This window comes from Dermacentor albipictus, unplaced genomic scaffold (genome assembly GCF_038994185.2).
Source record: "Dermacentor albipictus isolate Rhodes 1998 colony unplaced genomic scaffold, USDA_Dalb.pri_finalv2 scaffold_20, whole genome shotgun sequence".
NCBI lineage: Eukaryota > Metazoa > Arthropoda > Arachnida > Ixodida > Ixodidae > Dermacentor > Dermacentor albipictus.
The window spans coordinates 6,649,540-6,721,628 of NW_027225574.1; the positions used below are offsets into that span (position 1 = coordinate 6,649,540).

Sequence of the window (72,089 nt, forward strand, 5' to 3'; positions counted from 1 at the left end):
TACCAGCAATCGTAGAGGCACTACGCAATCAAGGAGTACAGAACGCTTACGTAAAAAGCTTGGAAAATATTGCTACATGCGTGAGGTATTTGTTTGTTTGAACGAGGCGAGTAGGCGCGATCACTCCAGAAAAGAGGAGGAAGAACGAACTGGCTCGCGCTGTGAATCTAACCGGTCAGCGCTGCAACCGTTGTTGTAAATATTATCTGTAAAAAGTTTCTCGTCTTACTGACTCGTCTTTCGCGTTAGAATATCTACGAGGTTCTCCAGCTACCTTAATTCTAGATAAGAAAAGCAGGGAGATACCTATGGAGAAAGGGGTCAGACAGGGAGACACAATTTCTCCAAGGCTATTTTCTGCGTGCTTAGAAGAATTCCAGCTATTAAACTAGGAAGGCTTAGTAGTAAACATCGACGGCAAATATCTCAGCAACCTTCGGTTTGCCGATGACATTGTTCTATTCAACAACAATGCATACGAGTTACAACAAATGACTGGAGACCTTAACAGAGAGAGTGTAAGAGTGGGTTTGAATGTTATTATGCAGAAGATGACGATAATGATAAATAGCCGGGCAAAGGAACAAGAGATCAGGATGGTCAGTCGGCCACTAGAGACTGTGAAGGAGTACGTTTACCTAGGTCAATTAATCAGCGAGAACCCTGATCATGAGAAGGAAATCCACAGAAGAATAAAAATAGGTTGGATAGCATACGGCAGACATTGCCAGCTCCTGACTGGAAGCTTACCATTATTATTGAAAAGTAAGGTGTGCAATCAGTGCATTTTGCCAGTGCAATATGTCCAGTGCCAATGCATTTGCCAATGCATTGCCCAGTGCATTTTGCCAGTGAATATGGGACAGAGACTTGAGAGCAAGTTAAGGACCACGCAAAGAGCGATCGAACGACGATTGCTAGGCATAACGTTAAGAGAGAAAGAGAGTGGTTTGGATCAGGGAGCGAATGGGTATAGACGATATTCTAATTGACATCAAGAGGAAAAAATGTAGCTGGGCGGGTCATGTAATGCGCCGGTTAGATAACCGTTGGACCATTAGGGTTACAGAATGGGTACCAAGAGAAGGGAAACGCAATCGAGGACGACAAAACACTTAGTGGAGCGATGAAATTAGGAAATTCGCGGGCGCTAGTTGGAATCGGTTGGCGCAGGACATGGATAATTGGAGATCGCAGGGAGAGGCCTTCGTCCTGCAGTGGACATAAAACATGATGATTATGATGATGATGGAGGTGGTGGGCCCCCCCCGAAAAAAAATCCTGGGTACGTGCCTGACTCGAACTACCTTTTCAATTAGTTGGCGCTTGTTAGACGCTGTTTTAAACATTATTATGAATTACACTAAGACAAAAACTGAGAGACTCACGCATACGACAGCTTAACCGCTCTGTGAGCAACTCAACCACGAAGAACATATCCGGTTATCCGGTCTGTGAACGAGACAGAGAGAGAAAATGGTGTATAGCAAAGCAGTGAGGTGGACCAGATGTGGTTCTGGTTGACTACATTGGGCGAGGAGAAGGGCATAAATAGACGAAAAGAGCGTAAATGAAGTGAAAGAAATGTTAAACGAAGTAAACCGCATTAACCGGTAGAAGGAAGTGTTGTTAAACCCTGTTATGTAGGCTTGTAAATATTCAGATGAACATAATCATCGCACATGCAGGCATATACCTTAAGAATAGGGTGAATCCTAGGGCTCGAGGTCTTACTGACAGCCATACGCCAACAGAAACTGGTGCCAAAGAAAACCTAATGATGATTACCATCGTACTCTTTAACTCTATCATGATAGATAAGGGCTTTAGTTTATGAGAAACATCATATTAAAAGTTGAATCCCTTTTTTCACATTATTCTCCTCGCTCAATGCAGACAGTGAGGGTCTCAACTCCGGTAGCCTTGACTGTGTTAGGTAGCATACGAGGGTGCATTGGTCAGTTCGCTTATCCCATGTTGACGTAAGACGTGCCACATTCATCACTGTGACCATGGTAAGCACTGGCTAGCACTTGCAGGGCTAGAGTACACATACAATGATAAATATCCTAAGGAAGTGGATGAGGGATAGCCGCTACTGTAGCACAATTTACAGACCACTTTTTTATTACTTTCATAATCATTTTCCCGTAATTGAGGTTGTCGTAAATTTTACCTACATATTTAAATATTTATCTAGTTGCATTAAACACAACTTTGCCATGCGTTCCTTTGCTTCAGGATGTTTGCTTTTGATGGTTCTATCCCCAACATGTTACTTTAGCAATTGTCGTTACTGTGCAGTACTGATCTCTGTTCGCGACAGTAGCTTTTTCGACTGAGCAACGGTCCGAAAAGAAAAAAAAAGACGACTTATGATGTTAAGGATGGCGAGCTGAGAAGACTTAGATTACTGAACTTTTCTTTCGTGTATTAATCACTTGCTCACGTTTGTGTGATCCTATGGAGGGTTGTATCCACCTTAGCTTATTCCTTGTTTTCCTCCTTCCTATTGCACTCCGTCATTCCTTTCTCTATATAATATTTCCTCCACACGTTTTTGTGTATAGAGCAGATCGATGTTTTCACCCTCCTAGTTACAAGGGTCAGCTAGATCTTGGTGCTTTCCATGCGAATACCATTGTTGGCATTGTGAGACCAGTCTTCTTTCCGGCTATCTAGCTGCCTATACATCAATTTACACCACCAAAATTGTTGGTCAGTCCCGCAGATAGTGAAGTCTAAAGATGTGGGCCTATCCCGAAGGTAATGCAGTCTAAAATATGGGCAGTTCATGTGGGTATATGCCAGTGGGTATTTGCCCCTGGGTATGTGCCGCTCTTCAGGGAACCTCTCTGACGCCAACTTGCGTACATGCCACTTGATATGCACCCCTGGGGCCACTGGGCATGTTGGGCCCTTCAATAAACCTCTTTGATACCAACTTGTATCATTGTGTACGTGTCACTGAGTATGTATACTTAACAGCGGTGCCACCAAAAGGCGCAGCGTCTCATGAGGGCAGCGCAAGAGAGCAGCACGGCTGCAGTATACACGTCTCATACATTTACATGTTTCGGCTATTCGCATACTTGGACTGCCATCCTAGACGGGTTCTGCCCGACTTTTATCCCTCTCACACACACATACACGGACACAGGTACGCACTACCGCAAACCAGCGCCCACACCCCCAGGGTTATTTCTATAGCAGAAACACAAAACCCTATAGAAAGTGGATGGGAAAACGGTACCGCGGTAATCTAACTGGTAAGAGCATCGCACGCATAATGCCATGGGATCGTAAGATGTGGCATCGTTCCTCACCTGCAGCCCGTTCTTTTCTCGTTCATTTTGATTTGCGTTAGCTTATCTTTTATTTAATTCAGTTAGCAAGCACAAGTAATTTCCGCTTTGTTGTCCTTCGTGACTTTGTTTGTTGGCTTCTAGTGACGGGACAGGCTCACCAGATACAACGACATAATGAGTGCAATATCTAAACGCCAGAAGGATGTAACCACCACCGAGTCCCAAATTGAACTGTAGGCAGGCCGTCGCCTGGAGACAACTTCAGACGAACACGTTCCCTAATCCATTCCGTCTGAAACGTATCTTCCTGGATAAGCATCAGGACGACACGTGCAAATTGTGCCAGGAAGGACCAGCAACACTCAAACACATGCTGTGGGAGTGCAATGTAGTTATAGGAAGGATGGCAGTTACTCCGCAGACGCTGTCGTTGAGGTGGGCCGCCGCTTTGCACAGCTGAGACCTCTGAATCCAGACGTGGGCAATCCAGAAGGCCCGTGAGGCGGCGTTGAGGCAGGGCTTTGACGTACGGCTATGGGAGATCAGAGCCCGGGTCGCATTAAACCTTGCCGGACGTGCAAGAAAGTTGTATCCATCCATCGATCTCGTAATATGCTCAGTATATATATATATATATATATATATATATATATATATATATATATATATATATATATATATATATATATATATATATATATACCACATATATATTTCGTATTAGTCTATTCGGTTGTAATATAGTTGAAACTGAAAAGTTGATGCACTGCTTGAAAGCAACTGTTCGCGGTGTCGACGTTTCGGTCGGAAAAGTGTGTCACTTGCATTCTGTTCCAATATATATACATATGTGATTGCATATACTGTAGTCTGTATGCAACTGTACTTCTATCAGCCATGGTAGCATAGCGGCTATGGTCTTTTACTGCTGAGCTCGTTGTCGCGGCTACGATCCCCACCGCGGCGGCCGCATTTCGAGGCAGGCTGAATGCAAAAAAATAAAGAAAGAAAAAAAGTTAGAAAGAAAAGAAGAAAGAAGGAAAGAAAAAGAAAACACACCCGTATAGTTCGCAATGGGGGCGAAATCCAAAAACACTCATATAGTTATAATTATTTGCACATTAGAGAACCTCAGGTGGTCAAAATTATTCCCGAGTCCCCCAGTACAGCATGCCCTATATTCAGATCATAGTTGCGGTACGAAAACCTCGGAATTTCTATTTTTATTGTACCTCTCTGGCTTTCGGACACTTACAGCATGATAGAATCGTATTTCCCATGGAGTCAATTTGCCGCGCTGGATAACGCTCTACTTTTTTCCGCTAGTCTCAAGGATTCATAAATTGAGGTTCCACTCGGAGGCATTCACGTGTACGCATGTTCAATTCGGCTTGGCGCTCTCTGGCACACAACACGCGGATACAAAGCGCGATTTCAGCTTTTGCCGCGCGACGGTTATCTGTGCCCCACGAAAGCAAGTATAAAGCAGGCTTCTCCTTTCGCCCTGTGTATGTTCGCGTGGAGAGCACAGCCCTCAGTTTTTCAGCAGCAAACCTTATACGAGAATACTGATGCTGTTGGCGCTTGTTAAGCACGCAGCTTTGGAGTCCTTTCCTCTGAAAGGCCGCAATTTCCGCTTTGTTAATGAGGTTCTGGCTGTATCGAGCTGGTCGTGCCTTATCAGCTAATCTTTCTCCCCACGTTCTTGCCGAGTGAAAGCTTATCTGCTCCGAGGTACGAGAGTGCCGACATACTGGCTTCGTAAATTATAGTTTGATTAACGTAGCGATCAGAGTACGCGTAGTTCCGCTCGTGAATGGCATTTACACGCCCACATATAAAAACAAGACTTTTCTATTATGTACAATATTTGCCTTTCTGCTTCTTTCTTTTTTTGCATGTACGACTGGCGTTTTCACTATGGCAATAAATAATGAATTCCTAGACGAAAAAACAAAATGAAAATAACGAACTAAGTGGAACAAACTTTTTTTCACTGACTACTGGTGGACGTATTGGGGCTGGTACTGCCCGTTTTGTGTTGCCTTTCTAGAGAGTTGACTTGTCAGCGGCACTAAGTATACTACTAGGACGGAGAAATTTAAAATTAAGCTTGGCAGATTTCAGCATAATATAAGCAAAATTAATTGTTTGGAGTATCAAAAACTTCGCTCGAGTTGGAGCGTTGCTTAGAAAACATCTTCTAGATTTAGCGACTTCCAAAATAAAACGCGTATGCATTTATTTGTGCTCTCGAAATACGCAATGAATTTAAATTAATTGTTTATGTAAAACCATCAAGCAAGCTGAAGAAATTTTGGGTGACTTATAGCAGGCAACCGCAGAACGAAACCGTGGTCTGCCTCCTTTTTACAGCGAAGCTGTCTATTGCTAGGATCCCGGAATTTTTGCGTGGCGTAACGTCAGCAGAAAAGTACCATCTGTGACTCATGCCTGCAAATGCAGTGGCTCATAGTCCTGTAAGGCAGAAGGTACAAGCCCTCAGCAAAGTGAAGCGAACAGTGCAATGGAATCACGCACACTACATACAGGACAGCACACGTTTCAATGAAGCACAAGCTCATAACAAGCGTCCGAACCACATTATTCCTGATAAGGCTCTCCCGCGCTTACATGCAATGAGAAGCACGTAGTGCACCCTGTATACGTTTCCCGGTAAAATTACTGTTGCGCAAGCTGCCGCGGTGATGACAACTTGACTCTAGCATACGAAGCAGAGAGTGACGTAACTACACTTTCGTACGTAAAAGAAAAACCCGTCTAGCGATTGATTTGTGCGGTGACGCTCATACTGGAAGGCCACGTATAGGGAGGACTCCTGAAGACCAGTGTGCATACGAGGCGCGGCGAACTTCTCTTCACGAGGCGCGGCGAATTTCTCTTCTCTCGGGTCCACCCTTTGTAGGTGTACGAAGCAGCGGCGCAAGGCAAGTCGAAGGCCGTCGAAACGTCTTAGGCTCATAGTTAGGGAAAGCGCACGTGAATGTCGCCACGTGAATAATTACAAACTTATGTTGAATTGGGTAATCGTTCTAGTCGTCGTTTACGGCTTCGCCGTCCAACCACCTTCACAGCGTGGATCGGAGACAATTTTTTTTTATCAAATGCATGTAAGGAAATTTTGGTGCCTCGTCGAGGAGCCGCCAGCTCCTCTGCTCCGACATGCGATAGAGAGAAACAGTTCCAGAAAAACAAAGCAAAAGAAGTCATGCCAATATTACAAATATGGCACATGACGTAAGCATCCGAAGGGGTCATTAAACAATTGTTTAAATTTTTCAGGGTTACGCTCGTTGACATTGCTGTCAGGGTCTGCGTTTTCGGAGTTTATTCTGAGAAAACATCCCTTGGTGTTTTTTGGAGTTTTCTCTCTCCCTTATAAGTTGGACTTTCTCGGAGCTTTGTTTTTCGGCGCAATAAAGTTAGGGAGTTTTCGATCTTCAAGCATATTAACCTTTAAGTTTCTCCCATATCCGAAAACACATTGGTTGCAATACAGCAGTATAGCTGCCAGGATGTTTTTGTTTTAAATTTTCAATTAACATTCCTATTTGCCGGGGGTTTACCAGCGTTCAAATGTACAGCAATAGGTAAATGCCAGTTTGCCAAAGTTGGAGTCGACTATTGTGATGAACCGCTTCCAGTTAACGGAACAAAATGTCGAGAACTTCCTTGACGCGGTAGCAGTGCAGAATGCAGTATATTTAGCTCAGCATACGTGAAATGACGGGGCAGTCTCGGCCATATAGCCTTCGGAAAACAAGGGGCTTCAACTGTTTCTTCAACAGCATCAACGTGACATTCTTTGAACTCGCTCGCCAGCAAGACAGTGTCACATCCCTGTAGAAAAGCGGCAAAAGAAATGACAACCATTCCGCACTGTGAAGATGGAATGACAGCGAAAGCTGACGGCAGTCAAAGCTGTCAAACGAAAAGAGAAGTGCCTTCGCTGCCATTGCATCTTCACAGAGTGAAATGGTTGTCATTTGCTTGAAATGTCTGAAGATGGGAGTTGATGTGTTTGAATGGATGATTTAGTAAAGACGGAGGTTGATGTTCGATTGAGACATTACTTTGTCTGGGTAGTCAGATTGCTTTATCCAGAAAGTGTCGTCGGAACTTGACATACGGACCTTTGAAGTCGTTCACTCGATCCACCCGGTACCTCTGCTGCCATATTGTGTTGTGAATCTGGCGTCGTTGCTCGTACGGAGGTGCCCGGGCTCACGATAGTTGTTTTCGTTCAGCATCGCGGGAACGTTCTTCGTCGGTAGTCGTTTCGGGCCGGCGCCGTTGACATTCGCGTTGCTGTTCCTTCCGGAGCTCCTCGTACGCGTGTTATTCTTCGGGTGTAAGAAGTATACGTGTCCGCCCCACCGATAAGGCAGCTGTTGAATGGCTCACAGCCACTTAGTCAATGGCTCATACCCTCGTAGACGCGGCCTCCCAATTACTACGACAGAAGAGAAGTGAATTCTACGCTGGAAAGCTAGCTGTGGAAGACGACGACGCTCGCGCCATTGCTGATGATGAAAGTCCCCCGTGTGTAAGAGTGGTCAAGGGCGCGTTACAGGTTCCCGAGCCCACACGCGTATGTCATTGAGCTTGGACCCTTTCTGCACTCTCACCAGGATGGGCACTCCTGATGCTTGTTCTGTTCCTGGACGCCGAAAAACGTACTGAAGGTTAGTCATATACAGCTTTCGCTGTGAATATGCGCGGTAAATATGCTCAACTAAGGGCTCCACCCTGCGAGGAAGTCGCCCAAACTCATGATAAATAAATGTTTTCTGTCTCTCTCTCTCTCTCTCTAGAACGAAGCTGGAAGTTCCGCCTTCGTGCGGCTAGAAGGGATTACCTCGTCTGTCGTCTTGACAGGGAACGGCGCTGCCTAACGCTTCCATGATTATTCTTGTGCTCACGCAGATATACCCAAAAAAGCTTACGAGAAGATGGCCGATAATGTAGCGTAGATGGTAAAGCACCACACGCACGTAATGCGGAAGATGTGGGTTTGGCTCCAACCTGTGGCAGGTTATCTTTTCGTCCACTTTCATTCTCACATTCCTCATTATTTGTACATTTGAATCAAACACAACAATTAATAAAAGAAAACATAACGAAAGAACTTGAGGGATTGTAAAGAAAGCTGTTGGCAATGCAGCTTCACAGCGCGTCTTACCTGACACTATCGATGCATACACCAGGGATAACTCAAATCAATATTTCGCTGAAATCGGCCTACCATTAGCAGCGCCGTTCTCTTCTGACAGAAACCAATATCTTTCACACTCTTTATCGAATACGTTTGCTGTTCACAACTTTAGAGGAAATTCAACATACTGTTGCTGTTAAGAGCACCAGTAAAGCTAACAGGTTAGATAGAGTTGAAGTGCGGTTAGTGAAAGACAATATTGATATCCTGGGTTCCGTCTTATGCTCTGCATTTAACAATTCGTTGCGTACATCGAAGTATCCCTCTTATTTAAAAAAGCTAAAATCGTACCGATATATAAAGACAGCGATCGCTCTGATCCCTCAACTTCTAGACCTATATCTGTTTCGAGTATTACGAATAATATTTGTGAAAAAATAATTGCAAAGGGTATACGCATCTTCTTAGAAAAAATACCATGTAATTTGCCCGGCGCAACATGGTTCATGTCACATCACTCCATTTCAACAGCTCTGCTGACTTTAGCACAAAAAATTAACAAGGCATTAGACAATAACCTGCTTGCAGTTTTAGTTTTCCTTGACCAAAAGAAAGCTTTCGATAAAGTAGACCACGGCATTTCGCTGATGAAATAAAAAAATTGCAGTATCCGTGGCAAAATGTTTTACTTTTTTTCTAGTTAAATAGGCGAATGACTGCAAATGGTCATAATGCGCAACCTTTTGTCTTCACTACTTACATAAAAACAAGGGTGCCGCAGGGATCTCTTCTTGGACTCTTACTGTTTTCGCTGTACGTGAATGATCTGTCAAATGCATTAAATCCCGCGGAGATGCTAATGTGTGCTGACGATACGGCGATCATAGTATCTGCTAACAGCTTATATGAACTAAAGCATTAACCAATGCAGAACGCAAAAACATTTGTAAGTGCTTTTCAGTGAGCAAATTAACAATTAATCTAAAGAAAACTACATACACAAATTTTTACTCGCGTTACAGACCTTTAAATACTGAATCTTTTCACCTAACAGTAAACAACTGCCTTATTGAATATATTTCAGATTTCAAATATTTGGGTGTAATTTTAGAAAGCCACCTTAGCTGGCAAAGTCATGTAAACTCAGTATGTGCTAAATTAGGGTCTGGGTGCAATATGCTGCTATGGCTAGCATGTTTTTTATTAGTAATATCCTCTGAATTCTATACATCGCTTTTTTTCCCTTGTCGCCTATCATATTGCGTCGATTCATGGGGATGGACGTTTAAAATTTACCTTGAACCAATATGAAAGGTACAAAAGTAGGCGCTTAGTATAATAACCAACCCTAGATATTATAATATAGTCAACAGCGGGACCACCACCTGAGGGCGGTGCGAGTGTCGTCCTACGAGGAGTGGATTTTACCGGCAACTGGATCGATGGATTCTGACAGGGCCATTCTGGACTCGCTCTTGGCTTTCGCCAAGGACGCGCAGCTTCTAGGACGGCTCTGAATACGCCTCCCCCCTCCTCTTCCTATTCCCCATTATAGGCCTTCGCGCCATCCTTTAATAAATACATTTTGTCATCATCATAATATAGTACGCCGTTGTTTCATGAAATGGAAATTTTGTCTTTAGATATCTTACGAGAACGTAAGACTGTTGTTGTCGTCCATGGCGTCACTGGACACAACAACCCCTTCAATCCATCATTCTTTTCATAATCTCGCTTAACTAGACGCGTCACTTCACACAATTTCAATATTCCGCAGACTAACAATCTGTATGGAGAACGACTACCGCAATTTAATTGAGTAAAAGTCTGGATCGAGATACCACGCCTTGTAAAATAAACCAAATGATTTTCAAGTGCACTTACAAAAAATACCTGCTCCAGAAGAACGACCAAGTCTAAATATTCGCGCATAGCTTTTGTGCTAGATAACTTCTTAATAATGTAATGAAATATTATTTTCTCCACTGTTATTGTCATTGGTATCCATAAGGTTTCTTTTTTCCGCATTTGCATTCTATTGTATTGTAGGTGCAGTGCATGTAGCACCATATCAATTATATGTCAGTTGCATGTCCATTGTATCATCGTGCAATTTTTCCTCTTATGTATTACCTTATAATGATTCACAGTTCATGCTTTGTTTTTCACGTTTATTGTATTTCTCAATAGAAATGGATTTGTTATTTATTGTTTGCTTTGTAAAATTGCTTGATTGTAGTTACAGACTTTAGTTTAGACCCCCTACTAGCCCTTGGCTATGGATCTAACCAGCTTGGTCTATTCTTATGTATTGTAACCAAGAACGTGCAATAAATTAAATAAAGAAATTACCTACCCCTATGCTTTAATTTGGCTTCATTGTATGTTAGTACTTCGTATGCCTGCGACTAACAAACATCGGACCCCTTCATTCTTCTCGTTCCTCGCCGGTTTAGTGGAACCGCGATTAGTGTTGCGCCCCGCGCCTCCGTGCACTTTCCTGCAACATCAGCGTGGTACTCTCGGAGGCTGCTAATGACTTCGCAGCTCTTTGTCTACAGTCTCAGACATGCAGTCACCGGACATAGGTTGCCGCAGATGGAAAAGATATGCAGCCGTGTTCAATTTCCTGATTATTGAGACGAATTGATTTGGAACTTTTGAACAACGCCATTTAGACCTGATGACCGGGTTGTGCGCGGATTTCTTGTCATGACGAACGCCTTCAGCTTCTCGCACCTTTTTTTTTTTCGTTAATATATCCGGGCACTGTCAGAATACAACAACAGATGGCTCTGGAATGCGTATATTTTTGGATAAATTCCAATTGCTCATTTGATTTTTGTCCTTAGCGGTTAGTTTTATTGCGATTTCATGGGATTAATCCCTAAGCGGAGAACTCTATGCACAAAACATCAGCATCTAAGGAAATAACTAGGGCCATATGTCGTAACAATTATTTTCATTTTTCATAGTTTTAGCTCTTCGTTATTCGGTCACACAGAATCGCGAGCCCACTGTTGCCGCGATTTCCCACACGCCGTGATGAATTATGAGAAACGAATGGAATAGGAGGAAAAAGAATCGTTACGAAACACGGCCCACGTTCCCATTATGGAGCATGGGACCCTAATGGAACCAGATCAGTGTCCCATCATGAATGATCAATCTTCTATTAACAGATAAATGTTCTACCTTACTCACAAAGGAGTTCGTACGCTGGAGATTTTCGTAACAGGAGCCATGGGAATTGAGGTAACGAAGATGACCAAGGCGGGCCGATAGTGACAGCTCTTCTTACGAATGGAAAGCTCTGAGCACATCAGTTCTAAAGGTTCTTCGCTTGGACACACTTCGAAGCACAGCATGAGTGAGTGAGTGAGTGAGTGAGTGAGTGAGTGAGTGAGTGAGTGAGTGAGTGAGTGAGTGAGTGAGTGAGTGAGTGAGTGAGTGAGTGAGTGAGTGAGTGAGTGAGTGAGTGAGTGAGTGAGTGAAGTAACTTGATTTCGGCCCAGAGAAGACGCAGGGGAGACCCCGCGCCACCCGGCTGGTCCCACGCAGGCCCGATCGCGGGCACTCTGGACGGCCAGGGTTTAGTCGTTGAGTTCGGTGCTGCCTAAGAGCGCAGCCCACCTATCCTCGCTGAAGGAGGAGCCGATGGCTTCACACTGCCACAACACATGGTCCAATGTTGCCCTTAGTCCACAGGCAGGGCAGTCCGCACTGGGATATCTCTCAGGGTATATGGCATGAAAAACCGCGAGGTTAGGGTACGTACGGGCTTGTAAAAGTCGAAGGGTAACCGCCAGCGCCCTGCATTAACAGCATTAACAGCACAGCATTAACGTGTGGCCTGCATAGGTGCGGAACTAAAAAGCCGCCTGCTGCTGCAAATGTGCAACGTCTCCCTAATCGTATTCAGGACGTGCAGTTCGGCCTCACGCGGGTATATCTATGCGAGCGTATTCTCTGCATAAAATGCTTCGTTTGTACCTTTTGCGCTTACATTCACCGTCCAGGTGCAAAAATGCGAGATCGGTTGTTTTTGTACCATGTGTATAAACTGCGATCACTCAGCCCACATAGTAGATGACATATCAGGTGTATGGTGATATAGTTGACACTGTGATCTTTCGCAGAGCAAAACGAAGAAACAAAATGGCGATCAACGCAGGAACGAATTGTGCATGTGTTTCAATTTCCTACTGTTGTGACAGCAGCGCGGTATTGTAAGACTGGGATGCATGACCCCATGCTAACGTTTTTTTTTTTTTTAGTGGCACGAGCATCGACTGACACTCTTGTATCTTGCGCAGCACTTCCGGTTCACCTCCTGAGACGACCGTGGAGGCAATTCAAAATAAATTGGAAAAAAAAGCACAGTACGAAACTGATGGGTTGAATTATAGATATGATATCAAAGCATAAGTTCAGTTACAAGTTGAGTTACCGAAGTGTCTGGAATTATTGGATTTAATTAGATGTAATTGAGAAGACTGGGCACGAAATTCAACATAAACCAGACAAAAATAGAAAAACAATAGTACAGCACAAAATTCAAGGGTTTCATTATAGATATGACATCAGACCATAAGGTTTGTTTCAAGTTGAGTTAGTGAAGTGTCTGAAATACCTGGAATTAATTAGAAATCCCTGATTACCGCACACCAAAGCACAGAATCGTAGACTTTAGACACGCCACGTGAGCACGACTTTGGCAAAATTCCTGGAAACCCGGATGTAGAAAGCGGCAGTAATGTTGTCACTAATGACGTCACACCCAGGAAGGCGGCATGATATTTAACAAACTAATTAATGGAAAAGAGCTGCTTCCGAGTTCAGTTCGTGCGTGCGTTCGCCTGAAGTTAACCTAAACAACACCAACGCCGAAGTGCGAGCGCCACCTAAATGAAGGATTGCGGTCGCCTACCATTTTTTTTGCTCTCCTCGTGCGCATAAAATTTTGACGTACAGGCGCTGGGAGAGGAAGTAAACATTATACTCACTAGTTTAACGTCCCAGAGGTGCACAGTGAATTATAACGGATGCCGTTTTGGAGGGTACCAGAATAATTTTGACAACGTTGGGCTATTTGCCGTGCAGCAAAAAGCATGGTACGCGAGCGTATGTGCCTTCCACCACCATCGGAATGCGGTCTCCCAGCGGCTCAGACCACTGCCTTATTCGCAGCAGCGCAGCGCTACGGCCACTGAGCAACCCCTGCTGGTCAAAGGGAAGAGGCGGGATGCAATGGTGCTTGCTACACTTTGAAGCAGCTGCCATGCAGTTCGTTTATAACTTTTTTTGTTATAGTGAAAGTACGGCTCCCTATTTATTTCTCGAACAGACCAGAACAAGCCGGAATAAACCTTATTTTTCAGTACAGATTATTTCTCTTACACATATTTTTTTTTTGCAATGAAGTGGCGAAAGTTTCTTAACCTAGTTGGAAGGGTAAACAAGTGGGACATTTTCATTGAGCAGATGTAGCGGGAATATAGCTCTAATCATTCATAATTAACAGTATAGACTTTTTTCTTTCCTGTACCGTGTTCAGTGATTCAAACGCGATAATCGGGCCGCATTGCGGCCGCCATTTTTTCGCCTTGCATCAGCTGGGCAACCCTAGCTGCTGCATTGTGATATGTAACGAAAGCAAAGGTATCCGTGACGCACTCTGACTGCCTCTGGCTCTCTGGCGTTGTCGACCAACGCTCACCAGTTGTGCAAAAAAAAAAAAGAACGCTGACCGCCATTCGTTCTGATTATCATGTTGGAATCAGCGAGCACTGTGTGCATGAATGAAGTTTAATGTGGCTGTTATTGGGGGGACGGGGCGCACTTCGTTCGAGGAAGCTGGGACGAAGTATGTAGTAAAATGCGAAATCACTGTAAAGACCAAAATTGAAAGAACACGAAATCATAAATCACGAATGGATTTAATGTTGTAGACGTGATGGAGACTAGCCATGCACTTCGCCCTCCACCTGACGTATACACAACAGTTTCCCTAACGGAACGGAGGGAGACACAGAGCAGACTGCAATCAGCAATGTGCTACGACTAAAAGTGTTAAAGCGCCGCTTTTTAGCCAAATTCCTCTAGTTTGGCGTGAGTTCCTGTCTGCTGTTACGTCAGTCGCCATCTCGGCGGATATATCTGTGGATGTTTATATATAGAGGTTATAGGTGAACGGAAAAAATGTGCCAGCGAGCCAGTCTATGTAACCCTATAGTACGCTGAGCATTTATGCGCACTACTGTTTGGCGCCACAAAAAAAATAACTTTCTAGATAAAACCTGACCATATTTGGACCGCTCATAGCGTTTCTGAAGCACACCCATCTGTTAATGAAATTGTGAATGATATTTGACGGATTCCTTAATTTACTTCACTTTCTATCATTTATCCACTCAGTACATGCCACATGGTGTGTGCCAGTTCTTGGCCAATCCCCCACAACGGGTATGTTCAACTGAGACACAAGAGGTACAGAATCCCTTAATGTTACTTGATACATGTCATGATTTTCTGTGCATTCACCTGTCATCTACATTCCTCCCTCGAAAAGCGTCATACATCGTCTTCGGCTTTGCGACGTCGCTGCGTAAACGTCGTCTCACACTGTGCATCCGCCTGATTTGGGGTTTATAGTTCGGCATACTGTCGGTTATAGTTCGGTTATAGTTGGGTTTAGTTGGGTTTATAGTTTGGTTACTGTCGTCTAGAAAACTAGACGACAGTAAGGTTGTAACCTATGTGCTGAAGGAACACAAATATTCCATGAAATTTCACGTTGCATAAGATGAGTATGCAAAATTCTACTCATTGCTGCTAGTTGTAAACCATTTATAGGCATCAATTCGCAATTTTTACTAAGGCATCAATTCGCTAATTTCAACATGTGAATTGTATCTTGTGGGATCGCACGCACATCCCGATATCTCCGGAGCGGCCACGCGGTTACCACGCAATGATCACGTGCTCGCTCGTGGAGGATGGCTGGGAGAGGGCACGTTTGCCGCTCCCGCTGCTCTTCGCGCCTGGCCGCGACGCTGCAGCCAAGGCACCCCGTTCCCTCCTTTCCCTTTCTTGGAGCCGGGGAGACTCCCTCTCCGCCGCTCGGGGAGAAGCGCTATTCCCCCGATGCATCAATTTGTCTTTCGGCTGAGGAGCTTGCGACTGGCCGCATCTCAATTCAGCCGCTGATACCGCCGCTGAGACATAGGCGGAATGAGACGCTTTTTGGGGCTGGCTAACTTCTATCGACAGTTCATCCCAAACTGCGCAGCACTGCAAGCCCCCTTGACTGCTGTTGAGGAAAGGTGAGCAGTGGAGGTGGGGTCCCGAGCAAGAGGCGGCACTGCGCAACCTCGTAAACGCGCTCGTGGAAACCACCGAGTTAAGGCAACCAGACTTGAACAGAGAATTTGTCATACATACGGACGCCAGCGACCTTGGCCTAGGAGTGGTTTTGCTCCAACAGCACGAAGGTAGCTTGCGTCTGGTATCTTTTGCCAGCCGCTCTTTGACTCCCGCAGAGAACAATTACTCCGTGACCGAAAAGGAATGTCTGGCGATCATTTTCACTCTCAAGAAGTTAGACTACTATATTGATGGAGTCCCATTAATTATTGAGACCGATCATATGGCACTAACTTGGCTTAGGCGCTTAGGAGAGCCGAGCGGCCGGCTCGCACGATGGGCACTTCTCCTGCAGCAACACGACTTTACCGTTCGCTACAGGAGAGGAAAGAACAACGGTGTGGCGGACGCACTTTCGCGCACACCCGTTGACTGTGACAAGAGTAACATTACTACTCAACTCACCTTGCCCGAAACTGAGCTTGAGAGCGGACTAACCACTGCGACGATTGAGGTTGTCAGGAGGGGTAACATTAATACCCATCGTCGCTCCTCAGTGACTCAGCCTAAGAGCAGAGTAACTGTTGCAATGCTCGACGGTGCGGGTCCCGAAGGAAGGGCGGACGAACCCCCTTCTCAGGACGAAAGCGTGAACCACTTGGACTGCGTCAGTTCAGTGGGGAGCGTGTTCGGCAGAAAGGAGCTGTTAGAGGCACAGCGGGAGGATCCGTTTTGTAAGAAAGTGTTTGAGGGGCTCCGGGAGCCCGGCGGCGCGGCCGCGGCGTGCATGGACGCAGCTGGTATTGCTGTGGGTGCGCGGCGCTCCGAAACAGCTGGTATTGCTGCGAGCGCGTTGGATTCCTACCTGCTAGACTCTGACGGCGTCCTACTGAGATACATTCCCGCGGAGAAGGATACACATGAGTCTTGCAAAGCGGTGATTCCACGCACGCTGAGAGCAGCACTTTTACGCTACTTTCACGACACGTGCCTCGCCGGGCATGCGGGTGGCCCTAAGACTTATCTGAAATTGTGCCGCTTTGCTACCTGGCCTGGAATGAAGCGGGATGTGATGCGATACGCCCACTCTTGCAACGTGTGCGAACGCGTGAAACCACGTGGTGGTCGACCACCGGGGCTCATGCAGCCGATCAATAGCCGAACACCGTGGCAAATTGTGGCAAGTGACGTCATAGGACCTTACCCCAGGACCGAGCGGGAACCGATTCCTTCTCGTAGTCACAAACCATTTCAGCAAGTGGGTGGAACTGTTCCCGCACGGAAGCTGACGGCACGCGCAATCATGGGAAAGCTGATCGAGGTGTTTACACCATTCCGCTATCCTGGGGCGCGATCGGAGATATTTTGTTCGCTGCGCGTTCTGTTCAGTTGCTGCAACGTCACAAATTTGCAGTATGCAAAATTTGTGACAGCGGGGCGGAGAGAGCAGCCAATCAGGAAGCGGTGACCTCCCCGGAAGTTTACTTCCGTCGTTTGTCGTCTGCTTGCAAAACCAAATGTTTCTCGTCTTCCAAATGAATTAAATCTTTATCTAAAAAAATGTATTTTTCTTCTCAAGCCCAAACACGTTTTCAAATAGTAGTACGTGTGACTACTGCAATTTTTAACTATTAGGTTCTTTGCGTCGCCCCTAGGTGGTGTCGCGCACAGCGAGAAGGAAAAAGGAAAAAAAAAAAACGACGGGAAGAGTGGCGCACTTTTCAAGAGGCAGCGACAACATCCCAGTGGCTCGCTGGCACCGATGATGTTGTCGATTTCTCTGTGCAACCAACGAATTATTTGTTTCGAGAAAGAAAAACGACGCCGGAATTCACTTTCTGTCATTTCTTCAAACGCGTTTCGCAAACGTGCCATTCTGCAGCCGAAAAGGCCGCCTGTTGGATCCAATCCAATCCACCAGACGCGCCATGCGAAGCCGTATGATCGCTCCAAACTTCTCAACTCCCGTCGCGTTCGGACGAAATGCTCGGTGGGCGGATGATTGACAGGAGCGTGTCCTCATTTTGACGTCACCAAAAACGGGGCGGCGCCCCGCGGCTGGCGACGTCGGCGCGGAGTAGGCCAATCGCGCGCGCCGGTAACCGAACGAACGCGCCGAACAACCATCTCCGATCGCACCCCTGAGCAGTTGATAACGGACAAGGCGTCCTACTTAACTGCCAAACTCTTCGTGGACTCTTGTGCAGCTCTCGGCATTAAGCACAGGAGAACAACCACGTACCATGCCCAGGCGAATCCCACTGAGCGTGTGAACCGCAACATCAAGCACATGCTCGTTGCATTGCGGGGACTCACAATGAGTGGTACGCTTGTATTCCTGAAATTGGATTTGCGATCAGGTCGGCAGTGCATCGATCAACTGGGTATACACCCGCCACCCTCAACCTTGAGAGGGAGCTGTTAAATCCGGTAGAACTTACTCTACAGGTGCGAATCAGCACGGAACTGGTTGTTTCGTCAGCACGCGCCGATTATGCGACTGGGCTGCGCGCGAAGGTAACGGAGGCTTTACGAAAAGCGCGACGGAACCTGAGCACTGCACATGCCGAGCAGAAAGCACGGTACGACCGCTCTCATCGGGAAGTTCACTACAAAGTGGGCGACCTGGTCTTGAGATGGAGTCACGTCCTGAGCGACGCCAGTAAGAAATTCTCTTCTATGGCGCCGAAATGGACAGGACCGTACCGGGTGTGGGAGACTGTCTCTTCACTCGTGAACAGGCTGGCGGACTTGAAGTTAAGACCGATCAGCGACCGGTGCATGTGTGTGACCTCAAACCCTACTACGACAGTGGGAACGAGTGGCCCGAGGAGAATGCTCTCCCGTGCCCGCAGGCAGCGGCATCGGGTGGCACAGCTCGACGTTCGAGCACAGTGTGGCGTTACAACTTGCGATCTCGGCGGAACTAACTCTGTCCGGTTCGCGGAGGCTATTTTATTGTGCGCGATATCGGACGGAAAGCTCCTCCGATGTCTAGCATGCAGGCTTCCAGAGCGAGCACGCGCTTTCTCTTTGGAAAAAGCGAGAGGGGCTAACGAAATTGCCGCAGCAGCAGACCACCCGTCGGCAGCCGTGCAACAACAACGAAGAAGAAAAGACCGTCTCCGCTGTGGGTACGAACGAGCAGGCCGTAAGCGGTCAGCAACGCAGTTCAGGCAACAGACGGCGAGAAAAGAGGATCCTCCGGGCAGCCAACAACGAGGTGAGAAGCGCAGCGAGCGACTTCTGGTCCGAAATGGTCGCAGCGGCGCAGAATTCGCCGAACCGCGCCGCACCATCCCGCGAGCGAGTTGCAAGCCCCGCAACCAAGCGCCCAGACTCAAGGCTGAGCAAAAGACTTCCCCTGGAAGGACAGAGTGGACCCCTGCTGCGCAGTGAGGTGCAAGCCATCATCAGGGGTGGGTCGGCGCGCCTTTGCCGATCTTGCGTGCCGAAACTCGCGAGAATGCGCAACCACAGAGAGATAGCTGTGTCGGGACGAACAGAAAGAAACGCCTTGGACCATACCAGAGGGCAACGACCTCCGAGAACATCAGAAGACAGCTGTCCTGCGCCATATCGAGGCTGGTTCGCGGATCGCGTCAGCGTAATCGAGGCAGCCAAGAGAAATCCAGGGGCCCTTTCTCCACCATGGATTCGGCACGTCCGATTAGGCAGCTGACGCCGCCAAGAAGCAAGGCGACCCGGACCCAGCAGCCATCTTGCCTTCTACTACATCCCGTTACTGTCAAGCTGCTCCGTACCATCACTCAATGTTCCGGCCTGGCTCGCGACTACCTACACGGCGATAACGGCGGTCTGCAGCTAGAGCTACTCCCTCACCAACATGGACTCAAACCGTGTTGCTGTCGGAGTAGCATGTCCCTCTCAGAAAAGCCTCAGGTGACGGCGGCCTCTTTGCGGCTAAAGGGGGATTTTAAGGAGGGGGGATGTGGGATCGCACGTGCATCCCGATATCTCCGGAGCGGCCACGCGGTTATCACGCGATAATCACGTGCTCGATCGAGGAGGGTGGCTGGGAGAGGGCACGTTCGCCGCTCCCGCTGCTATTCGCGCCTGGCCGCGGCGCTGCAGCCAAGGCACCCCGTTCCCTCCTTTCCCTTTCCTGGAACCGGGGAGACCCCCTCTCCGCGTTGACATAAAAACTGAAACTGCGCGAACACATGCAACCACAAGTATCAAGGACGGGACACAAGCGCTGAGTGTCAACTAAATTTTATTTACGGAAGACCGATACCTTATAAGGGGAAAGGCAGAAGTGAAGGGTGAAGGGAGTGATACAATCGGGGAAAATGACATTGCGCATTGACGAACGAACATGCCAGCAGTCACCGGAATCAGGCGCAGAAAAAACAAGAAAACGAGAAAAACACTAGAAAAAGGCGAGGGATACTAACATACAATCAAATCAGTAAGCAGTCGCTTCCAAAAAATGAAGCTCTGCAGCAAAAAGCAATACACAAGGGGTGCCTACGCACTTGCTGCCATATTTGTGTATGTGGAACGCTTCCAAACTGACGCGCGCCGTCGCGTCGGCACTCTTGCCGAGAATCTTCGTCTCTCCCAATCGAGCCTCGCATCCTGTGCATTCAATTACGTGCGCGACCAAATGTGCGTACTTGTCCTTTAAGTTACTTAAATGTCGCGCATGTTCCCCCAAGCGTTCATTAATGCAGCGGCCGGTTTGGCCCACATAAGTCTTTCCACACTTCAAGGGAATGGCGTAGACCACTCCTGTGGAGCAATTGATAAACGGCTTCTCCTGTTTTAGCTGACAACCTGTTTTTTAGAGTTGCAGATGCGTGGGCATAACTGTGCCAGCTTGTTGGGTGCCGAAAAAACAACGGACACCTCATGTCTGTTGGCTACCTTCTTGAGACTGTGCGAAGTCTTGTGCAAGTACAGCACAACCAAAGGCTTGTCGGTCTTCCGACGGTCATCTTTCCCTCGTGATCCCAGTTTTAGCTTCTGAAGGAGGGTCTCAGACACCGCAATCAAGACCGAATAGGGGAACCCCGCCACAAAAAGTCGGCTGGCCTGATTCTCAAAACTTTTCTGCATTAGGTGCGGGCACGACTTCTGAAGAGACGATTCCAAACAGTGTGGTTGCATGTGTTTGCGCTGTTACAGTTTTTATGTCAAGTATGCACCAACTCACCCAGAAAAAAGTTTTAATGAAGTCCCTCTCCGCCGCTCGGAGAGAAGCGCTATTCCCCCGATGCATCTTTGTCTTTCGGCTGAGGAACTTGCGACTGGCCGCATCTCAATTCAGCCGCTGAGACCGCCACACGCCGCCCCCCTGCTGCGCTCGGCCTTTGTGAGCGACTGACCGCCCCGGGGCCCGAGCGCGGATCCACTTTGGTGAGCTGAACTCTTATCAGCCTCTTTTGTGGTTCCAACATTGTGCACGCGGTTTATTTCGCCCCAGACATGTGGAACGCTCCGCCGCTGTGGTTTTGTTTTGTATTTGTGCTTGTGTTTGCTGTTGTTGTCCAGTTGGTACTTGTACTCTAAGGTGAATAAACACCTTAGGTCGAGGCTCACCCTGTTCCCCCTGGCCTGAACCCGCCGTGGTCGCAACTCACTGCGAACCGCGGGTTAGGGGTCACAGCTCTGACTGTTAGGGCTGCTGCGAAAGTGCTAGCGAGTGACTGCCGCTCCGCCGGCGCTGTGCTATCCAGAGAAGGGTCAGGTGCGCACGGGCGAACTTGAGTAATACCCCTATAATCTGCATATTTCTTGTTTTCGTAACTGTACGCTTCAAGTGGGCACTTATATAAGAGACACTTACGATGCTCGAGACCTATCTTTTCAATTTTCTGCACGCCGTAATTTACAATCAAGTGTCTATAACCACATTATCATAACTGCTACTACTCCACTATTTATCCTCGTTTATTGAGCAAATAACCGTTCTGAATGACCAGTAATACAAATGTGCTTGAATTTAGTCCAGCTGTGAGCATCATTCACCCCTGTTCGTGGTAATCTTTCGTTGCCATATCAAAAGCTGTAGTTTCGAAAAAATATTGGTGTATACTTCCAGTACGCCTAACTTCACTGCAATGAACGCGTGTTGCGACTAACATCACTGAAAACAAAACTACAATGTATTAGATGACATCTCGGGCTTCAGAGGTTTGAAAGTGTGCAGAAAATATTTTTATTATGATTAAAACGCCTTGATGCGCTTGTTGGTTCATTCCAATGACGGTTTGCTAAATGCGCGAAATTGGGAAACAAGACACCACACAAGAAGATACGTACAGGGAGATTGAGCCGAGACCGATCGACATGTAATAAGATTGTGCATATTGCATGCGTAAACTGCAATAATTAATTCATTTATTCCAACTGTGAGAATTCGCGCTGCTGCCACTTCTGTTTAAATTGAAATCTGTTCAATGAAAGAGATGCGTTCCCCATAGACCCTGAGCAAGGAAACACAGAAATAAACACAAAAACCAGCATCTAAACGGGCATGAAGTTAGAAATGTTGTGCTCCATTACTGTACAAAAATGGTCAGAGAAAGCATTTTCAATGGGTAAAATTGGCATTCGAAAGGACCTTCGCCTTACATTATGCAATAAGATATTGTAGCCGAATGACAACAGAGCTATTATTTGTTTTGACTCTTGATGGAGCTGCACATGCACTTGTGACCATATTTTGTAACGATCCATTGCATTATTCATTCTTAGCCTCCTTTGCTTAGGGTTACCTATACAAAAATTACCTGGGGTATTCTGGCGCTAGTGCCTCCGGAATTTCCAAGCTTGCCGGTTCAGCCCGAATAAGAAGGATGGTTAGTGTGTGGATGTGCCTATAAATTTGGTCCTTGAGGCTTGAAATGACTTTGTGATATTTCAAACTGATCGTTTTGAACAAAATAGTTTTGTTATAAGTGCAACAATTCGCAGTGATTATGTACGCCCGTAGATACTTATCCCATTCAGCGTACTTAAGGAAATAGGATTGGTTCGAAACTGCAGTCAATAAAGGCAGCTAAAGCATAGTAAATAAAGCCAGAAGATCATCCGAAGCCAGAAGCACGAAGATTAGACAAATGCATGTGCTAACTAAACATGATTCCTAATGTGTAGCTGAACAATCTAAGCATCAGATTTAGTCAACTTTGTAAGAAAGTGCTCTATCGCACTAAGCGGCCGACTCTGGAGATAACGGCGGCATGGTACTTTTTCAGCCAATCGCCGCGTTTACATGAATGCAGCAGTAGCGTATCGTTTTTGTTTTAGCACGTCACAGCAGTAGTATGCGACTATGAACAAAGACGACAATCTGGCGAGAAGAGCGTGCTGCTGGTTCCGGCAGTCATGGATTCAAGTTCCACCGAAGATTGAAGTATCAACTTTTTCTCTCCCTCGATGGGATGCGCCAGCGTCTACATGAACCGCCTGAGGGGATCTTACTCAAGTTGGGACTGGCGTAATAATAGGATTCGCCATACTAGTGATGCGGCACTGTCGCGTTCACGTAAACACGGTTTATGATAGAAATCGTGAAGAAAGAAAAAATCACCGTTGATTACGATGCTCCCTAATGCGAAATTAGAGAGCAGCTGTACACGTGTTTTTATTTTGCTATATATTGGCTGGCGCGGACAATCTGTCCCGCGCGGCACATTTCACTCGGAACGAAGTGTGGCGTGACTGCCTCGCTAATCATGACGCATGGGCGCGACTCACAGCAGCCGCAGCAGACGGACCTCCGCTCATGCAGCGCTTTGTTTCCATAGAGACGACGCACGCTACTCTGGCGCAAATCTCGTAGCCATCGTCGCCGCAAAGCCTGTCGTGCGCGGCCCTACGCTTTTCTTCTCACGCTTTCGCCACACTCACCCGCCGCGGTTGCTCAGTGGCTATGGTGTTCGGCTGCTGAGCATGACGTCGCGGTATCGAATCCCGGCCACGGCGGCCGCATTTCGATGGGGGCGAAAACAACTGTGTATTCAGGTGCACGTTAAAGAACCCCAGGTGGTCAAAATTTCCGGAGCCCTCCACTACGATGTGCCTCATAATCAGAAAATGGGTTTGGCATGTAAAACGCCATGATTTAATTTCTTTTTTTCGCCATACCCTCCTCCTCTGTTTTCCGCCTCGCGCTCTCTTAGCTATCACAGTATTTCATCCACGCTCCGTGTTCGCTCTCTCATCCTGTTGTTGTGCTCGTTCGTTTGGTTACAACGACACTCGCAGCAGGAATGGCCGCCGAAGAGCAGCGCTCTAAAATGAAATTGATTTTTACAAGAAATGGCTTATGCCGCAATCTCAAATAAGCGAACGACAATTAAGTTTGTGTATGCAACGTGCAACCTGGCGTCCTAAGAGCTGATGGCGACAAATTCGATGCACTTGAAGTGGAAGTTGAAGCTAAGGGCAACCGCTAGTTTTCAGTTTATTTTCACATCACATAGGAGGTCCCTTTTGCTTTGCAAAAATGTAGGCTAACATCCTCACAATAATGGCACAGTTTGAGTATGTCGACCGTCGCAAGGCAGTTCAGTACAACGTGCGGTTGATGGTTTACTTATTTCTGATGAAGGCGCCAACATATTTTCCAGGTGTAAATAATAAGTATACTGCGCTATATACACGTAAGATACCCATGAATTAGCGTGTAGCTAGTAATGAAGTTGCAGTGAAGATAACATAAAGGTTTGATTTGAGTGGATGAAAATAGCTGCAAGACATTTTGCAATTGGGATTGATGTTGAATGAATGAATGAATGAATGAATGAATGAATGAATGAATGAATGAATGAATGAATGAATGAATGCTGTTCAGTAACGCAAGGCCCTTGCCCGGTATGGCCAAAGAGAGTCATGACAGTGTGAGTGATTACGCGGTGGAATGATGAGTTCTGGGAAGATTATGACGATGACTAATGACGAGTACTATGAGCCTTGCTCTGCACTGCGAAAACATGATATGATATACAGAGGATGTGAGATGCGAAAATTAGCTACAGCGCAACTGCGTCACCAGAGCCCTTGAAACACAAGGGCCTGGAGGCATGTGCTATATAGTACGACTATCACAGCGGCATCCACTGAGGAGAGGAAGCGCTACGAATGTATGGGACTAATAATATGTAATACCACATCTCTGAGGAAACCTAGGACTGTGCATTAAAGAGCGGTTCTGAATCGAGAAACATTACATGATGAAGAGGAATGTGCTGCCGGCATGCTAAGGAAAAATGTCTCTTTCTCTCAGATTCGGCTTCCCGACACTCCAGGAGAACGTGGAGGACGGTCAGCCTCTCCTCGCATCTACTATGGGCTAGAGGGTTATACCCGTTGAGTAGAAAATTATGGGTGCCAAATGTGTGTCCTATTCTGAGACGACAGCATAGGACTTCTGTTCAGCGTGATCTTGTTGCAGAGGGCCAGAATCCTAACTGTGGCTTTATCACGTGGAGCTTATTATTTGTTTCCGCGTCCCACACGTGTTGCCAGTGGTTTCGCAGTTTCTTTCGTAAGAAAGGCATCAGATCTGTGACAGGCATATCAGCGGTAGGGTTAACAGCTTCCGATGCGCTTGACGTGGCCATCTCGTCCGCCAGAACGTTACCCTCGATGTCTCTATGGCCAGGCACCCAGCATATAATGATATGCTAGTTACACATGTACGCTTTGCACAAGACGGAATGGAGTTCATTAATTAGTGGATGTTTGTGCGTAGAGAGTGACATCAAGGCCTTCAAGACGTTTAGGGAGTCTGTATATATAGCTGCTTTTTGAAGTTTCGATTTTCTTATATGCTTCACAGCCGACAATAGGACGTAGGCCTTGGCCGTAAAGATACTTGTTTCGGATGAGTAAAACGGATTCCTAGAAGGATGGGCCGACGGCTGCATAGGACACCACGGCATTTGACTTCGAAGCGTCTGTGTAGAACTCTGTGCAGGAGTGCTTGTGCTGGAGTTCTAGGAAATGCATTCGGATTTCTATCTCTGGAGCGTGCTTCGCAACTTCTAGAAAGGATATGTCACATTCTACCGCCTGCCACTCCCAAGGTGGTAACAGCTTGGTTGGGGAAAGGCTGACTTACAGAGGGACGATTAGGGAAATTTCTAACAAACGTCATATCGTTAATGGTATTAATACTGTTAGATTGGTCGGACGATCCCACCGCTGTCAACCAGATGTAGGAGTTGTCGGACGATCTCGCCGCTGCCACCATTTGAAGGAGTTGAAGGTCGTAGGGAGGAACTTGGGAGGAACTAGGTGAACAGGGTTTATTTACATTATTTACAGTTTAAACAAGACATACATCGACAGTCTAGCGCTGCTCCCAAATGGAGCCAGCAAGAAGAACATACAGCAAACGAGCTCACAGCTCACGAGTACATTTCGAGCACAGAGCACGACGAAAAGCACCCTCTAGCAGCCGACAATCGCTGCTTATAAGCACTCCGTTAGACGTCATCGTTCGACGTCACCGTAGACCAGCCGCTTCTCCGCGGGACAGTTTACAGACACACACATACACACGCACATACAAGTTTCAGTGCCCCCTCCGAAGGCAGATGACCTTTGCAGCGCGGTCGTCGTGTTATCCATTGTCCTGCGTCCCCGTAGTCAGGTGGTCACGTCCGAACCCATCCAGTGCCTCTACATTCCAGAGCTGCCTTTCTCCTTGGTCGCCTCGTGTGTAGGCAGACTGTGACGAATCCTGTGGCCCCCGTACTGCAAAGCACCCTTTTGCCAAGGCGGCTCCCCGTGCCGCAGAGAGACCATGACGACCTGGAAAATTATCCAATAATGCACAGGGCGCCAAACGTGGCCAGCCCTGCTGTCGTCACCGATCCTCCTAACGCGGTGCATGGTTGGTTAGCGTCGTCGTCCTCACTCGTTCTCCGAAGGACGCTGCCACCCGGGATTGATCGACGCACCTGCAGCGGGCTGAAATAGCTGCAGGCCGATCCTAACAGCTCCTCCATGGCCAGGAAAATCTCGCCTGGCCAGTGCTGGCAACTGCTGGGCAGGAAGAGAATGGCTGGCGAGCAAGACAATGGCTTTGCTCTCTGCAACCCCTACGCACTTGGAATGCCTTCAACAATCTCACAACTGGCACAGAAGAGTCGACCCGGCAACACAATACCTCTAAGCGTTCAAACGGCCGGAATTAGCGGTTAACCTACCAGGGCTTCCTATCAAAATTTCAATGCAAGTCACTCATCTGGGAAACTCCAAATTTTGCCCTAAATTTGCGTGCCGCCAAAGCGAGCGTCCATGTTGCTCTTGAGTTCGACCAAACCCGATCCACCAAACATGGCGCATGGTTGGTTAGCGTCGTCGTCCTCGCTCGTTCTCTGAAGGGCGCTGCCACCCCGGATTGATCGGCGCACCTGCAGCGGGCTGAAATAGCTGCAGGCCGATCCTGACAAAACCTATATGTTTGTGGTTAGAGCACATTTTTAGAAAATATGTGAGGCTGATGTAAGTTATCTGCAGATGGAGTCACCATTCATTTGATTCTGCATATAAGCTTTCAATAGGGCTTGTCCTGAAAGCGCCACGGATACCTAGATGGTGGACACGATCTAGCATCTTTAGTGCACTCGGAGCGGTAGAGATATATATGACGGCACCATAGTCCAATCGTGATCGAATTAGGCTCTTATAAACGTTCATCAGACAGTTTCTGTCGCAACCCCATGTTGTGTGGGATAGAATTTAAAGGAGATATTTATAGACAGAATTCATAGATAGAAGATATTTAATGTGTGGAATGAAAGTAATCCTGGAGACAAGTATAATACCTGGAAATTTATGTTCTTTGTTGATAGGTATTTGTTGTCTACACAGATGAACACAAGGATCTAGAACAAGGCCTCTTTCTTGTAAAAAGAACACAAAAATTTTGGGGGGTTGATTTTAAATCCGTTTTTGTCTGCCACATGGACACCTTGTTCAAGCCCTGCTGTACTTGTCTCTCGCCTACTACGAGGTTAGAGGATTTGAAGCCGATTTGAATGTCGTCCACGTAGACGGAATAAAATATAGCAGGTGGTAATGAAGCGCGAAGCGTGTTCATCTTCACAATAAAGAGCGTGCAACTAAGCACGCCTCCCTGAGGTACACCAGTTTCTTGTGTAAAAGGTCGCGACAATAGGTTGCCGATTTTCACGTGGAAGATACGATTGAACAAAATAGCTTTCAATTATGTTCAGCATATTTCCACAGATGCCAATTCCCGACAAGTCTCGCAAGATCCCGTAACACCATGTTGTGTGATACGCCTTCTCCATGTCGAGGAATATCAATAAGAACAACTGTTTACGTACAAATGCATGGCGGATATATACGTCAAGGCGCACAAGATGATTAGTTGTCGATCGTCCTTCTCGGAAGCTACACTGATAGGGATCAAGTATATTTTGAGTTCACAAAAATGTGTGAGTCTGCGATTAATCATTTTTTCAAAAAGCTTACAGAGGCAGCTTGTAAGAGCTACCGGGCGATAACTTGCCGCTATGGAAGGGTATTTCCCCTCCTTCAAAACAGGGACCACAATCGCTTCTTTCCATGTGTGTGGAAGGTATCCGGCAGCCCAAATAGTGTTGAAAAGTGCGAGTAGTGTAACTTGTGTGTCAGTGTAAGTTTTTGATCATGTCATACATTACTTGGTGAGGTCCCGGTGCAGTGCTCTTGCATTAGGTCAATACAGCTCTCAACTCGGCAATACTGAATGGCCGGTTATACGCTTCGCCGTGTCTGCATTTACGTACAAATGGCTTAAGTTCAATTTCTTTGTATTTAAGGAATGATTGAGAGTAGTGGATTGAGCTCGACACGCGCTCAAAATGCTCATCAAGAGAGTCTGCCTGTTCTTGCAAGGTATTCCCTTGGTCGTTCACCAGAGGCAACGGATAGATTTGTTACCTTTTGAGCTTTCTTAAGCCATTCCACACTTTTGCCTCCTGCGTGTATGAATGAATGCCGGAGGGGAACCTCACCCAGCTTTCTCTCTTTGCCTGACGTCGCGTCCGCCTTCCCTGTTATTTACTTTGTGTAAACTGAATTAGATTTTCGGCACTAGACGATCTGCGCCATACTCCCCATGCCTTGTTCTGTCTGTTTCGCGCCTCTCTACAGTCTTTGTTCCACCAGGCAACACGTCTTGCAAGTTAAGCACCATCTGCGGGATTTCCAATCAATCGGCCTCTCACGTCACATCGCGAATCTGCCCACATCGTGTTGTGGGCATTCAAATCACCCACGAGTATGTGGGGGTCCGGAAGCTGATTAATTAGGTTATAGAAATTGGTATTTCTCAAATGATAGTTAGGAGGCATGTATATAGAACATACAGTCACCAGTTTGTTTAAAAGGATTGTCTGAATTGACACTGCCTCAAGGGACGTCTGGAGGGCGATTTGTTGACAAGCTCTAGACTTGTCCGCAACTATTGCAACACCACCGGAGGCATTAGCCTCGTTGTGGTCTTTGCTATAGATTATGTACTGACGAAGCAAGTTTGTGTGTGTGGGTTCCAGATGTGTCTCTTGAACACACAGCAGCTTTGGATGATGCTTGTGTAGAAGTTCTGTAATGTCGTCTAGGTTGTGAATGAGTCCTCTAACATTCCATTGTATTTGTGTCTCCATTATGGTAAATATGGTGGGTGCTGTGTGTTTAAGAGATGAGGTTTACCTCACGGGCCCTTTGCAGGCGCCATGAGGCGAGTTTTGTCTTTTTTTTTTGAGCGATCGAGAGAGCCTCGCCGCTCCTTAGCCGCTGGTGGCGCCGTCTGGCTGGTTGTGTCCATCGCCTCTTCCGAGGCGCTGGACCAGCGCTCGGAAGAGCGCTGTGTTTGACATGTAGGCCTCGGCATGTTGGACGAGACCTTTAAGGCCACCTGTTGGGAGGTCGATGGTCCCTTCTTCTGGGGTGGTGAAACAGCACAAACTGTAGCCGCCGGGGGGCCGGATGGCGTCACTGCCGGCTCACTGCGCGTCGGGCCGGACAGCCACCGGAGGCCGTTGTGGCCCTGCCCCGTGACGCGCCGCATCGACAAAGCTGCTCTTAGGCAGGTATGACACCCGCCTACGTGCCTCCTTGAAAGATATATTTTCTTTGACGTTGATTGTGACAATTTCTTTTTCTTTTTTCAAGATGGGCAGGAGCGCGAGTATGCGGCGGGCTCGCCATCACAGTTGACACAATGTGGAGTGTTCTGGCACGTTTCAGAGGAATGTTCGCAGTCACTATACTTGGTACATGTCAGCCGGCCTCGACAGTTCTGTGAGCTGTTGCCGAACCTTTGGCATTTAAAGCATCTGAGAGGATCGGGCACGTATGGCCTACACGAAGTTTGATATAACCGGCCTTGATGGACTCGGGAAGGACACTTGAGCCGAAGGTGAGTATCAGGTGCTTCGTCTGGAACTCTTTGCCATCCCACCTCATCTTAATTCGTTTACCATTTATGACATTCTGTTCACTGAAGGCCTCCAAGAGTTTAGCCTCAGTGAGCTCCAGCAAGTCATCGTCCGAGACAACGCCATGGGTGGTGTTCATTGTACAGTGCGGGGTTACTGTTACTTGGGTCTCCCCAAATGACACAAGTTTCGGCAGTTTCTCAAACTGCTTCTGATCGCGGAGCTCCAAGAGGAGATCACCGCTTGCCATCGTCGACGCCTTATATCCTGTACCAAAAACTTCAGTCAGAGACTTGCAAACAAGGAACGGTGAAATGGTTCGATCGTACTGGTTTGTCTGGTTTTTCCAAGTGAATTACATAGAAACGATGTAAGTTGTAGACTTGACGTCTGAAAAACTGGAAGAGGGCGGAGCAATTGCCGGCCTTGTTCGCCAGGCTAAACCCGCCTGTTGCTACAATTCACCACCACCACCACCACCACCAAACTGGAAGACATCTTCGGTGCGTCCTGGTTTCTGAGGGTGATCAGGGAGTTTAGGAAAAGCATTTTCCATAAGTATAGACGGGGTTTTCTGTTGCTATGCCAACCACCCACCATGGAACCCAACAGGGGGACGTGACAGAAGTTCCTGCAGAGAAACCCTGCCAACGCCAGCCGTACATCGCTGCTATAACCAAATACAGCATAACCAAGGTTAGCCCTTGCCGCCGAGAAATTCGGAAGTGAAGTGAAGAGAAGACAGGAAAAATGAAAAAGGTGAGAGAAAAAGACGAAGATCAGAAAGGAGGACAGGAAAAGGGGACTGCCGATTTCCCCCAGATGGGTCACTCTGGAAGTGCTGTCTGCGTGAAGCAGAGGCCAAAGAGGTGTGTTGCCTCTGCCGGGGGGCCTAAAAGGTCCGAACACCCGGCATCGCCTCAACCCCCAGGATCGCCCTTTCCCCAGACACGGCTAAGCCGCGCACGGCAACACTCTGGAGGGTCCAGGCCTTGTGTGCTCAGGTACGTGGTGTCGCAACATACCAAGCGCCTGCTGACGCAGACGTCCCTGCGGGGTGGGCGTGAAGTAGACATAATGATGATAAGTGTGTTATTTTCAGTTATGAAGTTGCAATAAATGTATTTTAGATAACCGTAATTGTACTACCACCTAGAGGGCCATCAAAGTAAACCATGCAGATCATTGCATCTCGATCAACGTACAGCGCCTCGCTCGCTTACATAGCCCCCACAGAGTGGGATGGTGAATAAAACGAGCTTTACAGAAAACGATCGGCGTTGTTTTTTCAGCGCTGAATAGCTATCTCTCTTTGTTTGAGCAAAGCGGCCGGGGCCTAAAAAAATAATTATGCCTGGAGTGATGTCAACTGATGCTTCCTATATTGATTTTTTAAGTGTTCTGTAGAAAATGTCCGATAAGACCACGATATCGCTAGTCTAACATTGCTGCTTTAGCTCACGCACACGGACACAAACGATGGTATGTAGACCACGAGAAGAAATGCATGCGGCCCATCATGTGGTATGTTTAGCGTATCTGGCAAGCATACCGTAAATTAAATGAAGAAAGGCGCAAAATAAAGCTTCGCTGTGCCGAATGATCAAGTGGTCCGTTTTGCCCCTGATGTTGGACTGACATCGGATCTCGGAATTGCGCTTACGCGAATGCAAATCGGCTCGTGGGAAGAGAGAGACAGCAGCTTCATTTTAAGCCACACCGCTACGTCAGCAAGAAGTTGAACCGATAGTCGTGCTTCATGGTGCCGCGTGCGTAATCGGGTAAACTGCACGAATAATTTACCGTGAGGTATTTGGGCCTACATGGACATCTTGAAATGTAGAAACCTGTAACTATAGACTTTTACGATGATTCCGTGTAAAGTTCCCAATATAAGCATGTGCCGTAAAGCTTATAAATAAAAAGAATTAATCTAACCAGTGTAATTAGTGAATGTTTGCTTTTCTTGCAAATGAATGCCCGCCTAAGCACATAATTCATCTGTAGTAACGTAATTCGAGTAAGGTTCGTAGTTTTTTTAAGTGTTCAAAGTAGAAAAAAAAGCTATACGGAACGCGACAGAGTGTCTATCCCTGGCATTAAATCGCTCATACGCTTACGATAAAGAACACGACTTGGGAAAATAAACTAAAAGAACAGAAATAATCAATGTTTCAAAATACCTTAGAGTGAAAGAAACACGCAACATACACACTAAAAATCTTACCAAGTGCGTTTAGTTCGGCTTCATCGTTCACCGTCAAGGATATCACAAAGTGCCTCCTGATACTGGGCAAATTACAGAAGTTCGATAAGGATATGTTTTGCAGAATCTTCCTGGGTGCCACAATGTACGCAGTATGAAGAAGTTCTTTTTCGCATGCAACCTGAGAGGGGAAGTACGCCACTCTGAGACGTAGACGGTCTAAGAGTGTGTCTGAAGCTCTTTCTATATTCAGGTTTGATGACAAGCGTAACACAAGGTTTATGTTGTACAAGAGAGATGATTTTCTCCTCTCATCGAACGTCATGGCCCCTGATAATTTGCGCCCCAGTCCCTGAAGTGCTGCTTTTGTGTACAATAGCAAATGGTATTGCTTTAAGTTCATTCAGAGTATGCGCTGCAGCAGGCATTCTGTCCGCTGTCCTTTATTGCCCGTTTGCGTTTCAAAGTTAGGCCATAAATCAACCCCTGTGGTAAAGCTAACCGCAGAAAACAAAATGGCTCCATTCAATGGACCGTGAAGCAAGACCTTTCCAATCGGTATATCTTCAAGGAGTACACGCTGATCAACGTCCTTTCTATTTGTTTTGCTCTGAGCACACTTCGACCGCTAAGAGTGGTTATGTTCTTTTTATTAGGCAACACCTCCCCGGCAACGTTATCCTATTGCCGGTCTGAGAAATACAACGACACCTCTTGCACTCAGTGAGTAACTGCATTATCGTCTACGTAAGCCATAATTCCTAATGCAGCAAAGAGCTGAGAAATAATTATCAACATTGCAAGCAACTATCGAAAACAAAGAATCACTCAAGCATGAAAGGCTTCACAAAAACTTCATGCATCCTTCGCAAAAGAAAGAAAAAAAAGAAGGACAATGAAAAAGTCGCGCATGCTGCAGCAAAACATGCACGAAAAGATGGAACGCACATCCATTCGCTGCCTACGGAAACTAGGCACTACGCTTCCATTATTGTTGCTCGAAAGCGAGTAGTGTCAATTCACTATTCACAGTGGAGAGCAGAATAGCGGGAGACCATAGAAATGCCTGTACATCTTGTTCAGCGCCCTCATAGCAATACTCCTTTCCTAAAATGGCTGCCCTCCCGCCACCCATGGAGCCGGCCGCTATTTCGCTTGCCACATGTACGGCTAAAATTTGTTCTCCGCTCTTTGCAAACCGCGAAAGAATCGAACATGAACGAGACAATGCTGTATCCCCCCCCCCCCCCCCCCGCCCTCAAAAAAAAAAAAAAGTCCCGAAACGAGCATTGACAATCACCTGAGGAAACTCGCAAAGTGAGTGCCTCGCTCGTGCGTGCCAATTCATCAACGACAAAAACAGGGTACGCCAATTCTTTCGGCTGTCCTTATTTATTCCCGTCCGCCACGAGGCCTTTATCTGGCATCCAGTGGCGCGTGCCGTCATATTTATCGCCCGCTCTCGCGCCCCGTCAATTTTCCATTGTGCCTTTACGGCAATGTACAGGACTGCGTGCAAGCCGAATTCAATACACTGGCCTTATCGATAAGCGCAGCTAGCAGGCTGATGCCTTTTTTTATATGTTCCCTCTATCTTATTTGGTGTTGCCATGCTATTGAAGCAGCAGTCGTAACTTTTAGACACACCCTGGCGCAGAGTAAAGCAAAAACAAGGTGTGCACGAGCTAGAAGGAAATGAATGCAAAGAGACCCCTGGCATTCAACGCGCGGCACGCCGGCCGACTTCAAAGAGTGGCCCGCGGCGTCGACGGGAATGCTCGTGAATACCTTTTGTGGGAAGCCACTTGCTGAAATGGCACTAACTAGAAAACGCCGCGCTATTTGTCCGAATATACCGCGTGTTTCTGCCGACGACTGGCTCAGATTACTAAGCGTAGGTGATTTTCGATAAAACTATATGGTTTGGTGGCCGAGCATGTAGCATAGAGGGTACACCAGTGGTGGACATAATAATTTTGTGACGATGAATCCCCAATGTGAATATAATTTTTTAAAATCAATATAGAAAGCTTTAACCCTGTCTTATCCAGGTTTTATTAGTGAAATTAGAAACTTATGTTTTGTGTATGTGAATGTGAAGAGATAGGAAGAAATAAAGGAAAAATTACCAGCGCAAATCTAGGCAGTGTATAAAAATAACAACAAAAGTGGTCTTGGAGCAACACGCTCTTTATTGATTTTGGAGTGTTGGGTGGACGCAAACTCCAAACTCTAACGCTGCCTTATATTTTGCGCATGCGCACTTGCGGCTCACTATTTTCTTAGGTAACATGGTCCTCTAGGACTGTTTAGACTGGGAGGTGCAATTAATCAGTCAATGTCATGCAATGGCATCAATCACTTCGTTTAAGGAATAAAGAAGGCCGCCAAGGTCTGTGAGTGATGGCGCTGGCTAACACTCCCAGGGTTCTACTAGGACACATAAATACCCAAGAAAGTGGATGGGGAAACGGCACCATGGTAGCTCAATTGATGACACAAGCCTAATCGGATCGGAGAGAGAGCCATTCACTATCAGCCTCGTTGAGCCATTAGCATAACATATCCTGACATCTCTAAGGAGCAGGGATCCCATATTAACATTCTCTAGTACAGCAAACAGGAATGAGTGATTCACCCTGTCGAACGCCTTAGCCAGATCTAGCTGTACAATTGTCACCTATACAATTCCCTCAGCTACACACTCTAGCACCGATCTTGCAACATGAATGTTCGTCTGAATGGGCCGGCCCCTGATGCCACATGTTTGATGATCACCGACCACAGATCTTATTACAGCTTGCAAACGGTTAGCCAATACCTTAGAGAAAATTTTATGATACATATTGCATAATGATATAGGTCGATATCCGTCAACCTTTTGCAATTTAGTTTCATCATCGCTTTTGGCTATAAGGACGGTGTGTCCTTCGTACATTGTGGCGGGTAGCTACCCTACTTCCAAGGCGTCACGGTGCACTTGAAGTAATAATGGCGATAAGGGGGAACGAAAACACTGATAAAATTCGGCAGTAAGGCCATCCGGGCCGGGCGTCTTGCCCTTTGCTAACAAATCGATGCATGCATTTACCTCATTAATATCAATGTTTTTATTTGTATAATCGTAATCGTACTGATTTACCTGAGGCAGCAACGATACATTTTTTTGGCAGCATCTGTATCCAATGGCTTATGGTCTCGAAATAGTTTTTGATAATTCTCGAGAAACGCTTTACTTATTATAGTAGGCTCATTAATAATGATTCCACCATACTCTATATATAGTATTTGCTTCGACAGCACGTGTCGGTGTTCATCACCAAGGGCCCCATTGCAAGGCTGTTCTTCCAGGAAACGCTGCTCTCGCGCACGCACTAGTGGACCTCTGTATTTTTCGGCGTTCAAAGTTTGTAACTGTGCCTTGACGTTATGAATATCATAAATATATTGACCCGGATGTAGGCATTCAAGCTCATGCATTCTTAATGAACAAAATTTCCAAGGGTTTAAATTACTGACTAATGAGGTTCGGGTTCTTGCGTATGCAGACGACGTGGCCTTTTTTTCACCGGTAAAAAGAGTGTAAAAACTGCGTTTGCAATTACAGAAGAATTTTGTGCGGCTTCTGGTGCAAGCGTTAACTTTGAAAAAAGTTCCGGTTTTTGGTTTGGATTATAGGCCACAATGCCTCACATTACGCAGGCATTCAATGGAAAGGGGATCTGCATTATTTAGGTGTGCCTCTCTCACAGTATAGAAATAACAACGCTCATTGGTCAGGAGAAGTTGGCAAAATTCAACGTAAAGTGAATTCATGACGAGAGCGGAATTTGTCAATGTTCATTCGTGCTGAAGTGTGCAACGTGTTCTTAGCTTCCCGTCTAATGTATGTGCTGCAAGTACTGCACTGCTCACAACTTCGCCTTCAGGCACTGCATCGCGTATTTGCAACATTTATTTGGAGTTCGAGTTGTGAATCGATGCGGCGCGACAATCTGTTTCTCCCCCTTGAACGTCGTGGTCTAGGATTAGTGCACCTCTTCGTCAGGCAAATTGTTTCTCGCCTGGTTTTCTTTCGAGACATTGACCATCCCCTTTTGCGTGGAATGTTGCAACTTCGTTTGGTTCATCATGTTCCTAATATAGCAGTGTAATCAAATGCCAAAGATGTCCCACAGGTTTCTTGGGGCTTTCTCAAGGAGATTGTTGACACATTTCTTTTCTTGAAAGTTAGATTCAGTCTGGAGTACGTGTTCACTGCGAGTCGAAAAGCAATTTCTGCGGCACTGGTGGACTCTATTTGCCCAGATCCTTTGTATCGTGCATCTTATTTAAGCCGACCTTATCAGGATGTACTTAAGCACGTCCGAAAAATGTGTGCAGCTCCTGGAGTAAATACATTTTTCTTTAAATTACATTCGGAAACACTCCCTGCTAAAACTTGGTTGAATTCTAGGGGTTGCTTTGTGCCGTGGTCAACAAAATGTCGACTCTGTCCACGTGCCGAAACCATAGATCACCGTTTCATAGACTGTAGGGACGCTGTATTTTTTTTTTTGGGGGGGGGGGGAGTGGGGACATTCTCCAACGCACGCTTAAAAAGAAATTGACATGACTTCATATTCAATTAGGTTTCTACCGCTTAAGGTCACGGGTGGTCCTCCCTATGACATGTTCATAGTACTTGGTTTATATAGCCTATGGAGAAGTAGACTGTTTGATCACCGTGCCGAAAGCCCGCGATCTACAAAATCCTTATTTCGCGAAAGTACTGTGTATGTAAGAATTGTGTACGCTGCGCAGGAACCTCCGCCAGACTGGATGCACTTGTTGGATGCATGTGTGTGTTTGCCTGAGTTTTAAATGTGTAGTTGCTTCCACTTTGTCACACACCCTCAGTTTTGTTTTCCATGTATTAACAAAAACAAAAAAAAAAAAGCTGTGGTAGCTCAATTGGTAGAGCATCGCACGCGAAATGCGAAGGTTGTGGGTTCGGTTCCCACCTGCGGCAAGTTGTTTTTTCATCCACTTTTTTTTCCATTAATTTATCGTTTCATTAATTCATTTATTAAGCACAAGTAATTTCCCCTATGTTGTCCTTGGTATCAGTGTTTGTTGGGTTCCTACGAAATGACTAATAAAAATAGGTCCCCTCAGTTAACCCCTTTCTTCTCGTTGGTTATAAAGAGGGAATTTGACTTTTTCTTATTTTGATATTTTCTTAGAGCAGTTCCCATTTCTCACAACCAGCTACCCTCGAAAGACCTCCAGATACGCTACTTAAATCGCACATAGTTTGTGTTACTTTTTCTTCCTTCAGTTTGTTTACAAACGATATTGAGTGATGTATACCGTCTGTCTGCGACCCCCCCCCCCCCCCGCATTACTTTGTACTGATTTCTTTGTTTTTTTTTACTTTTATACAGTGTTTTGTCTAAGTATGCCATTGTCCTCACCACGCCCAGCAATGCCTCTAAAGGGCCTTTGCAATAAATAAAGAAGAAAAAAGTATTTTTCAGCGCTGCTGCTAAAATGTAGTACGGAAACGTGTTAACTAAAACAGCAATGCATTTCACTGCGAATTTTGAGTTCGTGTTTTTTGTAAAAACATTTCTGTAGCAAAAGGTTATGCATTGAGTACTTGCTTACTTCAATTCTGCAATTATAAAATGCTGCAAAAGGTCATTACCAAAATTTAATTACCGAATTTAGATAATGAATTGCCTTGGCAACTATGACACAAATTCTGATGTCAACCATGGCTTTGCAAGTTGTTCAGTGAAAGCGTTAAGAAATTGACCTGCCAAATGAACAGAAATAGTTGACATGGAGATAATGCAGCCACATTTCTTGAATAATGTGTATAAAGTGCCTTGTACACTGCTGGCAGCCCCGCCATCTCATCAAGCTGTTTCTTTGCGTTTAGCGAAAATACCTTTCAATTTTGATTTGAATGCGAAATATTTTATGCGCAAACTGTGTCTGGGACTCGGTCAATATCACAACATCAATAAGCAAGTGTGAAATAGACAATAAGTTTGCAATGCTGGAACTGCAACGTACCAACCAAGCGTAAACAGGTTTGTGGCTCTGTTGGCAATGGCTAAAGCTGCCACAGGCGAGAAGGAAACGAAGAAGACGGACAACCACGCCACCTTGAACTTCCCGCACCAAGTAGCGTACTTAGACCCAGCAGACGCAATTTCATCATAGTGAACAAGGGCGGAATTCTATTAAAAAAGAAACGCAGGCTAAACCTGGCCCACCGTATAGGCGGGGGACCCCGGATAAATTTTGATCACTTGATGTCCTTAAAGAGCACCAAAAGCACCGCGCAGGATATATATATATATATATATATATATATATATATATATATATATATATATATATATATATATATATATATATATATATATATATATATTTATATATATATATATATATATATTTATTTATTCCACCCCCATCAGAATGTGGCCGCTGCGGCCGGGGTCCAACTCGCGACATCCAGCTCAGCAACGGAGTGCCATAGCCACTGAGCCACCACCGCAGATAAGCTACTGGGAATGAGTGAGTGAAGACGCATGAGCGGAAGGCTTTTCAGCTCGCAGGCTGTCGCTCTCTGGAGGCCGTTGACGAGCTTTCCTTTAGTGTCATTTCTGTGCTACCGGCCATAGTGATGAGCTGAAGTAACCGAATTAAACACATCATTCTTCATGCGTGCTCATTTAAAAACTAAAGCACGGCGTATATGAATTTATTGAATGCAAAAGGTCTGGAAAGCAAATGCATGCGCGCGAAACTCAGCCTAGCTGCTCATAGCCCCTAAGGGGTGGGCCGTATGCAGCTCCGATTGTTGCCACGTGCTAGTTGGATATCGCACTAAATCGATGCCACCCGGAAGCGCTACCATGCCTCACAGTCGGTGCATGCCCGTTGCATACCGAGACGCGCATATGAAATTCCACCAGCCGCGCTTCGTTCCACCCACACCGGTATGCACATATGCGTGCGCGATCCACTGCTTCATATCTTTATTTCTTTCCTTTTCTCGCCCTTTGGCATTGTTGCTGCATTTTATCCATCCGTGATGCCCGGCGCTCATTTTGCGGATGAGAATTGATCGGGGTGCCCTCACTCGTCTGCAGTTCAGCCGATAGCGAATCGGACCATATTGGCGAAAGGGGGCGAGGGGGGAACGCAGAAACGGTGCTAAATGCGTTTTTTTATTTTGTTTCTTATTCACTCTAGCTGGTAGCAGCCGACCGGCAGAACAGACGCTTTCGTTGCGTGCCTTGGCAGCAACCGTCTAAGCGGTCCTATAGATTCCACGAGTTTCCCCCAATCGAGTAATTGCCACTTTCACAAAACTATACCAACGCTGCTCTACAGTAGCACGCCATAAAACGGATCTATAGTTCTGTCTCGACATTTAAAAAAGAAACGCTTACTTTTAATTTATGCCATGAGCCAGGATACGCATTACAAATACAGGACCCTCTTCGCAGTCCCGCATATTGACGAGTGCTTAGTTCTCGCTCTCTGAAGAGCATAGCTAAGGTGGCTAAGGTAACAACCGAGTTTGGCAAAGTTCCTTCTAGAAATGCCTAAGGGAAGGAGAAAGACGAAGGAGACGAAGAACGAAGACGAGATACCAAGAAGGAGAGAGGAAACAGCACACGTCGCGAAGGCAGTGAACGACTCAAGCTTCGATGCGAGGCGTTCCTGATCTGCTTTAAATCGGAGAATGCATGTACGCAGAAGCGCGGTCTTGACACGGTGCGCATCAATGACCACAGAAGGCTGTGTCTGTACGGAGCTCACTATTTTTGCGTTTCTTACAGCAAGTGCATGGTTATAAAAAAACAACAACACCTGGCATGTTTGAGATAATGCTACGCGACTGCTCGAATATATCCCAAAAATTTTTGTACCAAAGTCAATGACTGCATCCCGCGCAGTGAAGATTGAAGCCAGCTTCCTGATTGTAAGTGCGACAGTGGGCTTCAGTACCAGGTGCATTAGACGTGAAGGATGTACCATATACTGCTGCAGTTAGCGTGGACATTTCATGGCGCACTTCTCACTCATTGCTTTATGCGCTGTTACAATAATCGAAAGAGGATGTGTAGAAATAGTGAGTATGTCGTTGTAGCGCAAGTCACATGTATTCGTGGCGGCTATTGTCAGATTTTCCTTCCTCCCACCTCCCTCCCTTCCTTTTTGCTATGTGTTTGCCTTGATTAACAAAATATGTGATACTTTAGTTGAGAGCACTACAGAAACAACTATAGTTTTCAGTTTTCAAGTAAAGCAGACTTCCCTTAAACGAGACTTGAAGGGACAGAAAGTATTGTTCCGTTTGTCAGACGTTTCGTTTATTCGAAGGCTGCAAAAATTACGCTTTTGTCTCAAAAGCGCCGAGTGTTTAAATTTCACTGCTGTGAAAAAAATACGTTATTGTACACTACTTGGGAATACCGCAGCTTATTTCACACAATGCATTTATTCATGCACTCTCGCTTTTTTTACTGTCGCTATTTCGATGCCCAAATTAACGAAGAAAATAGGCAACGTGAGGGCCTGCAGCCACGACAGCGCAACTGGCTGATGTATCCTATTTTCTTGGCTATTTTTCATCATCATTTGGCATGTTTGTAGACCTGCTCCTGTTTGTCATGTAGTACGACGGCCGATGACGTAAGTGCAGTTTCGGTTCCAGTTCCATATAACCGCAGTTAACAAATAAAGCTAGTACCCTCGTCGCGTTTATACGGCATTCCCAGTTAAGCGAGTTTTTTTCATCTGGAGTGCACTGTATTATGAGTATCTTCGATAAACGTTTTGTTCATGGCATAATCGATCCTGCCCAGTACAAATGAAAACGAATGAATTATTGCCTATACACGATTGTCATCTGTCAAACTTCAAGTTAGCATCAGCATTGGTCTAGTCGTGGAACTAGATAAGTATAAAAGTAGAAAGTTGAATAATGAATGAACGTAAATTACAAAACAAAGGTGAGATAAAGGCGAACCAGTCATTCGCTTTTTACTGTGTACTTTCAGCTCCAAGTGAACAAAAATGTGAACGTTGTATACAAAAAATGAAAGACTCCCTAAAGCTAGACGAAAAACTTTGCCGGAGGTTTCGCTTTGGTAATTAGGTGCTATTCTGAGAAAGACATGAACGACGGGGAGAAGCGCGCTTAATCTTTCTCTTAATGTCGTTTCAGAGGCTCCTTCCGGCTGATTAGTATCCTCGTGCGAGTGTGAGTATGCTGAAGAAGAAACAAGAGAAAATCCCCTTCACGTTGTGCAGTACGCATCTTTTCTTGAGTTCTTGGCACTCGTACTACAAACTTCGTTATTCAGTTCATGCTGTTCTCTTTGTGGACATGGAGAACAGCGAAAGCTTCCCGATAAAGCGAGCAGGCAGGACTCCAGGGGATAGTTGCTCATCTCCAGGAATACAATACAGTTTTGCGACAAAAAAAAAATGAAATAAACATGAAAAACACAAGACTCTTGTTTCGCCCTTTAGCGCGAAATAAGCTTCAAATACTCAGGGTCAGAAGTCACCTAACCATTTCCCGCCATCTTTAAAATGTTTCCTTTTTGCAAACGAATTTGTATTACCGTGCAGTGACTTGCCGATGTCTGGACTCACGGGCGGAAGAGCCCATACGTATTCGCATTATTAGGGCAGGGTTTTTAGGAAATACTTAACTAATAGAACTTTCGTCATTGCAAGCACAGTTTCTGACGCACGACGTATTCTTCTCATGCAGAACATGCCAGTACATGATTGAGTGTGTTAGTGGAGGCGCTGCAAACGGAGGCAGTGACTTCATTCCGAAGGAAGCAACATCCACGCCGGCGCATGGATACGAAGCATTTTCCGAACGCAATCAGTGCCTTCGAGTTGCAGCCATGAGTACATTACTTCTCCATAAACTACCCATTTCCTGCTTTTTGCGTTTCCCTAGGTTGATTCTTGCGGTCAAGGGGCCTCCACGATAGGTTGCTATAGTGACGTGTGCCACCACAAAATTGTGTGCACTGATTCTTGTTTCAATACGCATACATTTCTTGCTCCCTTTCATATTAAATGGTCTCCCTCCTTTCCTCTCATTCAAGTTGTCCAAAACTTGACTTCTTTTTCCTGTTAACCTTCTTGCATTTATTTTGTTATTTGTAGATCTCGCTGACGATAGCGCCGCTGATATGCACTGCTTTTGTCCTCGAGTGTGGACGCACACCTGCAGGCTCGCGCGAATACATGCGCATATTGCTCTAGCACCACCATTCATGTGACCGACAGACAACGCTTAAGAATTTCAAAGATAAAGGGATGATAATTTGCGTTGCAATACTATCGCTATTCCTTCGGCGATATCGAAAATTATTTCTGTGGCAATCTGCCAGATGAAGGATGCTTCATGAATGGAGAAATTGGCATTCGCCCATTCGAAGCTTCGTGTTGCATTGAAGTGGCTGAAATTTTTTTTAAAAGCTTCTTCCACCTTGTGGATTTCCATAAAAATAATTTGCCAATCTCTGTATCCCTTCGCTGCAAGTTGTGTGTTAATTCTGTCTCGCTCTATTTTCCGCTAGTTTCTTGTTTAGCTCAGATGTCGACAAAGCGACCGGACCAGAAAGGCGTTGGTACCTGTCTGGTCCACTGTACGAATTATTTCTTCAACTATAAAGTCTCTTTTCTGAAAAACCTTCTGGTGTCTTTTTTTTTTAAGCTTCGTGTTATACTCCCAAATGCACGGTAATTTTCCTTTTGACAATATTCGCTGCTTCATCGCTTCTCGAGGCAGAGGCCAGTGACAACTTCACATTACCATGAAACACTCCCACACGCATACGCAAACAACGTTTGCGGGGCATGATTCAAATCGCAGCCACATCTTGCAGAAATGTTTCACCTCACTCACTCGCCAGCACCTTTTCCGTATACCCACTTCACACTCCACCTTCCCGGAATTCCTTCCTTTGGATAGATGAGCCTACCTAACGCTGAACGCTGTGACCTTGACTAAAGACAATTGTTGTCGTCGAAACTTGGTATCTGGCATGGCATCCCACTCTTCTCACGTATTTTCTGTACAAAATCTTTCATCTGCGAGAACAGCTTGTACCAACAGCTTATCATGTAAATTCCGTCTGCTATCTCGCTCATACTATGGCGTAAGCACTTTGCGCATGGAAGGACCCTCGTCCGCAGAAGACTGTCTCTGCAGCCTTAATCCGAATTCACAGTGTAGCATTGGCCAGGAGCTTTACCATTGAACGCTAAGTGTTATTCAGTGAATCCCACTTCATGCGATATACACCTCTTATTTTTGCAGGGGAGAGAACAAATGGTTCACCTCTAAGTCATGACTGCAGAGTAGTAAAAAAAAAAAAAACGTAGAACACGTCCTGTGGAAATATCAAAGTTACGGCACCCACCCGCGACAAAGAAAACCAAAGTAAAAGACAAAAGACCAGTCATTTTCGTGGAGCGTAAACAGTATAGAATGGTTGCGTGCACGAGAGCCACGAATGTTCTGGGGCCGAATTAGAAACATTTCTCGTGAGTAAGTGCTCCTTGCTATTGGCCAATTCAAGAAGTCAGGAAGATTCTCGTTCTGAAGTGTTGTTTTCCGGTAACCCGCCACCTCCGGTAATAATATGTTGACTATTGGGATTGGCTGGAAGTTTCACTTACGAAGAATTCTAGCGTAAGAGTGTTTACTCTTTAATTGCGGATCGAGGGCTCATATTCACCGCACTAGACCGGTTCGTAAAATCAGATGCAGGCCAATTCTATAATGCTGGATATATAATTAGCAAAGGCGGCCCTTCAAATGGCAAAGAGCACTTACGAACGAGAACCTTCCTGAATTCGGCCTTAGTTTCCTGTTTCTGCGGTATTACCCTCTTGCCTACAAATAACGCTTCGCACTCATTCATTTTTGCAGGGAATTGTACCGGCACCAACGTCTCGTTGCCTTTAAGAACCGGCGGTACGTACTTGTTCCTTCCCTCAAAAATTGGAGCTCACATTTGTGCGAAGTCGAGCTCCTTGATCTGAGTAGTCACACCCAATATTATTCTGAGGGGTATTTTCGCTAACGGGATGCATACGGGAAGTAATTTATATTGCAACTTTTTAGACGTAATGCGACCGCTGGGACAGGATAGTGAGCCCGCTACCCTGTGCCTTCGAATTTATCTCTCTCCTATACGCTAGCGCAGCGTGAGGACGGTGGACCGTTCGTTGCAACTAGTCCTCGAAGCGTTTCTGAGCCGATAGTTGGCGCACTTCGCGCGGCATAGTTTGCTGTCCTTCGTAAATATTTCGCCCCTTTTGATGTCTTCCAACTTCTCTGCTTCTCCCGACGTCAACCCTTGTTTGCTGCCGTAGTTTATGCGCCCAGAAAAAGACGCGTTTCTTGAAGGTTAGTCGACGCTTATCCCAAGTGCATGGTCCCAACTAACGCCACCATGCGCCCCCTCAGAATACATTTATGTATACCGACACATGGCAAGCAAGTCTGTTGAAGAGTATGCGGATATAAAGTGCGCCTGACTGTGTTTGCGTTGCTTCATCTTCGCGCTTCCCGCGTACCTCCCTTCTCCTTTTTTTCTTTTTTTTGCCACGGTGCTGCAGTCCCTCCAATGACAGAGGAGCGCCAGCCACGCGGAGAAGCCATGGTGCTTTTAATGAGTGCACCCATCTCCTGTGGCCGACAAGCAGCAGAAGAGTTAGAAATGACGAGAGAGGCTGCCGCGGCGGCCGGGCAAGCGAGCACGCGGAGAACGACGGCGAGCGGGAGTCTGCGGCCGCGACTCCTGCGTCTCGCGCACGCACGCACCTTTTCACGCGGCGTTCACCGGGCGTCGCGAGTAATTAAGAGCGACTATGCGGGCCACACTCCTTGCTTACGCGCTATCGCACGCACGTCCACGGCGGCGGCGGCGGCGAAATCTAGAGTGAGACGAGCACGAACGAACGGCACTCGCCTTTAATTACGTCGCAGCGCCGCTCCTATTGAAAAGCTCGCGCTCCGCGGCGAAAGGAGCAGGATTTTTTTGTAGAGCGCGTCGAAATGAGGGGTTCGGCGAACGGAAGCCGCGTATACCTGCCGCTGGCAGCCATTGGCGATTAATATCCGTCATGCACGGAAGTCATCTCCGCTATCGGTAAAACTGATTTTACCACGCCGCCAATGAAGAGGCTCATGAGCAGGGCCTTGTTTGCACGAGAGGGCCTCGAGCGCAGTGAATAGCTCGCAGCTGCGGAGTTCAGTGCAGAAGAGTTTTCCAAAAGTGTTCCAGAGCTATACGAGTGGTTTGTTCGCATTTCATTCTTTCTTCTCTTTGTTCCTGCATGGATCCGAGAAAGTTGGCTGTCTTTTGAAATGCTTGTTGTAATATCAGAGTTTAAAAGCATACGAACAAAAATGAAACGCGCAATAATTATCAGGTCATGTTCTTACACCTTCGATTATGCCAGTGCGATTTGGTATTCGCTCCTGTATAATTTCACGTCTTAGTGTACCAATGCTCGCAACCACCTCTTTTGCGGACGCTCATAACCCATGTAACTAACTCGCTTATGTGAGAAAATATTCGTGAATTTGGTATACCTAAACATACCCAGAGAGAAGTAAACAAAAAAGAGATTGGTGGTACAGAGGCAAGCAGGAAACGTTTTCATTGCCAGGACAGCCGAAGTAACGTTTCAAGAAGTCGAAAAAGAAAGGTGTCATGTGATCACGCCGTGAAATTCTTGCCAACAGTGCAAAGAAAGTTGCCGCTATATGATCCTAGCCGAATATTTCGCTATACTGAAGCTAGCCCAACCTTTTTCTGGGTCGCTTATACAGGAAGCGAATATTACCTTTTTTCCTTCTCGCTTTCTATATCAATTCATGCAAATTTTTCTTGGAATTTTCTTTACGTCGCTCTTTGTTTGAAGGGCCGCTTATGCATTCTAAACTATAGTGCAACAAAACTTAAGAAACTTGGCTATATATTTATATTCAGAGGAGTAAAACACAAAAACATTATGGGTTTTACGTGCCACAACCACGAACTCCGTAAATTATGACCATCTGAGGTTCTTTAACGTGCACCTACATCTATGTGCACGGGTGTTTTCGCATTTCGCCCCCATCGAAATGCGGCCGCCATGGCCGGGATTCGATCCCGCGATCTCGTACTTAGCAGCCCAACACCACAGCCACTAAGCAACCTCGGTGGATAAAGAAGCAAAATAAAATAAGAAGATGGAGTGCCTACAAAACCCTGGCACCTCTACCTTTTATTGACGATGGAGAAAAGCACCACATTGTATCTGATTGTGCTGATCTCTTATCTGAGTAGTCCTTCGCTTATCTGCATTCTGCAAGTTTGCCTAAAGTAAGCTTGCGCGAAATTCAATTGATTATATGTAAACAGAAAAGTGATTTTTGTGCCGTCTTCGTCTTCTCGCGCTGTTAACTTGAAGTAACAAATGCCGCGGCATTTAGCTGAAATGGCGCCCCTTTCTTCTGAAGCAAAAATTGTCTAAATTTAATCGGTTACCTTAGTTAAATATTTTTTGTTTATCTTTTATTTAGAAATACCTCACAGGCTCCACAGACAGATTAAGTGAGATGAGAATGTGGTGCAGTTCAATTACACTTGACAATTTCGCTACAAAACATCGGCAAGAAAACAAACAATCACTCACTCTAAAAAGAAGGGGGATGGGATAACAAACCATGAAACAAAAAGCAGCCGCAAAACTGCAAATCAGAGACACACACAAAAAAAGCACTGGAAAGGGGATGTTTATCGCTATCTGTATTACTAACGCATATTGAAGTACGCAATTTGCACATTCGTAACATAACGAAACGGAAACTACAACGAGCGTGTAAATTGAAAGAGGGCAATGACACATTACCGGTATTACAGGAGTGTTCGCACAGTCTCATAAAATAATAATAATGAAAAAATAGCAACAACATCACCTATCTCTCTTGGAAAATGTGCCAATGTTGTTTTCTTTTTCTTTCATTTCTTTTTAAATTAACGACTAAATAATCTGTGGCGTACCGTATTTCTGGAATTTGTAGGTCATCCGAATTTGTTGATTTAACATGATTTATGTTCTCTCCTCGCATGCCAAGGCTTTCCGCGTGAGAAGGGTGATTCCAGCTGCTATTTCATGAGCTTGTCTTCAAACACGTAAGTAATGTCAGAATGGCCCTTTGTTATTTTCTTCCATTCTGCATTGTTTCCTGTATACTCATTAGGATAATTGATAAAACCAGTCGTATAGCTTTACCACCCTGCGACATTGCCATCGCGTATTTCAGCAAGCTTTATTATAAGCAGAAAATACAAAATTAGACGCGAGAGAAGAGGAGGTCGATGTAACAACGGAAAACGCAAGGAGTGAATTGCTACGAATAGCAGAATGCCAGACGCGCCCTGTAATAAAAGTAATGGAAGTCGTGCCAGAAGCATCAAGTGGCGTATTAAGTTGATGAGGAGGACTACAGATGCCAGTGGGCGTAGCACGTGTAGGTTTGTCTTCTTGGCTACTGATTATGTGGCTTATTGGAAATGAACGTCGTTCCTTTCCGATCAGGGTGAAGCTCATGCAATTTCGGACAGTTTTGTTCCTATTTAGGGGAGCAGAGAAAGTATGGGAAGGATTATTTTTTTTTTGTCTCCTTCGCTCGGATATTCAATTCTTCTTGTCTCCCTGTGTCCCTCATTGATTTCAGGTTAATATGCAAGAGGCATTAACTCGAAGTCGACACGACAAGAACCACGCACCGGTTGATAACTCGGAGGGAAAGACTTGATTTTCGTATTAAAAAAAAAACACACAAAGTGGCGGTTGCCTCAGCGTTGCTTTCTTTGCTTGGATCTTTTCAGTTTTTATCTTAAGGGGGGAAGTTTAGTCGTGCATTGTCACACTTATTTTGACGCAGCGGGTGAGTCATTTGGGAGTTCATGCAGCAGCGCTTTTCCTTCTTTCTTTCTTTTTTGCAATGCAGAAGAATATTGCACAACAGCATTTCTTTTTAGCTAGCGCAAACTTTGCGATAGTTCATCTTGCACCGTGCACATGGTGGACAAGAGCTATAACGATAGAACGTAGAACTACTGGACCCTGTGGCAACAATCTATGAATTGCTTGGAATTAAATTTAGGCTTCTCAAAAAGCGCGAAACAACTGACGTTCTTTTATGACCCCATGGTATACCGTAGACGTGAGAAACTGGGCGTGAATCTTTAAACGGTGTTTTCGATTCGTGGTAGGGCCCGTCGAGATGACGTGACGCAGTTTTTTCTTCCCTATCTTTGCCACATATGTACAATGTTGGAATACGTCAGTTTGATAAAAGTAAACTTAAAACAAATTTGATTTCATACAACACAAAGCGTTCACATGAAGAGAGAGATAAGAAAGAGAATGCAGGGAATACATGGAAGTGGCTACGCACGGGCTCCGCCAGCAACTGTGACGGATACCCTGTAGGTGTCTTCTTTAAATCTTTTCTCTAATTTTTTTTGTAAGTTCTGTTGATTTTTCATGCGACGAATAATCGCCATGGCTGTCAAAAGGCCTTCGAGTCGCAATGCAAAACATGTTTGCTTTGGCGGGCTCCGTAATACATATCTTAACGCGCTTTAGGGCAATATGCTACCCCACCTACTAGAAGCGGGCACCAAGTGTGTACACGCACTTTCGCTGAAACAAATTTGTTGCTTTTTGTTTCGTTGGAGGATCTTTGTCACGCGGATGCGGCTGGTAATGAAATGGTACGCCAATTAGCGTGCGAAGTCCTATGCAACAGCTATGGCCGAGCTTTTAAAGCTTTTTCGTTCGTGAGCCCTCCTATTCATTGGCTGGTTGCCTTCGCTAATACCACATGGCTCCGAGGAAAGGTCTCCTACACACAGGAACATTCTTACAATAGAACAGTTTGTTCAAGTTCTTTCAAGTTCAAGAACTTTATTAATCACAGGAAGATAAGTACATTCGGTATAGTATAAAGGTAGGGCCCTATAACTCTAGTAGGAGTTGTGAAAAGGGCCCTTATGTTATATACTGGAATATAAACACTAGAGAAAAAAATGTGTATGACAGTACAGAAATGGTACATATTCATCGAGCCAGTGACGCGAGTATAAAAGAGCGAAGGTTAGTTTTGTAGCTGATAAATGGTTGTGGTGCTGTTAGATCTGTTGGTAATTCCAGAGCTGCGATGCGGCATGCGAGAATGTCAATGATCGCTAATTAGTGCGAGGTTTTGGAATGCTTAGCATTTTCGATGTGACTAATCGTAATGGGCATGTGGTATTTTGATAATTAATTTTGACATAAGGACATAGTATAATTTTGTGCATGATTGTGTAAAGCAATATGAGAACGTGGTAATCAATCCAATATTTCACGGGTACTATATTAAGTAATGAGTACGCGAATGTGATTGAGTCCGATTTTTTCTGAAGAGACTAGCTCGAACAGCTGTATTTTGTGCTGCAATAATTGGCAATAAAGTGACGGGGTACGTGAATCCGTGTATGGTGATAGCATACGTAATATAAGAGTCTGTAAAACTGACGTAAAGGGTACGGAGTGTGTTAACATATATATATATATATATATATATATATATATATATATATATATATATATATATATATATTCCTATTGTGACGCAGAAAGTTGACTCCGGCTCACTTTATTGACTTGCACATTTGCTTTCATCGCTGCCGCAATGAATATCCGTACAGTTCTTTTCAGATAACGTCGACCCATTTTTTGTGCTACATTTCCGTGTCGCGGCTTCAGCCTAAGGACAAAGGTTAGTGCTAGAAGTGAGTGCTGCGCTGAAATTGTTGGCACTGTAATTCAACAACGGCTGCATGACATGCTTCGCTCAAGTAAGCCGTATTCTCAATATTACCGTTCGTTTTCGTGGCTTGCTTTTTGGGGCTTTCATTAAAAAGAGCCCCATTGCTTTCGACCAAGCTCTGGAGAGTTTTGAAAATGCCGCGCCGATAATGAATGTATGTTGTCAAAGTAGGGCTCTCGAAAATTGAGTTTTCGAATGGCACGCACCTCGGAGACAACAAAATTGAATTAGTCACCGCGCAGGTGCACGTCACCAACACATTGTGCGCGCTATGCACTACATTTCGACGTTTTAATCGGAATTGTTAGGAAAACGTCACCAGGGCACGCATGTTGGATGGCTAATCATTCTTTAATAAGGTACACACGAATGGACGGAGAAAATTGGTGGCGGAATTCTGAAAGCTTTTCAAAAGTCGTAAATGCTGCTTGCCATTGGACAGCCGCCTTCGTTAACACGCCCAACATCACAATTAGCTAACTTGTGAGCTTACGAACAGCTCTAGCGCAAGAAATTTTAAGCAAGGCTTACGCTTGAATTGTTCGTAAAAACCGTAATTCTGAATGCATTAAAGAAGCCCCGGAACTAGATCAATCTGTAAGAGCAGCCAATAGTGACAGTGAACAGATTAGCAAAGGCGGCCAGCAAAAGCCCTTACGAAGCTTTTGGTTAGTAAGTACACTTAGCCTTTGACCGGTCGCGTTATCTCATTAATTCACCCACCCATTCTCCTAGTGTGTGGGTTACGAGTAATCTTTTTTGTAAGTGGGTGTGTAAGTATGGGCCCTATCTTTTAAGAGCGAAGGGAGGCATATTTTCAAAAATGAAAAAAGTCGAAAAATTTCGTTGAAAGAACCACTGAGCAAAGTGTAATGGAATTTAGGGAACATGTAGGGATTGTCAAGATTGTCAAGGTCATTTTTTGCACAGAGTTACAAGTATGTGGCATGATTGGGTACGTTGTACAATATTAGAGAAGTTTTGCTTGCCGTATTTCGAAGATATCTGGGCTGTACAGCCAATGGTACATGACTTCCTAAACCTGAAGTGTAGGAAGATGAAGCTTGGCATAAATAAATTGCTTTACAGGAGATCATGCTTGGGACATCTCAATGTTGAAGGTGCTATACGGGTGCCTTATGAAGTTTTCAACATTTTTGTAATTGAGGTCCTCGATGCTTCCCAGAGAAATAAAACATTTGTGATTTATTGTGATGACCTTAAAACCTTATTGAGATGAAGCGTTCCAGAATTGGAACCTAGATCTGAGAACGGAGAAATTTACGGAGAAATTTCAAAGTTGTCGATATATTACTGGGTTCCAAGACACTGTACACTATATTTGAATTCCCGTACATGCGCACTCTATGAATTTGACTGTCAACGTACCATAGTGAACATGAAAAGGCAGTATTTTCGTTACGACAGGCAAAAAAGGGAGTGTATGGGGCTGATGAAACGTCACACCGCTCAAGCGACAGTCAAGTTAAAAGTGCTCCAACGTCCGATCGAGTTAAATGTGCTTCTTTAAGCCTTGCAAAATTTTATAAAACCAGCCGCGTAGAAGCGGCTGTTTCTAATAGTGGCGATTTCGTATAGAGGAATAGAATGTTGCTGTCGAAGATGGAAACAACTGGGTATCTTTTTTTCCTACAAGAAGAAACTAACTAACCAAGAAAGTAATGAACTAACACGCTGACTAGCTAAATAAATAAGTATATACACACATCAGGTAATACGCCACTCCTTTTTTTTGTTGCATTAGAGATTTCGCTTTCCAGAAACACGGACAGCGGAAGAAGGACATTCAACAACCGCTTTTCGACCAAGCTCCCAATCTGGAATCTCAAGAGGTGGCCCACCTCCATCACTCCTAATGAATGAAGAAACTAAGGTAATCAGAAATGTTCATTCAATGCGCTTCAACCGAAATATTGACAAGTTTAAGAGTGTACTTATTCTTTCAAATTTAATTGCATTTCTTTATGTGTCATGGTTTCACTCACTCGAAATGTATGAATTAGAGCTTAAAGAAGGACTGCGGTCCATAAAGCAGGCTCCTAGATTTGGCTCGCCATGCGTATTTGCCGTAACACGATTTTCAGCGCCAGTTTCAATCAAAACCCGGTTGCTGGTTTTCCATAATTATTAGCAGCGACAAAGTTTTGCTGCCTAATCGGTAGCCTCTCACTTGGATACATCTGTGCTGAATTACTGCGCGCCATACAGCGACACCCCTTCCCCAATCACTATCCTGTTCCGGCGTTTACAGTCACGCTTGTGTATCTTCACGTCTCTCTGATTATTCAATCTGCGCTACTCCGGGAACTTGCGTCCAGACCGAGACAACCCACGCCAGTCGGATATGCGGTACGTGCTCTTACGCGTGAATGGGCAAACACTTGCCGCCTTTCGTTCCGATTTTATTTCCGTGGTGACAGGAGAAACGTAACGCGTGTGACCTAAAGTTGATGGAAGCGGGGTAAAGAAAAGGGTGCGCTAGAGCAACTAAAGCAGAAGAGAGTTGGGCAACGAGTCTGAAGAGAAGGTGGGGAATAGATGGTGGGAGAGCGAAGAGGTGTCCTGGCGAAAGGGCCATGCAATTCGGAGCGCGTGCTCTGAGAACGGGAAGGTCGTCTGCTGCTTTTATTCCACCCCTGAGATTCTGCAGAGTCCATTATGGGACGAAACGACCACTGGTACCGAACGGAAACGCGTGCGGCTTGACGGGGACGTTTCGCGAGGCAGAAACCGGCTGAAGGTGGTATGCGCCCGGTTAGATGGAAGAGCTGCCGCCCCTCAGCGTTCGATGTGCATCGACTGGCGACGCCAGCACTGTAACACAGAATCGACTTGAAGACTCTCAGTCGTTTGCCGGAGCACACGTGGCCGCTGTTTCGCGCGCTGTGTGGGCGGTCACAGAGTAGTGAACAATGGAAGCGTCGCTTACGTATTGCGCCGGGCAGACAAACAGTGATAGAAAGCGCGTGAGTGAAGAACGATTGCGCCACCTCGCCGGACTAGCCTGTGTACGCAAAAAGGAAGTGGTGTGTGTTTTCGCAAGAATAAATAATCCACCGTATTTAAGACGAAATACGGTAAGAAAAAAACATCTTGACGGACATTCATAAATAGCCAAGGCATCTGAGTGCCATACGAAATATCGTTCACCGGATAGAAAAGACGTAAGTGAAAAGAAAGAAGAAAAACCAGAACAATAGGAGATGGCAATGCATTTGCGCAGTATAACCAACCGAACCATTGTCCGGCAGTTAGCTTTTTCTTAGACTACATATGAACTTATGCCATGAGCAAACTTATATCTAGGCAGGTTAATGATGAATGATCCTTAGAGGCAATCGACAACAGACCGAGGATGCATTAAAGGCAAACATTCACTTGCGTTATTAAGTGCCTTAACGAAGAAATGCTTATATATACTGGCTAGACTTTTCAGTGGGACAAACGAATTTAGAAAGATTAGAAGTGCTGTTATATTCGGCTTAATTTCCCATCAATTTCGGTCGGTAGCGCGACCTTTTTCAAGCGCTATATACAAGGTGTTTCACGTAATTTCAACCAAGGATTTAAACAAAGTGGTTAACCGCAGCTGAATGAAACCAATGACATATGGTTTGCCGTCACGTGGCACTCCTTAGAGTATATCTATATTCCGCTTAATTAGGTAACGAAGATCAGTTATGAAAATTATGAATATTAAAAAAATAATGGGGTTTTACGTGCCAAAACCACTTTCTGATTATGAGGCACGGCGTAGTGGGGGGACTCCGGAAATTTCGACCAGCTGGGGTTCTTTAACGTGCACCTAAATCTAAGTAAACGCGGGTTTTCACATTTCGCCCCCATCGAAATGCAGCCGCCGTGGCCGGGTTTTGATCCCGCGACCTCGTTTTCAGCAGCCCAAAACCGTAGCCACTGAGCAACCCCGGCGGATGATTTGGAATATTCACTTCAGGACCAAGTGCGTTTCGTTACGTTGGAGAGGGGATTCAGAAACGACTGCTCCATTTTTTTTTTGCGGCAACGTCCATGCTGCACCGTGATCTTTTTCGGCGTTTCAAGAGAGCCCGCAAGGTATGACCTAAAACCACGTGCCTGTGCTCATGCACTGTCCTCGAACGAAAGAAACACGCGCACGGAGCCGGGTGAAGTGCACGGCCGCAGCTCGCATCCGCTTCACAGTGCATCAGCATCTTTGACGGGGTCATACGGTGAAGAAGCGCCGTGGTCCCTGAAAAGCTATAACCTCGACGCAGAGTTGAGAGCACTTCCATACGATAACCCATGAGCGTAGTCACGTGGTTTTATTTCATACCCCCCCCCCCCCCAGAGCAGGCTTTCTTTAAACGCCGAAAAAGAAAACAAGCAGCATGTACGTTGCCACAAAAAAGAAATGGATTGGTAATTTCTTAATCCCCTTTACAACGTAACGAAACGCACTTGGCCCTAAAGTGAATATCAAAAATTTTGAAGTGATCTCAGTTAATGAACTAATTAAGCGGATTATGGAGATATAGTGAGGAGCTCCACATGGTAGCAAAGCATATGTCGTTGGTGTCACCCATCTGCGGTTAAAAACTGTCGTTTTTAATCCTGGGTTTAATTAAGTACAAGGACCCTGTATATATGCAGTGGGGTATTGTAGACACGATCTTCATGGGAAGCGGAAAACAAAATGTATCTTTAGAAAATTGTATAATCTAAAACAGGCTCCAAAAGTAATGAAAATAGGCGTAGTCGTTGATAAGCTCAATAGCGAAGGTTAGTGTGGCGTCGAGTGATACCGCACCGCATACCACGTTATGCGGAGCAGTTCATTCATTTCATTTCATTTATTTGTTGTTTCAGACATACAGCTGTCTCAGGTGCTGCAGCAAAAGGCAGTATTCTTGCCTGACAAAAGCTGCAGCACCCAAAGCATGTTGACACCCTGCAGCAAACAACAGCACAACAAGTGTTACAATTTTAGAAATATGATAACATGTGAAAACAATCAAGAATTTGAATCGTAATCAGAATATGTTAAAAAAGGAAAACAATACAATAACATTGAGGTACATAAGGAAGTTATACAATAAAGCAGCGAAGAAAATACGTTCTAACAGATTTCTTGAACCTCAAGCTCGATCTCGAGGTTTGTAATTGTTCCAGGATTGTGGGATTACTGTTGAGTAAGGTCGATATTTGAAAGTGTGATGCCTGTTTCCCGTAGTTCGTGCGAGTAAGCGGTATAGAGATTGAGTCATGTCTGAAATTATACGGAGTTTCTTTGGTGGCGAAGGTCTGATTCAAATGTGTGTGATCAGCTTGACGGAGACGGAATGCCTCGAGCGAAAGTTTATGCAAAAACAGGTGGTCTATATGGCGTATGCCAAGCTTATCAAAAAAACGGTTTAGTATGTGCAAAAACAGGCAGGTTAGAAACTGCCCTTACGGCTCTTTTTTGCAGCCTAGGGCGCTATAACGTAAAACTATTCCAAACTTTTCTATTCCAATTCTGCTATCAGCCCTCCAAAATTGGTCAAAATCTTTTTTCGACCACGCCCACTTCCCCTGTCTGGCACGCGACGTCACGAAAACTGCGATACCTCCCCATGTGATATGATGTGTACACACTGATTATGTATGATTTGACAGAAAAAAGGAAAATAGGTATTTCTGATTCGTCCCCGTTTCGCCATTAGCCCTCGGCTATTGGTAAAAAGTTTTGGGCTCCACCCACTTCACCTGCCTGTCACGCGACGTCACAAAACCGCACAAACTCACCGCGTCAAAGTGACGTGTACGCGATAAAGATGCATTAATATGCCGAACAAAACTGAATTTTCTTCTGAATAGCCGCAGGCTGCCCCGTTCCGCAAGGAATAAAAGATGGCTGCCGCCGATCGCTCAGACTCTGGCTACTCGCACCTGCCGGAGAGCATGGGTGTATTTGCGTATAATAAATCTCCTTGTGTGGCCGTGTAACGTTTTCGAGCCTTTCGGCACGTTTACCAACTCATTCTGCCAACTCTTCTTTGCTAAGAGTCAGTTTTAGCGTCCTTCTTAAGCTTCCGTTGCATGCCGCCATGATTTTCGACCAGCCACCACAAGCTAAGTAAGGGAAAGCCGACCAATCGCAGACGCCGGCACCAGCCTCTTCATCCGGTTATCGATTTTCAGTGCACTGGCTCTGCCCCAGTGAATCCCTCTCCACTTGACCGTTCTCCTCGCCTCTTGTCAACCAATTAGATACGACAAGCCGCTCAGTGTAGGCAATGTTATTCGTTTTCCAAGCAAACAAAAGTGACCTCCTATGAACGAGGAGAGCATTTGATTGGTCTGTTCAGACAACTCTGCGGGTGACCGCCCGGTACTTGCGTAGGTGGTTACGCAAATTTGACGTCAGGAGATTGGAATAGAAACATATTGGAATAGTATTACGTTATAGGGCCCCTATATAGAGACATAAGGTTAGTATTGGTAGTAGTTCCCCACACCAGAAAGGAATAGTGTAGACGAGATTGTATTAGCGCGTCATATAGCTGTTTCTTTAAATTCATTGGAATAAGATGCTTTAACATGTTAATCACTCTCGTCGCTCTACGAATGTCGGCTCTGACTGTCTCTACATGAATGAACCAATACAGGTTTTCGTTAAACCATACACCTAAAAATTTTACGCTCTTCGTATTTTCTATAATGCGCCCCCCAAACGTTAACTCTTAGTGAACCATCAGCTGCTTTCCTTTAGGTATAAATATGACATACTTTGTTTTTTCGCGGTTCAGTAGTATTCTATTTGAATTTAGCCAACATTTGAGGTCCCCCATCCATCTATTGGCAGCGTTAAATGCTTCTTGAATGTTATGATCAGAAAAGAAAAGTCATCTGCATACAAAGTCATGCACGGTGTGTTTCGGATGTTAACAATATCATCAATATAGCGAATAAACAAAATTGGGCCTAGGATTGAGCCCTGAGGAACACCGCAGTTTAAATCAAGAAGTTGGGACTTAGAACCTTTTACGCAAACAAACTGCTTACTGCCGCTGAGATAGTTTTCAATTAAAGCATAAGCTACACCTCTTATGCCATACCAGGGTAATTTTCGGAGCAAAATATCATGCTTAATAGAGTCAAAAGCTTTTCGGAAAACAATCCAAGAGTGTAAGCCTGTTTTTCAAAGTTTATAATTAAGTGGTCTTTCGCATGCAAAGGCGCCTGCTCAGTAGACTTTTGTTTCTGAAACCCGAATTGTGCTGGTACTATTGCTTTGTTTTTTGTCAAGTGCCCAATAACTATTTTATTTAAAATGCGTTCAGGAATTTTAGAAAATATAGGAAGGACTGAGATGGGTCTGAAATTATTGAGGTTATCTAACGCACCCCCCTTATGCAGTGCCACTGCTCTCGCAATTTTCATGAGGACGGGAAATTCACCAGTCGATAAGACGAGGCTGCAGATATGCAAAAACGGGTGACATATTACTTGCGCTACACTCTTTATAGGCTTTGTACTTATTTCGTCCACTCCGCATGCACGGTTATTCTTTAGTGTAGATATGACGTCTGTTATCTCGGCTAGGCTTGTTGGGTACAGGAATATAGTGAGCATATCAGAACATGTATTGTGCGCTTCACATCGGCCTACAAGAGCACCGCTGCACTGCGCAGCAGACACCTGGAAATGCGAGTTAAATTTGTTGGCTACCAGCCGTGGTTGCTCAGTGGCTATGGTGTTGGGCTGCTGAGCACGAGGTCGCGGGATGGAATCCCGGCCACGGCGGCCGCATTTCGATGGGGGCGAAAACACCCGTGTACTTAGATTTAGGTTCACGTTAAAAAACCCCAGGTGGTCGAAATTTCGGGAGTCCTCCACTACGGCGTGCCTCATAATCAGAAAGTGGTTTTGGCAAGTAAAACGTACACTATAATTGTTTTATTTGTTGGCTAGGCATTCCTCTGATAATGTTATCCCGTCGATAACTATTGGCTGAGGACAGTTGGCTTTGTTGCCCGTCATTAATTCTCGAAACGTTTTCCAAAGCAGTGAAGGATTATTTGCAGCCACAGTAAACTTATTCTGGTAGTACTCGCGCTTAGCCTTCTTCATTTTAGAGTTTGTTTTATTTCGAAACTGCTTGTAGGCTTGCAGGACGTGTGGATCTTTCGATTTAGTGAATGTTTCAAATAGCTTTTTATGGGGTTCAATTTCTTTATATAGTTCGTAGGAGACCCAAGGCTTTCTAATTTTTTGGTACGTTTTGCTCGTTTATAGTGGGAAACAAGTGTAGCAAATTTCTTTAAAGAGTGCTGAAAACTTACTGTAAGCCTGGTCAATATTTTGTTCTCTCTCTATGACACTGTCAAGAACTGCCGGACTATTCTTTACTAAAGTTTCTTCTTCTTCTTCTTCTCTATGACACTCCAATCGGTGTTAGTTACAAGCTCCTGGAACTTCGTGATGTTATTGTCATTTATTTTTCTACTTGCTCTAGCTTCTTTCCGATTCTGCGAAACACTACGATGGTTAGAGTGTGGTATAATGCAAAAGATTGGTAAGTGGTCACTGATGCCACTAGGTATATGGCCCTTACAAAAAAAATTGTTGAAAGGTCATTGAAATATCATTGTTCAACATCAACAAATGACCTTGAAAGATCATTGGGGAATTGTTGAAACATTATTGAGGAAATTGTTGACAGGTGTTGATAATTGGCCCGCGACATTTTGTCGAAACATCATTGTGGCCTCTCAATTTGAAAGATCATTGGCATATCGTTGAAACTATGGTATATTTTAATGTTGAAAGCCCATTGAAGCATTGTTGAAGATGTGTTGTTTGTCAATGTTGAAAGCCCATTGAGGTATTGTTAAAATGTGTTGTTTGTCAATGTTGAAAGCCCATTGAAGCATTGTTGAAGCTCAAAATTGAAAGCCCATTGAGGTATTATTGAAATGTGTTGTTTGTGAATGTTGAAAGCCCATTGAAGCGTTGTTGAAGATGTGTCAAGTCTCAAAATTGAAAGCCCATTGAACTATTGTTGAAATGAGTTGTTCGTCAATATTGAAAGCCCATGGAAGAATTGTTGCAGATCTGTTGAACATCAACACTAAAATTATGTTGAAAGCCCTTTATGCCCTACTGGGTATTTAGCAGTTTAAACCTGCACTTTCCTTAAAATACTGCTGAGCTATGTTGCATATAATTACCTTTGATGTCACGTGGGTATGTTTGCTGTGAGAGGATAGGGATAAAATTGAAATGCAGGCGTTTTGTATCGGAGGCCTCTGTCACCCTGGGCTCAAAAGCATACTCCTAGATTGCCTGTAAGAAACCATATCTTAAAGCTGCTAGCAGTACTGTTATGCCATCTTTTTCAATTGTCAGAGTGAATGGTCCTCCACAAAATCAAGAGTGCTGAACTGATGCAGACAAAAACCATTTTGCTAGGTGAACTGTTTATTTGTAACCAAACATCTGTGTAAATGTACAACCATTTGTAGTTTGAGAACATCAGAACCTTTTTAAAAACTAAAAGTACAAACTTCCTGCAGCTTGACACCATAACAAAATTGAATACAGAAGGTGTAGTCTGTGTGGCCCTCAAGTAAAACACATTTCCCAAAAGAAATAAATTTATAAATATAAATACCTAAATAAATAAATGTACAAGCAGACTGACATGACTAAATAAGAACACTCAAAAAAGGTACTTGCTTTCTGTATTAGGTAGCCAGTGGTACTATAACCATGGCACGATTTGCTTGAGCCCACAGTACTCAACTGAGACCTAATATGCAGGGAGGTTATCTTTAAGTTTCATGGAATTTATTAAAGACTGGCTGTTGCAGCTAACATAATTTTAGATACAGAGTGCCGAACATTACTTGCATGAGAAATCAAGACACCATAGTCAGCTGATTAACAAAAACTCAGTTCCCAATAAATGTTTTTACGAATTGTAACCGGTAATTTTACAAGGTGTATGCACTTAGAATGAATTTCCAGAATGACACCAGTAACGAGACACATGCCATGAAACTGGCTGTAGAAATGCACTGCTGTAGCACTTAATTTTTTTTAACAAAATGCACTGTTATGCACTGAAGCACGAAAGTAACCGGAATGCCCATGTATTTCTCTCACATTTACGGAAAAATCTCGGAACTGGTGTCATTGGCTCACTGGCTACAATATGCAAACTGAAATATGTGCCGTGATGTTATAAGTGAATTAATAAATTTAGAGAATCAGTTTAATGTCTCCATTTCTTGTGCTAGTAATGTACACCTCTGAATAATCCAGCTCAAGAACAGGAATTATGCTACCTGGCACAGACAACTTAAAAAAAAACTGTAAAACTGAAAAAGGATCACTGTACAATCCTTATTTGTTGGTTGAATGGTGTCTGCCAATTTCAGTAAACCTTACGTACTTTTGAAACATGGCAATCACAATAAGTGATGCTTATGGGAGCAGTTTATTATGCTGCATTGCTGTTGCGTGATCCAGTTGTGTTTTCTGCCATGATAACGTTCCTGCGCAGGTCATTACATATCAAGTGACTTATTCATATTAACTGCTTCAGACCTTTATATGAAAAAGAAACAGGTATTAGTGATACGCTGGAATACAACAAAGTTACTCCTTGTGTGAGTTCTGTTTCAATTTTATTCATTGCCACAAATAACGAAAGAATTCACAAAAAAGATATGGTTTCATGCAAACATGAAAGGCACATCATTGCCATTACCGGAGATGTTTTGTTGCATTTTAAATTTAAGCTGACTTATACCTATTCATTTTTACTCATGTATTTTAAATAGCGATAAACCATTCTTACAAAGTTATGTAAAATGCAGTTTTTACTGAACTCTGACAATGGCACAGATGCACTTGCAGGTGTGCGATTCCATGCCGAATCGACCAGCGTTTTTTTGACAGCACACATATAGCTGACACACTGCCATATGCTTGCTAGAGTTCAAAACTCGTTACCCACTTTTATTTATTTTTGCCAGATATCTTGTAGCATTTTGGTGACAGTTTAGTTTTCCTGCTCAGCTGAGCTAGAGGACATCAATCAAATTCTTTTTCAAATGCACATTGTATTGATTAAGGCCTTCAAATGGTGTGCGTGGAAATACTGTGAAGTGATGCAACTGCCAAAATAGCCAATTTTTCAAATATTTGAATACATCAAGTGCTTTTGGCACCGGCAAAAGTGAGTCAAATTGCAATCCGAAAAATTCACAGGACAGAAATTAAATACAGAATTGTAGCCCAGGTGACATAGTATAGCAGAAAAATATTTGAAGCGCTGAAGGTTCAGCTGATCGCCTTTAAAAAAAAAATTCTAATCTTTTGCAAGAAGCTTCACGTTCAAGGAAAAAACAGCTTTGGTAGTTGGCCAAAAAATGTGATACATTATTGGATAGCTCTACGTGTCTGCTATGCATGTGTGAAGTAAAAGAAGGCATTATTTTTAAATGCGAGAAATTATTTTTTGAAATTTTGTCAGCACCGACTTATCTCGGATGTGCGCACAGCTTGCCAGCCGGGATTGCAGACGACAAAGCTGGCTTTGTCTGCAACACAGATGACAGAGAAGCGGTCTTAGGGTCTGCATTTTATTTGCAAGGGACACATGCTCTAACGCAACGAGGCTTGTGTTTGGTGTGGGCCAGGTAACCCATACAGCCATTGCACATAAAATATCAATACGAGGTCTGTTAGAAAAGTATCCGACCTTTGGCTGAAGAAAAAAAAAAACTGGCATAACTGGAGTGTTGGAAACCTGATCACCCTCGAAGTAGTCTCCTTGGGACTCCAGCCACTTCTCCCAGCGGTGCTGCCATTGTCAGAAGCATTCCGAGAAGGCCTCTTTCTGAATGGAGTTTAGCTCAGCTGTCGTTGCAGCCATGTCTTCTCTTGTCTGAAATCACGCTCTTTTCAATGGCCTCTTGATTTTGGGAAACAGCCAGAAGTCGCGGGCGGCCATATCAGGAAAGTAAGGAGCCTGTCGAACTGCAGGAGTCTGGTTTTTTGCCAAAAAAGTCTGAATCAAGTGCAAGAAATGCGTTGTCATGATGGATGCGCCAATTTCCTGTTGACAACTTCGGTATCTTGTGCCAAACAGCATCACATAGGCCATGGAGGACATCCCTGTAGTAGTCTTTAGTGGTTGTTTGACCCTGTGGTGCGTACCCGTGGTGTACCACACTGCGGGAGTCAAAGAAAGCGGTCAGCAACTTTGACATTGCTGCGCACTTAGCGGTCTTTGGTAGGTGACGTGGAATGCTTCCACTGTAACAACAGGGATTTGGTTTCTGGGTCGTAAACATACACCCAAGACTTGTCACCAGTGATTATGGTGTTCATAAAGTTGGGGTCACTGTTTGTAGAATCCAGCATGTCTATGAGACTTCAACACGAAGCTGCTTTTGCTCCACCATGAGCAGCTTGGGAACGAATTTCGGCGCAACTCTCTTCATGGCCAAATCTTCGGTGATAATGGAATGTGGATAAAATGTGCTGATGCCCACCTTTTCTGCAATTTCTTGGATAGTCACACGACGGCCCCGCATCACCACCGGGTTCACTTCGGCAATGACCTGGTCATTTCAGCATGTTGATGGCCGACTGGAGCATGGCTTGCTCTCCACCGATGTGTGGCCATATTTAAACTGGTTGTACCACTCCTTAATCTGTGTGCTGCTCATAGCATAGTCACTCAAAGCAGTCTGAATTTTCTGAATGGTTTCCACTTGGCTGTCGCCCATTTTCTCGCAAAATTTGATGCAGTAGCACTGCTCCAGTCACTGCGGCATTTTCCTTGCAATAAAAAACCGAGAGCACTGTGTACTACGTCATTCAAACGCTGCGTCCCAGCAATTCTTGCTATTGGCAGGCGGGAAAAAATTTGTGCATGCGTACAAAGGTTCAAGGGCAGCTGATGAAAATGCGCTTGTTTCATATTCATCAGGTGTTCGCAAAAAAGGTCAAATACTGTTCTAACAGACCTTGTACGTATTAAATATGTGAGGGAATCCTGCAGTGCTAAAAGATATGTTTCATGCTGTTTACAAAAAGCAATATCAGCTATTATGTGGACAGCAAATCCATAAAGAGCACTGGTATTGTTCATACAAAGCATTTTAAAGGGCATGTCACATTGCTATGCAACATAGAGGGAGCAGGACACTTAGTGCCCTGCTCCCTGGAGCCCAATGATGATCCAAGTAGAAAACACCTTCATAATTAAGACTGAAAACCTACATGAGTATGAACAAATTCTTGTGGTGTTGTTTGCTACCACTGTTTCAGAGCCGGAACATGCTCATCTATAAAAGTCATATGTGTGCCATGTTCAGTCTGATGTGGTCAGACACCATTGGCGACCATTTTTTGCGTTCATGTTAAAAAAATACGAGTTGAGACTGCAGTTGCAGCACTTGACGTCACCTGTCAGTTTGTTGAGTAGTTTTTGTGGCTAATTATATTAACAATCTTTCCTTGCTAGATGACATGGCTTAATATATTTATGCTGTATGTGTGATCCACAAATGAACATTATAAAAAATTATTTATCGCACTTAAAGAATAATACCTTTTTGTTACTTTCCACATGCATAGCAGACATGTAGGGCTGTGTAATGATGGGCGACATATACTTTTGTGCCAACCACCAAAGCTAACTTGTTTACCTTCAACATGAAGCTTTCTGCAAAAAAATTTGAACTTTACAGTTTTTTTAGCTGATCAACTAAACCTCCAAGGCTTGAAAAATTTTGCTGCTATCCCAAGTCAACTCGTCTGACTTTATATTTCTTTTGTTCCTTCTGCATTTCCCTACATTAGAAGAAAATTCAAACTTTGCAAATTTTGGCAGTCACACCACTTCAGTCTCTTGACATGAACACCATCTGAATATCTGGATCATACCATTTCCCTTTCCAAAGAAACGTGTATCAGTGCCTTCTAGCTTAGCTGGGCAAGAACAATAAATTTTTGCCAAAATTCAAAAAAATGTTTGCGAAGGAAAATAAATGGGGAGCAAGAGTTCGGAGCTTCAACTATATCTGTGATGGTAAAAAAAACGCTGGTTGGTTGCCCTGGAATTACTCAAGTGTATGTATGAAAGCAAATTTTCTTATTGTATCTACTCAAAATCATGCAAACTTGAAACGGTTGGCCATAATGGAACAGTTGACAAAATTGGGTGGTTTGGCATGAAATGACTTAAGATACTTAAACAATATATTAATAAGGAAACACTATCCTTACTGGAACCATATCAAAAACCAACATAAAATGTAGTGAACTTAACAAAGCACAGCACTTGTATTCTGGATTGAGCAATTCAATGTGGGCTTCTCAGGAGACTAGTATAATTAACATAAATAAAATTAACATAAAAATGTCAAGGCATATAGAAAGGCACAACATTTGTATGCTCATTTGAGAAATCCAAATTGTGCCCTTCAGAAGACTAACATAAAACATAAAAATGACGAGAGTTACAAAAGCACAACACTTGTGTTTTGGTTTGAGCTGTCCAACTTGGGCTCTTCAGAGGCTATTGGTCCCATGCCAGAAGCGAGGCCAGAGTTCTTTACATAGGGCATGTTGGTACCAGGAAATTTGCGACACGTGAAGCCTGCGAAAACAAGAAGCCAGAACAAGTTTTAAAAAGCAACTTCCACATGCAAAAGAATGGCATGCAATATGCCCTCGTTATAATGAAATTGATTTATGTATTTGTGTTGCTTTATTCCAACTTTCCACGAGTACAGCTTTACAGCACGACCATTCAATTTATTCAATGCGGCACAGGATTCCACTAAGTGTCAAGTGCAGGAAAGGGCAAAGAGGAACAAGACACTAGCAAAATAACTTTATGAATATCCTCAATGTCGAAGATGTGAACTTTGCTTGCTGAGAAACAAAATGGTGAAAAAAATGCATGTTGTTCTTAAATAAACCTGAACCAACAACTAAAATTATTTCTTGTGATTTTCATAAAATGTGCAGCACTTCACTGTGCTTTTCCATGCTCCAAATACAATACTGGCATGTCACTAGAATTGAGTGTGGCTTCATTTGATGTTAAGTTTATGAGTTCACATGCAATCGGGATGTACTTCTCGCCTTACAATGACTTAGGACTTTCTACATTAAAGGAAACACTGCTTACAGCAAAGTATATTTCATGCCTCAACAACTGAATGACTTACAATGAGAATGCCGTGTAGTTGTGCACCAAGCTGCTTAGCATGACACATGCAGAATGTGACAGATACGAAGAAATGCTGTCTTTTAAGAGCCACATGCCATAGGACTGACTTCTTTAACCCTTTTAGGGTTTACTGCCGAACATCTGTGGCTGTGACGGAACATTCTGAAAAAATTTGCCTTTTCAGAACAGGGTTGCCTAGCATCCTACTGGAGGTGCTGCAACCTTCTGAGACTTCTAGAAAATATTCTTATTGTGCTGTCGCTCCTTGGGTTTCTCCAAAACTGATTTTTCACTTAGCTCCTTGGTGTCGGTCATTGCAGTAATTTGGGAATGTTGCCCCAAGTTTTTGTAAGTTTCATTACACAAACAAATTATGCTGCTTAATCCTGCATAAGAAAATAAAACACGTAAAACTGCAAATACTGAAATGGTATTGCCACTTTATTGTTATTTAAAAATTATTTACCAGTTTATTTTCTCGGAAAGTCACTCTGAAGAACAAATTTGCAACAAAAATATTAAGGATGCATGAAAAGTGATTTTTGAGACTGAACCGAATAAAGCCAGAAGCAAATCAAATATTGGATAGCTTCTGAATAATGAACAGATGATATCACAATTAAGGTAAGATGAGGTTCACATCCTAGTATTGTTAAAGTTAGCAAGTTTCTGTCATTGTTATGTTATGAAGAGCTGTTTATTAAAAGCACAAATGGAGCAGCAAAACGTTTCTTCACATGCACAGGACTCTTCAGTAAGCATAAATGATTGCTGTACAGCCTCTAAAGTACAGCTACCTAAGTAACGTAGCCTGGTCTGCTATTCTTAAAAGTTCTTATGTTTTATGTCTATACTATGTTATTGGAGGTGAAAATTTACCATACTTTGGCTCAAATTTCATGTTTTATTGGTGTTTCGACATATTAGAATACTCGCATTTACAAAGTGACCATTCAGACTAAATTTAATAGGACACTATTCAATTCGAAAGTTTTGAGTATTTGCACACCACAAAAAATATATAACTCCTAAATTAGAGAGGCATATTTCTCCCCAAAATGTGATCCTCAACGGCCCAAACAAGAGCGTCAGAAAAGCCCATTCATCTTTTTGATAAATTTAAGCCCATAATCTACTTGGCAATGGTTCATAACCCTGTTAACAGGTAGGTGAAGTAAGGAAGCAGGAAACGATTCTAACAATTTCAGAATGGGAGTAGTGGACATGTCCGATGGTCTGTAAGAAGCTTTATACAATAGGCCCCAAGAGCCTATTCTCCATTCATTGAAGTATATGGGGAAAAGCCACATAAATATTTTTTTCATACCTTAGAATACAAAGTGATAAACTGCGTGTTAATAAATACGAGTCATAGGTTAGGTGCCTAGAATGAGTAAGCGTCCACTAAACTTAGTACTGTTGAAAGTTAAGCTGGCAACTCTGTCCCTGTTGTTTCTTTGATTGAAACAACCAAAAGAAAATTGCCACACCACTCCAGTTCCCTTTGCTGAAAGGCTGCTGTCTGGCATCACATGGACCTCCTTCAAGATAGGAGCAACTTTAATTCGATGTAGTCTGTTAAAATTGGTGAAACTACTGTTTCGCATCTCGGAACCTGGAGAGCTGTTTTGATTTCTGCAATTTGGTGAACGTGCTCCTGCTCGAGCTGAGCAGTAACCACACTTGAGCATAGCTTCTCAGCGATTCGTGTATTAGAACAACACTTTCAGGCTACTTAAACATGTCGTCCATGCCAATAGATTTGGAGCATGCTTCACAGACAACTATTCCTTGCAATGACAGCCAAGTAGCACTGCTGATGTGCAAATGCAGCTCATTTTATGTGGTGAAGCCGCTAAACACTTTCAGCAGTGAAGGCAGCTTTTAAATTTTAGAAGCATTTCAGTTGGCGGCATTAGGCACTTAAGATCATATGAACAGTCATTCCAAATGGTAGGCTATTGTAGCACACAACTGCACACACGGGCTACTTGAAAGTCGTTTGTTATGCCATTGGCAAGTTCATAATTTTAGAAAAAAATGTGAATGTATAAATGCAACCGGAAAGGATATATGGTACTTGCCTATAACAGTACTGACCCTGGTGGGGTCAAGAGCCTCTTTTGCCCCTTGGTGTGAGCTCCTGAGCTCCTCCTCTGTGAACACATGGTGAAGCAAGGCCCTTGCAAACTTTCCTGGTCCACCATGGCAGGCCATGGTAAGCTGTGCAAGGATAACCTTCTCAATGTACACTCCTACAACCTATGTGAACCTGCATGTTTAAGTAAATGTTAGCAAAACAGTTTTAAGCTTTCAAGCACATTCACACAACATCCCTACTGCAAATAAATTACAAAATACCTGTTTCAAATCTAGAATGCTAAACTTGACTTCTTACTAGCTTCTTATGCTGTCTGGATGCGACATGTTTCCGAAAAACAATCCAGCACAAACAAGAATAATAAACCAAAGCATCCAAACATCTAGTACTTGAAAAAGGGGAGTACCAGCGAAACACAAATGACACACACACAAGGAAACAGCATTAGACCTGGACGGACGTTGGGACGGACCAGCGTCCGTCCCTGTCTAACGCCTTTTCAGTGTGTGCGCCGCGTCCTTTGTTTTGCTAGTACGCCCCTTTTTCAAGTTCATCATGCACCAACTGGCCCAAGAGCTTCGCTAATGCACATCTAGTACTATTTACTGTGATTACCATTCTTAGGATACTTCATATTTTCAGGTGTTTTCTCTATTTTCCCATCCATTAGTGTCAATCGGTAGCCCATGGTCTTATAGGGAGATTGGGCTGCTATGTTGAGTGAAGAGTTCAAAATCAACCGTCGGAACAGCTTGGGTGACTGGGTATGCGAACCTGGGCATATGCCACTTTTCAATTAATCTCTTTCACGCTACCTTGGGCAACTGCTGCTGCTTGTGTTGGCAAGCAGCATTAGGAGCTCGAAGAGGGACATGATTGTCGATCATTACTAAGATTACCACTACACATCACGTTCGCTTGCTGCGCTCCAGAAGTAATATGCGAGATTCCACTCCACTGTATGAAATGTACATAAGCCGCAAGGACAGTATGTGCCAAACACCACCTCAATTAAATTAATCGACTCGCAAAGCACAGGCTCCACAAGATCACGGAGTGAACTCGTAAGTTTGTGGACAGTCAGTTGATGTTTATGTCAGGGACCTCCAGGGAGACTCGGTCATTTCCTCGATGTGCATCATCGTGCCGTCACACATTGTATTACAATTCTGTCTGTCTCGTACCACCGTTCTCATAGTCATCACGTATCACCACAATTCAAAATATGGACACTTATATCTACTGTTTATTTAATCTTTATGGAGAATACTTTAAGCATGAGTTTTTGCAGAGATCATGAATTCTACAGTTTAAAGGAGCACTAAAATAAAATGAAATAAATTAAATTCTGCCAAAACCACCATATGATGTTTAGGCACGCCATAGTGGGGAACTGGATTAATCTTTACCAAATCAGGCTGCAAGGTACATGGGCAGTTTTGTATTTCACCTCCATCAAAATGCGGTTGTTTGATCCTGTGACCTCGTGCTTAGCGGCACTGTGCCAACACCCCTATGCAACTACGGCATGAAAACACTAAAGAGAAAAATTATTTTAGATGCATCTGTAAATGACCTTCCTACAATTCAAGAGATCCACTCGTACCGTGACAAGAGGCTGAGTAAACTGTAAAAGCAGCAAGAGGAAAGATTGGTGGCAGTTTTGCCTTGAAGTTACCACACCAGCTTGCTGTGACGTCATAGATTTTGATGATGTCTGTTCAGGTGTAGCAATTTTTTTTTTTACAAATAAAGATGTTCATTGTATTCCAAAAACCCAAAATAAAAAGCGTCAGCAACTTTTACAGAACCAATACAGCCCAAGTTTGAAAAAATACTTGGAATCTATGATGTGACAATGAGGTGTCAGGACGAGGATTTTGGGGCGATACTAAAAAAATTGAACTTTGAGCTTTATTTTCTGTAATAATCAAGCAACTACGAAGAAATTTACAGAAGTAGATATTTAAAATGATGCTTTATTTTAAATTCCTTTAGGGTGTCATTAGTGTCCCCTTAATACAAAACAAGGAGTGCACTTGGCTGCGTAATAGGTTAACATGCATCACTAGTTCTCATTAGGGTAGGATTATCAGTATAGCAAAGGGTATGCACTGGCTGCTCCAGAGGGGAGCCCTACCACTTCCCCTCAACCTCCCTATTTCCGATTTCTTTATGAGCAGTGATGCAATTTCTGTATCTTAACGAGACAATGCCAAGGAGGTTCATGCCATGCTGGCTACAGTATGTGGTGACCGGCACTTCACACCGTCCAGCTCGGCATCAATCTTATTGGAATTTGGCCTTGAAATGCAGAAAGCCCCGATCACTGCTCGTTCTTCAGCCAACTTTCTCAATGGGTGCTGCTGTTCTGGTTTGATACCTCTAGCAGCACACTGCTGTATGACATAGGTCATAATACCTTCGTTTTAATAAAACTAGAAAGATCTGCACTCATGCAGATCACTAATGTCCACACTAAGTTTCTGAATGCCCCTCTCATATCAGGCATATACACTGAAAAAGGCACATTCTGCGTTTAATATGTTCACAAGTGACACTGAAATTCACTCCCAGTCCCGGTGCAGTTGCAAAGTCTTACAGCTGAGTGCTTAAAGGCACCATGTCTCCTAATGAAGGCAATCTGCACCAATTGATCACTGGAGTAAATGCCTTGCAGTTGCATCAGCAATGTTGTTTTTTTCTGCTTCCTGCAATACATTTTCACGGTATCACTGTATTTGATCATTGTGACACTACAGAATGGATGGCCAAAGAATGCACCTTTAGCGTTCCAGCCGGGGCATCTCCCAGCTCATTTTGAATCTGAAAAAAGATGTCAGTATTAAAACGTGAAGCCACGATGCAGCAAAAGCAACAATCAAAACAGCTACATGGACGATTAGGCTGACATAAATGGACGGATACAAATGACTAGTCATTGAATACACTAAAGTGTGGCCGCTCTTGCCAATGGCAGTGTGAGCTTGTCAAATAATTTATTTCACATTCCTCTACTTATTTTAAAAATTATCTCCACGCACCTACTTAACTGTTATGGCCACATATTAAAGGCAGCTCCTTCATATAAAACCACAGTGCTACATTCTTTTACTCCCCGTCTACCTGATGCTACTGAAGTTTTGCTTACTCTCAAAGAAAGAATTTCACAGAACTGCTCTTTCGACATAGAATTATTCCAAGCTTTTGGCAAAGCGTCGTCATTTAGTTCACAACGATACGCTCCCCTTTCAATCTGTTCACTCTATAGTGCTCGGATTCAAAGCAAAAATAGCTTTTCGACATAACTAGCTACTTCTATGGTCACAAGAAACAATGCTAATTATTGATGTTTATGTTGCCGATAACGTATACATGCCGCCTCGAAACGCAGTGGGACGACAAAGCAGATATGCCAGGCATCTCGTTCCTTTACCGATTTTAAAACTTTGTTAAATCAATCAGTTACTGAAGTGCGAAAAGCTGCAATTTCACGAAATTACATTATTTTGAATGCTGTAGAACCTGGAGTGCCATGAAATCTGCCTTTATGTGAATGCAAAGAGCGCCTACGCGAAGCCGTTTGGGTGAAGCACTCGATGGCGTCGAATGGAGAAGATGAAAAAAGAAAGTTGAATGCGCGCGAACTGGTAGAAAACAAAACACACGCGGTTGGCAAGGCGTATAACTCGATGATTTCGCAGCACTCTGTGGCATCACCCCTATTGTATCTCACGTATCGCATAGAATCGCATGTACACCCTTCAAATTCTTTATTATTATTGCGCGACAGCCTCCTCTATGTTTTCCGATCGCGCGAACATCGGCCGCGCGGCGTGTCAGGTAGTGCCCTTGAAGCACCGCGTAGTCACTCGATCCTGAAGGGAACAGCTCAACAGAATACACTTTCGCCGATCCCACCGCCCCCCGCAATTACAAGCTCGCCCACACGCCTTGTACTAGCGTGGCGCAAACGAAATATCTTCGATAACAGTACAGATCGGATGGTTTCACGTCGCATTGTTTTGCGCTCATTAATAAGGCTAACTTAATCGGTGCTCGAACACCGTATCAGAAATCATGGCGTACAACATGCTCTGTTTTAGCTGGCACCACATAGCTGCCTTACGTCACCACAAGCGGAGTGTGAAGTTAAACCAGGACAAAGCTCCATGTTATATACCACAAAGCTGGTGCTGTACAACCAATTCTAGCAACGCAAGGATAGTACTAGGAATGAAATCTAGAAAAGAGGCGCGCGGAAGACACGCACAAGCGCTGAAATAATTCCCGCGCTTCCGTTCACCGCGTCGCCATGGACGAACAAGGGA

The 72,089-nt window shown here is 44.5% G+C and overlaps 1 protein-coding gene and 1 pseudogene across 3 annotated transcripts in view; one reads left to right on the top strand and one right to left on the bottom strand.

Moving 5' to 3' along the window:
- The first annotated feature begins 18,539 nt into the window (after nucleotides 1-18,539).
- On the top strand, nucleotides 18,540-37,350 carry LOC139052249 (uncharacterized; annotated as a pseudogene).
- Nucleotides 37,351-59,860: 22,510 nt separating this feature from the next.
- Nucleotides 59,861-72,089, bottom strand: part of LOC135920032 (uncharacterized) — a 12,408-nt gene continuing 179 nt past the window's right edge. Inside the window, exons 2-4 of one of the 3 annotated variants that reach the window (XR_010570132.2) lie at nucleotides 70,543-70,584; nucleotides 67,742-67,929; nucleotides 59,861-65,078 (exon numbers count right to left, since the gene is read on the bottom strand). Coding sequence is in view for 2 of the 3 variants with exons in the window: in XM_065454096.2 (XP_065310168.1) it covers nucleotides 64,939-65,078; nucleotides 67,742-67,880; nucleotides 70,543-70,584 (321 nt within the window). In the remaining variant the exon portion in view is untranslated. The remainder of the gene's footprint in view (nucleotides 65,079-67,741; nucleotides 67,930-70,542; nucleotides 70,585-72,089) is intronic. The other 2 variants (XM_065454097.2, XM_065454096.2) reach the window with 2 other exon arrangements.